Here is a 72,089-nt window from a genome sequence, read left to right as displayed (position 1 = left end):
CCGCATGCCCACATATTACTCATGCTGTGCCAAGAAGATAAAATTTGTACCGCCGAAGACATTGACAGAATTGTTTCCGCACAAATTCCTAATTCAAATGAGTCACCAGAGATCCATTCCTTGGTGAAGTCTCACATGATACATGGTCCGTGTGGCACTTTAAATCGCCATTCGATTTGTGTGAAAGATGGAGTGTGCAGTAAAGGTTTTCCAAAAGCGTATGCTGCAGAGACACTTGCGAGCATAGATGGCTATGCCCTTTACAAGCGTCCCCCAAATGGACCCACCATAACCGTTCATGGAACCGATGCTGATTGCCAATTTGTGGTCCCATTCAATGCTTATTTACTGAAGAAGTACAGAGCACACATCAACATTGAGGTTTGCTCAAGCATAAAGAGTATAAAGTACTTATTTAAATATGTGTACAAGGGACATGACTGTGCCAGCATCGAAATTCGAGAGCGCGGGAGAGTGGAGGTGGACGAAATAAAGACCTATTTGGACTGCAGATATGTCAGTGCCCCAGAGGCAGCATGGAGATTGATGGAATTTGAAATGCACAAAGTCCCATTCCATCACCAGACTTGCGGTACACTTACCTGAATTGCAGACTGTTGTGTTCAGGGATGGTAACGAGGAAGAAGCCATTGTACGACATAGGGGTACAACACTTACAGCTTGGTTTCAATTAAACCAGAGAGACCCTGAGGCACGAAGTTATCTGTACCATGACATTCCAAAATATTAAATATTACGTATTTGAAGATGGACGAAAGACATGGAAACTTCGACGCCGGGGCGGCAACAAGGTTATCAGACGCATGGTTTTGGCAAGCCCTATGGACATTGAGCGCTTTCATCTTCGTGTACTCCTGCTGCACTGCCCTGGTAAAACATCATTTGAAGATCACAGAACCGTAGATGGAGCAGTTTGTGAAACATACAAGGATGCAGCCAGGAAATTACATTTAACAGAAGATGATACAGAATGGGACAGGTCCTTAGCTGATGGAGTTATCTTTGCCATGCCACAACAATTGAGATCTCTTTTTGCAACCCTATGCATATTCTGCACACCAACAGACACGTCGGCACTGTGGGAAAAATATAAAATCGACCTTTGCGAAGATTTTGTGCACAGCGGCCATATCTTGGAACAGAGTATTTTCATGGCATTGCGAGAAATACAGTCTTTCCTCCTGAGACATGGACAGACCTTGGAAGCATTTCAGTTACCAGTACCTCCAGACACTGTTGAAGATCTTTCGAGCGATGATTATCAGTATGTACCGGGAGATGAACATGAAATAGGTGAAAACAACAGACAACTACTAAATGATGACCAAATCCAAATTGTAGATGAGGTCCTACAGGCCGTTCATTGTAGGGACCAGTACACAGGCAACCGGTTGTTTTTCGTTGATGGACCGAGCGGAAGTGGCAAGACCTTTCTCTATAATACGCTTCTGCACATCTTGCGAGGCCAGTGTCGTTTGGTTCTTCCAATGGTGTACTCGGGCATTGCAGCAACATTGCTAGCAGGGGCCATATATCGCACCATCGATTTAAATTGCCAGTGCCCATTTTGGAAAACTCCACATGCAACATATCACCTACGAGTAAAGATGCAGATGCTCTAAGGAAGGCCAACCTATTCATTTGGGATGAAGCACCTATGGCTCCAGCATATGCTTTAGCGGCTGTTGATTGATGTCTTCGGGATGTAATCAGCAACAACATTCCTTTTGGTGGAAAGGTCTTACTTCTTGGTGGGGACTTCAGGCAGGTTTTGCTCGTTGTACCTCGCGCTGCACCTGCAGCAATCATCGCCACATGCATCAAGCATAGCAAGTTGTGGCCAAAGTTCAAACAGCTGAACTTAACATCAAACATGAGAGCTAATGATGACGAAGAATTCTCAAAATGGTTACTGTCGGTTGGAAATGGGACTGTGGAAACAATTCCTGACTCAGATTTAATACGACTGCCTGATCGTATCTGTGTAGAAGACAACATTTCTCTAGCAGAGGCTGTTTTCGGTAATTTGAACGAAATCCATTCAAACTATGATGCGCTGGCACAACGAGCCATGCTGTGTCCAAAGAATGAATCCACATTTGTGATCAACGATGAGATACTGGATGCATTTCCTGGGGAAGAAAAGACGTACTTCAGCACTGATTCCATTGTCTGTGATGACCCTGAAGAGGCACAAAATTATCCTATGGAATTCCTAAATCAATTAACTCCTTCTGGAATGCCATTGCACAAACTTCGTCTCAAAGATGGTGCTGTCATCATGTTACTCCGTAACTTTGATCCGAAACAGGGACTGTGCAATGGTGCAAGATTGGTTGTTAAAAGATTGTTGCCAAACATAATAGACGGAGAAATAATTTCTGGCAGTCACAAAGGAACACGCACATTTATACCCAGGATTAGTATTGCACCTTCCGATACAACACTACCATTCGTACTCAAACGCCATCAATTTCCAGTTCGTGTGGCATTCTCTTTCTCAATAAACAAGAGTCAAGGTCAAACATTACACAAAGATGGGATTTACTTACCAGAACCCGTCTTCAGCCATGGCCAATTATATGTTGCATTGTCGCGTGCTAAACGATTTGAGGATGTCAAGGTAAAGGTAGTCAGTAATGGCCAACAGGGAAAAATTGATGGCCACAGTGGAATCTTCACCCATAATGTTGTTTACCCGGAGATCCTGCAGTGACACCATTCAGGCAACAAAAGGAGGGCACGAAGGAAAATAGTTAATTACTCCGACACATTTAGTTGCGGTGATTGAAAAATCACTGGACCATTGTTGCTGTTTTGATGCTTTTTACTGCTGTTTTGATGCTTTTTCACTGCTGTTTTGATGCTTTTTCACTGCTGGTTTTTCACTGCTGTTCTGATGCTTTTTCACTGCTGTTTTGATGCTTTTTCACTGCTGTTTTGATGCTTTTTCACTGCTGTTTTGATGCTTTTTCACTGCTGTTTTGACACTTTCCACTGTTGTTTTGATAGTGTTTTGATGCTTTTTCACTGCTGTTTTGACGCTTTCCACTGTTGTTTTGATAGTGTTTTGATGCTTTTTCACTGCTGTTTTGATGCTGTTTCACAGCTGTTCTGATGCTTTTTTGGCGTTTTTTTAAATATAAAAATCTCATTTCAAAAAATAAAAATCCCGAAAAATCTCACAATGATGACATATAATTCACCGAAAACGTTGAAGCAACCACATAATATTACGGTGATGTTTAACTCTGAGTGAGAATAGTTCTACATTTTAAAAACTTTCTTCTGATATTTGTGATTTATTTCAAACAAACTGTATTTCCCATCTACACGGGCATGTATTCCTATTAACATTATGTAAAGTACATAAATTGTGTGGATTACATCATTTGTGGATGTGATCAATTGCCAGTAACCATTTTATATAACTGAATGTGCAGGTGCAGCATCTAACTCAATATGTCGAAATGTCACACACATCCATGCCCGTGGGATGGGTGACCCCGCTCGTATGTATGTATGTATGTATGTATGTATGTATGTATGTATGTATATATATATATATATATATATATATATATATATATATATATATATATATATATATATAATCGTTAGATTAAATAAGACGCGGACGTAGCTTCAGGACGTCGATCTTTAATTGTTCTTTAATTGATCTTTAATTTAATTTAATTTAATTTGTAATTTTACTTTTTAATTAAAGATCGACGTCCTGAAGCTACGTCCGCATCTTATTTAATCTAACGATTATATATTCAATACAAATGAGACGCCCTGCTCATACTTTGGAGTTTCTACTATTTCTTACAGTTATATATATATATATATATATATACATACAGATTTGGCATTTCATATGGAATTTTTTTTGTGGGGGTGAACTTACTTTTCAAGATGTCTAAGAACCAAAAGTTCATTGGAATTATGTTGAAATTATTCTAGATTTTGTTAATGTGACCTTTAAAAGAAACAAAAACCACATTTGACATTTCAAAACAAATAAATTGATCCTTGAAAGTGATGTGAACTGATATCGAACTCAATTCATGGACAGTACTGTGTTAAACTTCTGTACGTTTTCCAGAAGTATCTCTTTATTTTGCACATCAGCCAAAAATTTTTTTAACAAAAACAAAAGTTAAATTACGACTGGGATTACGGACAGTAACATTACAGTTCAGTACTTCGTGTAACCCCCACAAACATTCAGGAGAGCACGTACACATTGAGGCATGCTGTTCACGAGATTTGCCAAGGTTTGGACAGGAATCGCTTGCCATGCAGTGACAATAGACTGCTGCAATTCACGCACAGAGGTCGGCTGCTGGTCCAAGTGGTCGATTTGACGCGTTAATTCTGCCCACAAGTTCTCTATCGGATTCATATCTGGAGACATGGCAGGCCACTCCATATGCTCTACACCACAGTCAGCAAGAAAGTGTTGGATCAAGCGAGCACGATGAGGCCGTGCATTGTCATCTTGGAGGACAAAGTTTCCTTGAAAGGCTGCACGAGCAAATGGAAGCAATGTTTCTTCCAGAATGGCCCTGTACTTGAACTGGTTCAGGTTTCCATTCAGAACAACCAGGTCAGTTTTGCCCCCTGCATGAAAAGCAGCCCAAACTGTCACCCCACCACCTCCAGCCTGGACTCTTGGCACTATACAATCTTTGTTGTAGGCTTCATGCACTTGTCTGCGCACTCGGACGCGGCCATCTTGACGATAGACCAGAAATCTAGACTCGTCACTGAAGATCACGTGATTCCAGTGTCCTGGCTGCCATTTACGGTGCGCTCTGGCCCACTGCAATCGGTGCTGGTGGTGTTGTCTGGTCAGGCGTGGCTTTCTCAGGGGACGCCTGGCACGATAGCCTGCTTGAACCAGTCGTTGGTTGACTAGCCTTCTGGATACAGGCACATTTGTCAGTTGCTGCCACTCAGCCCTAAGCCGATTAGCTGACTTGGTACGGCCATTGCGGACTAACCGGTGCAGCTGGCGATCATCCATCCTTGTGGTTCTGCGGGGACGTACTGGCCTCGGTATTGGAGTAGGGACACCCCTCTGAGCATTTCGTTTCAGGATCTTTGACACATGACCTTGAGTGATGCCATACTGCCGAGCAAAAGCACGCTCTTTCATGCCGTAATTTCGTAAAGCCACCACTCCATGACAAACAGCATTGTCGAGTTGACGGACCATCTCCAGAGGAAGCGGCAATAACTTTTGGAGACGTGCAGCAGTTGTTTTCCACTAATACAGAACGCAACAACCCTTGTATACCCGACTGTGAAGCCAATCGTCAAATGCACCTGTCCGTACATTTTGCCACGCCACCTGTGATATAATCCTGTTGTTGACTTCTTGCTGCGATAGACAATCAGTGACATGGTTCTTTTAACAAATAAATCACCAAAGTGTAAAAGAAACTCACCAGATTGATATACTGAGTTAAGAAAGTAAACCCAAGTCAAGAAAAAATATATATTCCATATTAAATGCCGTCTGTAGATATATATATATATATATATATATCTGTGCAGTGTCTGTCCTGTGTTGTGTTGTCCTGTCTTGTCTTGTTGTCACTGAACTACTTTCTCAAACTTTTGTGAAATCGTACCAAACTTCTGCTATGCACATATCTCTCCCGTCGGTATGTCCTAAGGGTTTTTTTTTTGTTTTTTTTATTACAAATTTTTTTCAATTTGTTTTTGGGATTTTTTGGAGGAAATTTTTTTTTTTTTTTTTACTTAAGTTTTCAACTTCAATTGTTTATAAAATGTGATATCACGTATATTACAAATACATTTGTGCAAAATAATTGTTTGAATTATGATTGGTTTAAACCATGACAAAACGGCAACTTGAGTTCAGTCATTTATCTAGATATCTACACATCTGGGCAGTGTCTGTGTTGTCACTTAACGACTCCCTCAAACTTTTGTTTCTGTGGTTGTGAAGTGTTTTTGATAAGGTTGTGGTGGTTTTGAATCACGTGGTGGTGAGGTATTTTGAATTATGTGGTGGTGAGGTGTTTTTAAATGATGTGGTGGTGAGGTGTTTTTAAATCAAATGGTGGTGAGGTGTTTTAAAATCACATGGTGGTGAAGTGTTTTGAATTAGTTGGTGATGAGGTGTTTTGAATTACTTGGTGGTGAGGTGTTTTTAAATGACGTGGTGGTGAGGTGTTTTTAATTATGTGGTGTTGAAGTGTTTTGAATTAGTTGGTGATGAGGTGTTTTTAAATGACGTGGTGGTGAGGTGTTTTTTACTTCGTGGCTGTGAGGTGTTTTATTACGTGTTTTATGGCTGTGAGGTGTTTTTAATTTTGTGGTGGTGAGGTGTTTTTAATTTCGTGGTGGTGAGGTGTTTTTAATTTCGTGGTGGTGAGGTGTTTTTATTACGTGTTTTATGGCTGTGAGGTGTTTTTAATTTCGTGGTGGTGAGGTGTTTTTAATTTCCTGGTGGTGAGGTGTTTTTATTCCTTTTTTTATGGCTGTGAGGTGTTTTTAATTTTGTGGTGGTGAGGTGTTTTTATTACGTGTTTTATGGCTGTGAGGTGTTTTTAATTTTGTGGTGGTGAGGTGTTTTTATCACGTGTTTTATGGCTGTGAGGTGTTTTTATTACGTGTTTTATGGCTGTGAGGTGTTTTTATTACGTGTTTTATGGCTGTGGTGTTTTTATTACGTGTTTTATGGCTGTGAGGTGTTTTTAATTTCGTGGTGGTGAGGTGTTTTTATTACGTGTTTTATGGCTGTGAGGTGTTTTTAATTTTGTGATGGTGAGGTGTTTTTATTACGTGTTTTATGGCTGCGAGGTGTTTTTTTTACGTATTTTATGGCTGTGAGGTGTTTTTATTACGTGTTTTATGGCTGTGAGGTGTTTTTATTACGTGTTTTATGGCTGTGAGGTGTTTTTATTACATGTTTTATGGCTGTGAGGTGTTTTTATTACGTGTTTTATGGCTGTGAGGTGTTTTAATTAAGTGTTTTATGGCTGTGAGGTGTTTTTATTACGTGTTTTATGGCTGTGAGGTGTTTTTAATTTCGTGGTGGTGAGGTGTTTTTAATTTTGTGGTGGTGAGGTGTTTTTATTTCGTGTTTTATGGCTGTGAGGTGTTTTAAATTACTTGATGGTGAGGTGTTTCGAATTACTTGGTGGTGAGGTGTTTTGAATTACGTGGTGGTGAGGTGTAATCGTCCCAAACTTCCAGTCTGCACCTACCCCTCCCGTATGTGCTATGGGGTTCTTTCTTGAAACAAAAACATTCAACCTAAATCTTCAACCTAAATTGCCTATAAAAATGTAATATCACAAACACAACAAATACATTTGTGCAAAGTAATTGTTTGTATTATGATTGGTGTAAATCATGACAACACAGCAACTCAGGTACAGTCATTATCCTCAGCTAAAATAAGCCCATTCCTCAGTAACAACGCGTGGTGAGGCGAGCGTAGCGAACCGAGCTCGGATATATGTATATATATATATATATATATATATATATATATATATATATATATATATATATATATATATATATATATATATACAGTATATATATATATATATATATATATATATATATATATATATATATATACAGTATATATATATATATTGTTGCGAATATGGAATTTGGCCTCCATATCCGCTTGTAAATATTCCCCTATTTTCTCCGATACTCCCCAACTCTCCCTTACCCCATTCCCTAGTCCCATTGTCTGTAAACAACACCCATTAGAGCCGATCTTCCCCTTCATCCCCCCATTAAATGTCGTGCCCAGGTCCCCCGCACCACACGTAGACAATTATAGGACATCTTGCTAGTTATTCTTAATCTATGTCAGTTAAGGACTTGTTTCCATTAATTATGACTCTTCGTTGCACCAGAATGTGATTATATGGCACCTGTTAGGAAGTTTAGGACCTCCCCATACCTCTCCGCATCTCTTCCCCATGAAGAAGCGCCAACTACAACAACAACAACAAAAGAGGGGGGCGGCGCGGTGACGGCATGGGGAGTGGGCGTCCTCCTTCCGGCTCGGTTAGCCACCATTGACCACGCGCTCCACGGGGTTACCACGAAGGGGCTCCCTGTCGGCCCCTCGTCAAGGGCGGAGCCGGTAACCCCCGCACCCAATGAGAAGCCATGGGCCGATGCCATCTGGGGCGGCGCTAACGAGCCGAGGGCGTGTCACTCCCCGCCGGATATATACGCGGCCCCGCGCCGGACGTAAAGAGAGATGCGCCCCGAGCTTGGAAGGAAAAGACGCCACCCTCCCGAGCGCTGAGCGACCTCCCCAGCTTGAGACCAAAGTCGCGACCCACAAGCGCTGTGATACCTTCACGCATCTCTGGACACCACCGTACGTGATTCTGTCCCTGAGCCAGGTGCACCTGAGCCATCGCGACCTGCCTCCCCTTTTCATCAACCCCCGTGTGAGTCAGCATTTTGTCCCGTGTGTCTGTCGTCTGTCCGGGGATAATATAAGAGTGTGTCTAAGTGCCTGTCTTCCTGTAATATACCTCTAGCCCCTGTAATCTAACCTTTTTCCGTACGAATATACTTGAGAATCGAAACCCTGGTGTCGTATTGTGTCATTATAACCCAGCCGGGTGTCTTCTCTTTCCTATTGAGCCAGCGTAGCGCGATTAGTCAACATTCGGGCACAATCGGGTAACTTGTACGGATACGGCGGCCATCCCGCTCGGCCCACCATACCATCAAAGTCGTATCTGTAACAATTGGTGTCAGGAGTGGGATTCGAGGCCCGACCAAATTTTGAAGGAAAAAAAAAAAACGAATAGAGGAAAAAAAAAAATTTGGTCAAAATTTGGAGCGGCCGAAATTTGTTTTGTTTTACGAAACTCGAATTTTGCAAGTCGCGCTATGGCGGATCAAGACGGCTGGGGTCCGGTAAAGGAGAGTGAGGTAGGGTCGGTCCAGGACCAAATTGAGGGACATGAGGAGAGCGAAGCAGTGAGGGCGGCAGGTTCGCAAAATAGCGCCGTCACGCACGAAGTAGCGGGCGCGCAAAATGGCGCGCTCGCTCACGTGGTTGAAGGGTCCCAAAATAGCGTCGCCGCGGAGGGCGAGCCTGCGGTGGCGGCTGGGGACGCTGGGCAAACCGGGTTTGACCTCAGATTATTCTTGACCCAACTGAATGCAAAAATGGATAGGATGGAGGGCCAAATGAGGGTTGATAGTGGGCGATTAGAGGGCCAAATGGGGGTAATGGGAAACCAAATGGGGGTAATGAGGGACGAAGCGAGGGGTACCGGTGAGAAGTTAGACAATAATTTTGAGGAGTTAGACAAGAAAATTGAGAAGTTAGACAATAATTTTGAGGGGTTAGACAACGGGATAAAAGAAGTGAAAAATGGGTTAATGGGGGTAGAAAATAGAATGGCTGCCCAGGAGAATCAGATAGAGGGAGTGAAAAATGGGTTAGAGGGGTTAGAAAACAGTATGGAAGGCAAATTGAGGGACATGAGGGACCAAGCGGAAAGGGAAGTTAAACAAATGGAGCAGCAGATAGAGGGGGTCAGAATGGGGGTAGAAACCAAACTGGATGCTCACAGGGAGGAAATGGAGCAGATGAGGGTGGCATCTGGGCAGGAGATGCAAGTGATGGGAGAGGAGATCAGAAGAGGAGTGAGTGAGGAGGTCGGAGGAGTGCGCGAGGAGGTGAGGCACTGTAAGGAGCGCATGGAGAAAGAGGTGAGAAAGGGGACTGTAAAATTGCAAGGTGGTATAGAGGAGTTGACGCTGGGAGTAGAACAACTGACAGTGGGACAAAAGGAGTTGGGGGACCAGGTAAAGAAGAACACAGCGGTATTAGGAGGGTTAAAAGTGACACAGAAAGAACTAAAAGACGACTTGGTAGCGACGAAGAGGGAATGTCAGATGGTACGTGAGGGACTGACAACGAGGTTGGACGAAGTGATAGAGGTTATGGAGACGAAGGACCGGCAGGTGAGGACGCACATGGAAACGGTCAAGGTAGCCTTAGAGGATGAGCTTGAGGAGACGTACCGGGGAATAAAAGAGGTGAGGCACAAATTAGAAGAAGTGGAAGAAGGGGTGAGCGAAATTGAGAAGCGACGGAGAGGGGATAACAAAGAGATAAAAGAGGAGATAAAAGAATTGGTCCAAAGTCTGTGTTTGGATCGTGATGTGCTCGTTAACCGGATGAGGGATTCGCAGGTGATGGAGGAGAAGCGAAGAGGAAGAGGACCCGGTGTAAGTGGTGACCAATATGGTCGTGCGTATGATGCGCCAGGTGATTTAAGAGGCTTGGGGGTCGAGATAGACCCGGGTGTTCGTGAGAGGCCGTTGGTGAAGTGTGCGACAGGTCTGGTGTGCGAAAATGGAGGTGTGCAAGAAAGTCCGACTCTGGGGTGTGTGAGGAAAAAGTGCGTGCCAAGGAGTGAGTGTGCTGGCGAGAGTGAGTCGGTCGTAGCGCGTGTGCGAGGGAGCACGTGGAAGCGCGGGGTGGTGAGTGTTACAGAGGGTGTGACGGGAGAGTGTGCGCAGGAGTGTGCGCGAGAAAGGTGTGTGACGGACAGGTGCATGAGGAAAGAGTGCGCTGTCAGAAGTAAGGAAGAGTGTCCACCTGTGGGGAGTGTTACAGAGGGTGTGACGGGAGAGGGTGCGCAGGAGTGTGCGCGAGAAAGGTGTGTGACGGACAGGTGCATGAGGAAAGAGTGCGCTGTCAGAAGTAAGGAAGAGTGTCCACCTGTGGTGAGTGTTACAGAGGGTGTAACGGGAGAGTGTGCGCGAGAAAGGTGTGTGACGGGCAGGTGCACGAGGAAAGAGTGCGCTGTCAAGAGTAAGGGTGAGTGCGCTGTCAAGAATGGAGGTGAAAGTAGTGAGAGTGACATGGAGCGTGAGTTAGTTGTGACAGGTGAGCGAGGATGTACACCTGGGATGGAAGGATGCACACCTGGAATGGTAGAGCGTGAGTGGGAATGCACGCTGGAGTTGGTGGTGAGGCACGTGGTTGGGTGTGCGAATGAGAGCACACCTGTGATTGTCACAGAGGAGGTGACTGAGGAGGGGGCGCGAAGAGGTGTATTGGTGAGGTGTGCGAGCAACGAATGTGTGCCAAAGTGTTCGGTGGTCAGGTGTGTGACCAAGGCTGTGAGTGGAATGGGTGTACCTGGGTGTGTAAGGAAGGGTACGAGGAGCATGGGCACAGCTGGATGTGTGAGAAAGGAGCGGGCTGCGGGGTGTAAGCGTCCAGGTGAAGCATCGACGTTACACGGGTTAGAGGTTAGAGCGACTTTTAGCCGAAGCAGGCCCTCGGTGCGTGCCGGGCCTCGCGTTGAACGGCCGCGTCCGTGCTCCACTAGGCGGAGCGGGCGGCTGGATAGAAAGGGTCGTCATGGCGACCACTTTTTGGTGAGACGTGCCGGCAGGTCGAGAACGGGGCATTGGATGGCTCCGTGCCGAGGTGGTGCGTGGGATCTCGGCACGGGTAAGCCCCCGTCCCTGCACCGAATGCCGGACGCATCCAGCCGCTGGCACAAAACAACCAGCATCCATTGCTTGGCTTTACGAAGCCGGGCTTTGGACAGGGATTGGCGCACCGAGAGGTATTAGTGAGTCGACTGGGTGATGAGGTTAGTGTTTTGGACCCAAAATTAGAGAAAAACAAAATTTGATGATTGGCAAGGGATTGGCAGTAGTGATTGGCAGATGATGGGCAGTGATTGGCAAATTTTTAATTTGTTGCAATTTGATGTGCGAAATTGGTAGTGAGAGACCCCCGATGTGGTGGGATGGCAAATCCACCATCCTTCCCATGGTGGGGCAAAGGAGCAATAGTTTATGGGGTGTATGGCAGTGAAAACTAGCCCGGGTGGGTTAGGATATTGTGTGTAGGGATCTAGAGAAGATGACATTAGGTGACGTTAAGTTTAGTTAGTGACTGATACCTGTAGTGGGGACGCAGGTAGATTAGTATGGATGATAATGACGAGGGAGCGCAATAGTTTAAAGGGACGACTGGGAAGCGCAAGTTTCAGAAGGGAGTAGTTAGCTGAGATGATGCTGTGTGTGTGAGGATTGAACAGGTGTGATTGCACAGGTGTGCAACTGGACAGGTGTGTGGAGCAGTGTATGAGTAGTGAGTGTGTGGATCAGCGCAAATGCGCTTGGGGAGAGAAGGGTGCAGGTGGCACCAGGTGTGAGAGCACAGGGTGCAAGTACAGGTGTGTGGAGAGAGTTGGAGTAAGTGGTATGGAGTGGTGTGCGTGGTGCGAAGGTGTGGATGGGGGAAGAGTGGACCCCTTTCACGAGTACCCGGGGCGGGTAGTGTAAGTGTTAGGTAGAGGGTACAGGTAAATTGTGGTTGGATATTGGCATTTGTGGTGCGGTTGCAGAATGGTGTTGTGGATGGGTGCATTAGTGTTGTGGAAATGGCTGGGCGTGTAGCCTGTTAGTGTGTGTAGTTGGTTGGGCACTCCACCACTGTGAGGATGTCGGCCAGGTGAGGCCGCAGGTGGGCTCTGGGAGCCGGTAGAGTTGTGGATGGGGCCCGAGGATCCGGAGGATGGACCCGGGTAGCCCAGTGCCAGAGAGGGCACCGAGTGGGGAGAGTGCCAGAGGGCCTTCCCCAGGTAGTTAGGTTAGGGCAAGGAGCAGGTAAGCTCGGAGGCAACTGCAGTGGTGGAGGTGTGCAGGTGGGTAGACCCACTGGGAGAGGTACACGCCGCAGCCCAGAAATTGTGCGAGGGCACCGGGAGATGAATCGGGGGAGTGAGACCCCAAATTGAAGAGCACCACAGTTTGGCCAATGGGAATTGGTTTTTAGAACCCATAGTGTAAGAGGGCCAATGGTTTGGCCGGAGAAAGACCCCGGGTAGTGTAAAGTTGTTAAAGTCATTTAGGAGATAGTTAGGATTGATGAACCTGTCGCACCATACGCAGCCACTTACCTGTGGTGATGATGATGACTCCACACCTGTGTTTTCTTTGTTTTGTTGCAGGAGATGAATCGCTGTGTGGATTTGTGAGACGCATCACGACGTGGATGAGACATTGGGGTGATTCCATCTCTCCCTCCCTAGGAGGGACTGATGATGAATTGGTAATGGCAAATTATGATGTTGAGTTGGAGATGGCAAATTTTGATGAGAGTTGAAAATGGCAAATTTGATTGGTTAGGAGGGAGAGAAGACGAATTTGGTATATGGGAGGAACGGGGAAGACAGTAGGGATGTTTGTTGATTTGTAAAGTAGATGTTTATGAGTAGTGTAGTGTTGTGTGGATGCAGTAAGGGGTAAGGGAGGGGCCATGTAGGTTACCTGGTGGGGGGGGGGGGGCGTACGATAGGAACGTACCTGTCTCACCTGGTTCCCATGTGCCCCCAGTGTGCATTACCTTACATTGCGTGCACTTTTGCGCCCTTACCACCTTACTCACTTGTCTGCTTCTTTTGTCTCCCACCTCCGAGGATCTGGCTTTGGGGTAGAGAGAGAGGAGAGAGAGGTGCTGGCTGCGCAGTTGTGGGCCTGCACTTTCGCTGTTCGCTGCCTGGATCGGTACACCATATGGACCGCAATGTTTGTGGCCACCCACAATGGACCGCAGTTCGTTTGCGGCCAAGCACCACCCGGGGATGGACCTATGGGTCAACGTGGCACCTATGCCATACAGGTGAACCACTTTTAACACCACCAAGTGCACCACAAGAAGAGCAAGAGACACCTGCAGGGTTAGGGGTTGTTGAAGTTATTTTTATTCCAATGAACAATGGTGACTGCACCGATTGGTGGTGGGGTGGTGCTTTTGATGCTGGGACAGGGTGCTCTGCACGTTATTAAAGGCCGTCGGCCACAGAGCACTCGTGGGTTGGTGTATCGATGTTGGCAAGCGCGCTCTCTCTATGCATAACATCTGCATGTGTTCCTCCAAAAACAGGTCCTGGATCGTAGTGTAAATAGCAGCGTAGTCTTGTAAATAATGCCCCCTACCGGCTGTATGTGTAGTTTGCGAATTCTTTCCGGATTCGGTTATCCTGTGGGTGTGTTTCTGTGAGGAGAAGGGTGCAACGTCGCAGGGGGACATATTTACTCATTTGTGAATATCAGTAAAACTGTCGCACTCAGGGTAGAGTTAATAGTAGAGGGAACTACATTGCGTGCCACACTAAAGTAGGTAAAAATTTATCGGGTCGGGACGCCCCGAGGGTAGAGAAGGGTGCAATGTTGCGAATATGGAATTTGGCCTCCATATCCGCTTGTAAATATTCCCCTATTTTCTCCGATACTCCCCAACTCTCCCTTACCCCATTCCCTAGTCCCATTGTCTGTAAACAACACCCATTAGAGCCGATCTTCCCCTTCATCCCCCCATTAAATGTCGTGCCCAGGTCCCCCGCACCACACGTAGACAATTATAGGACATCTTGCTAGTTATTCTTAATCTATGTCAGTTAAGGACTTGTTTCCATTAATTATGACTCTTCGTTGCACCAGAATGTGATTATATGGCACCTGTTAGGAAGTTTAGGACCTCCCCATACCTCTCCGCATCTCTTCCCCATGAAGAAGCGCCAACTACAACAACAACAACAAAAGAGGGGGGCGGCGCGGTGACGGCATGGGGAGTGGGCGTCCTCCTTCCGGCTCGGTTAGCCACCATTGACCACGCGCTCCACGGGGTTACCACGAAGGGGCTCCCTGTCGGCCCCTCGTCAAGGGCGGAGCCGGTAACCCCCGCACCCAATGAGAAGCCATGGGCCGATGCCATCTGGGGCGGCGCTAACGAGCCGAGGGCGTGTCACTCCCCGCCGGATATATACGCGGCCCCGCGCCGGACGTAAAGAGAGATGCGCCCCGAGCTTGGAAGGAAAAGACGCCACCCTCCCGAGCGCTGAGCGACCTCCCCAGCTTGAGACCAAAGTCGCGACCCACAAGCGCTGTGATACCTTCACGCATCTCTGGACACCACCGTACGTGATTCTGTCCCTGAGCCAGGTGCACCTGAGCCATCGCGACCTGCCTCCCCTTTTCATCAACCCCCGTGTGAGTCAGCATTTTGTCCCGTGTGTCTGTCGTCTGTCCGGGGATAATATAAGAGTGTGTCTAAGTGCCTGTCTTCCTGTAATATACCTCTAGCCCCTGTAATCTAACCTTTTTCCGTACGAATATACTTGAGAATCGAAACCCTGGTGTCGTATTGTGTCATTATAACCCAGCCGGGTGTCTTCTCTTTCCTATTGAGCCAGCGTAGCGCGATTAGTCAACATTCGGGCACAATCGGGTAACTTGTACGGATACGGCGGCCATCCCGCTCGGCCCACCATACCATCAAAGTCGTATCTGTAACAATATATATATATACATACAGTATATATATATATATATATATATATATATATATATATATATATATATATATATATATATATATATATATATATATATATATATATGTATGTGGTGTGGAGAGCAAACTCCCATCCACGGGGTCGCAGGTGGCGGATAGCGAAACGGCCTCCAGATATGGAGGTTAGCTGTGAATACACAATAAGCAGTCCACGACCAAACACGGGTTGCCCTTTGGCAAGGCATAGTACCCGGATGCCACCCGAACCAGGGTCACGGTGAAGACATTGGGAGGCAGGATGTTGGATGGTGGATGAAGCAAATTCGAACAGTCTTGGTTCATTCCACTTAGTGGCAAGGCGATACGAACAGTTACTGCTGATTGTTTCGGTGAGGCACAAATGCCCTGAAATAGGGTACTGCTCACACTCGTATGGACTGGCGACCGCGAGTGTAAATACTAGCTACCGAAAGCAAAAATGCCGAGCAAGCTCGACGCAGTAAGTAAGTTATTTATATATATATATATATATATATATATATATATATATATATATATATATATATATATATATATATATACATACATATATATATATATATACATACATACATATATATATATATATATATATATGTATATGTATATGTATGTATATATATATATATATATATATATATATATATATATATATATATATATATATATATATATATATATATACATACATATATATATATATATACATACATATATATATATATATACATACATACATACATATATATATATATATGTATATGTATGTGTATATATATATATATATATATATATATATATATATATATATGTCGAGATCGAAGACCTCAAGGGAAGGAAGAAGAAGAAGAATCAGAGGAAGAAGAACAACAATGTTTAATAAAATCGATTATATACACACGTGTGGAGCGAGGCTCGAGAATGTACCGCCTACACGCAGCGGACAATTCCTCAAGACACTCGCTGAAAAATAAGTGGAAAGGCATTTCATTTATAGCAAAATATTAGACAAGAATCTGCGCTAAAGACATAGCACTAATGGGCCATAAGGACAACACCTCCCATTGTCCCGTCCTATAGAAGGTCAAATTTAGACAACAAGATGTAAGCATAATGATAGGCTACGCTTTTTTTGGCTATCTATCTAAACATATCAGACCCAAGCGCAGGCCGAAGTAAATATTCTTATACACTAGGCTAAATGGTAGATGAAGATTGGATACGTCCTTGGTTTAGGAGACATACTAAACACTACGAAGATATATAATTAATTATTCCCTTTGTGAAGGAGGCGTTTGGATGACATCTTTTTTCCTGTACGTGGGTCGAGAGCATTTTATCTACTGTTTGGCACATTCATTCAAGGACTAATTTACTAGGCTAAGGATCCACCCTGCACGTTGAGCCTCGAAACCACTTTTTGTCCACTCGCCTCTGCCTGCAGCTGAGTTCAAATCAGTTTCCAGAAGCACGATATATAATTTCAGATGTTATGATCAATTGAGTCATGGGGCTAAAACCCTAATGGCTGACAGTTCCTTCCTTTGTCTTTACAAGACACCTCCTTGGAAAGACACCAAATTCATCAATTAGTTACATGCCAGGCACGACATAGCGTCACGTATGCTCAAAGAGAGATACCGGCCCTAACTGGTCGTCTAACATTCAACGCATAAATTGTTAGCCATAATTCGCGACGACGGCGCCTGGTTTAAGAGATTGCTGCCGCCCGCCAGATTCCGAATCCACCCTCGCTGCGGCATAGGTGCGACCCAGTTGCCAGCCAGATTAAGGGGCCCTCTTTATGCAAGTGAGGTCCTCGCGAATCAGGGCAAACAATCGACGTTCAATGCCATCAAGCCTTGTACATGTGATTGCTGGGTGGTGTAAGTGGTGGTGAGGGTGGTTCTTCCGGATACATGTTTTGCCATCCGCTCCTTACTGCTGGTATAATAGCAATGACTTTTAAAAGAATCTACACTTTCTAAATCACAGGTTAAATCATCCCAACTAAAATCATAATCATTATCAGAATCCCAAGCATCAAATAGGTTCATCGATCACCCCATATACTCCTTCCTTTTCTGCCAACAACATATCCAAAGCCACTTGATTCTGCATCACCATCGTTTGCATATGCATTAATTCGTTTTCCAATTGTAGTTCTGCGATTCAGGTTTCGTTTCCAATTCGTTCCATTACTAATGCGAGACTATCTATTTGCCAATCATTCATAATACATAAGAGGCGTTAGCCAGTACACGCAAGGGATTTTCAACACAAGTATTACAATCATCACAAACATCGATGCAGGCATCAGCCAGTAGCCAGTTCCCACATGGGATTAACACAAGTATCACAGTCATCATCACAAAATTTAATACAAAATTCTGAAGCGCTGGTCACATCTGCCTTGTTGAAGGACCCATTCAGATCGACGGCCTCTGTGGTCAAGATCATGGTTTTCCACCGGCGATTTATTCATCGTCCATCCTGAAAAATACTTTCTTACACACACCATGATCAATTCCTAGCCCCCCGTCCCACTAATTGGCATTTAGTTACCTTATCTCTCAGATGGTTGGCTTATTCATAGCCGCATTTCCTGTGTCGTGTCTGGAAATTCAAATGCCATATTTACTTTCACTAATTTCCGAAAATACCTTCCTTTTAATCATCTTCCCTACATCTAATAATACATGATTTACCAAATTTACCTTGGGAAAAATGGATCCCAGATAACAAGTCCCTCCCCACTGTTCGGGTAGGTATGGATATGCTTTATTTCCGCAAATAAACATTACTCCATGGGGTGGGATAAGGGCCGAGGCCATGCATTTACCGATCTCAACGCGGGTGGCGCTTGGTGTCCCCCAAGATATGGTTAGCTTGGTTACGTTATGCTGGGCTTGGTCATCTATGGTTATTACAAGGGGGCCTCCCTTTTCTCTCCATCTGGTGTCGGATGGCAGGGTATGGGTACATTCCGAGGTTCCCATCTGAACGTGTCCCTTTCCTATAAGACACACCCGTCCCTTTTGCTCTGTCACCCAGACTGGATCAGGTGGTTTGTCTAACAAAGCCTGCTTAATGGGTGGGGTATATCGAAACTCCCGGGAACACACTGCTTGCGATTTTGGGCCTATCAGTTCCAAGGTTGTGGTCAGACATGGGGTACGCAAGGGTCCTGAGCACATATCTCGTAGGGACAGGGGTAGCACTACCATTTCTATCCCTGTCGTACTGGTGTGGGGAAAATGCATGCACACCCAACACCGTGATCGGTTCTGTACCTCCGCCATTGCACGGGTCACTGTCCAATACGTATTTTCCTTTGGCTTTTTCTTGCTTTCGATCCGTGGGTGCGGAATTAATATGTGTGAAATGCATGGTGGCCTATAATCGTAGGGGGAGCTCTGTGACGTCATGAATTCACATTGTAGTAATCGCTTGCTTCAAACGACTGAGGGCAGCAAAACCTGTCTAAACCTACTGCCATTTAACGACGCTTCCCAGATGACGGCTCCCATACACCATTCTGGCACAAAATTGTTGCATCCCACAGATGCCACGATTATTTGAACAAACTCATTTTCCTAATCCACCCTTTCAATTTTCATTTCAATTTAAAGTCAATCCAATGTCCTCTTTTAGCATCCCATGCACCTGTTGCAGACACCTGTTTTAGCCTGAAGCGGTATATTAAACTAAATGTGATTGCCACCCCTAACAGGCGGTGGTGCAGCATCCTCGATCTGTGGTGGTGCGTTTGAGGTGTCTGTGTTTGTGGGTATGGCCAACTTACAATGTGTGGCATGTACCCAGGACGACTTGCCCTCACAAAACACCGCTGTTGGTGTGATCAGAAGAACTTGGTATGGCCCCGTCCATCTTGGTTCGAGCGCAGTCTTACGGGTGAAAACATGTCATCTATGCAAAACTTTAAAAAAACATGTCATCCATGATAGGTAATTCAAAGGCTGCCATATCCACTGGCGCTGATACCGATGACATATAGCGCACGAGCGACAGACCATGGTAACCACAGTCGAAAGGCCTGGTGCTGCCCAGGTGGAAGTGACCTGCCTCATCACCTCACCCCCCTATGGCACACATGGCCATTTGGATGCGCCATGCGTGCCAACCATGGCAATAAAGCTCGCGGTGCCACGGGTTTGTCATTAATCGTCCACATTTGTCCTTCTGCGGGGCACTGGGCTCCCAATTTAATCCAATTTTTGATGTTCTACGTTTGAGGCCGCGGCTTGTAATTGTATTACATCGAACTCTGTAGGTGCGGATGTCGGAACGTCTGTCTTGAGGTGCCAAATTAATTATGAACCCTTCATTGTTGTCCAACACATGGACCGTTCGGTGTTCAACATTGTATCGACGCCTTACTGGCGTTTTCCGCAGTCGGTCCATCATCCATGTACGACAGTACCCTGCCATTCCCAAAAATCGCAACGAACACACTAACTCTTCACTGTTATCCTTCACTTCACTTCAAAATTTCACTGTTATCCTATCAATACCTGGACAATTTTTTCCTTTCCTTCCTAGATACGCGAATTTCACATCAGTATAAACCCACTGGAAAAATTATCTGAAAAATAACTAGCCTCCCAAAACCATTTCCCTGCAAGAGCGGGGTTAGCCTTGCGGTCCACATGACAATCTTTTTTATTTTGCTCTATCACCTCCCTTTGAGCAATAATTTAATTGGTGTGATTCCCATTTACCCACTCCTGGTGGAGTTCTGTTCACCTGGTCTGCAGAGCCGTGATCCAATCTTCACCAGCCCCCAATCACCTTCTTATCACAAAACAACAGTCCATAACTAACCACTTTTCTTTATTTCCCGTCTTTTCCATCAACTTTTATAATCTTTTCCCCTCCCTTTCTTAGCAAACCTTGCAAAGTCACTTGTCATTGACAAATGATCCATCTAATTCGACTTTCCTTTAACATCTTCGCACTTTCCATGACCTTCTTCACACTTACTTTAACCCTTTTCTTCAGACACAACCCACATGAGTTATGAATACAATTTCCCCTTCCAGGCACGTGTCTAGTCACTCACAAAGTGTCCATAAGACAACGTCATCATATTTCACAGAACTCCACCACTCTATTAAATCCTAAGCATACCCAATGGGCAATCCACGAAAAAATCAAAGCATTTTCAGTCCCCTTTTTCCCATATACTAGTCAATGTAAGTCAGCCAAACATAAACAAAGAGGTTCCAGCGAGTTGTGACCTCCATAACTCTAAACAACTCCGCTGGCACCTTTTAAAACAAACTTTCCCAGTCACTTACTAAAATAAAGTGCAGCTCTTGTCCGTAGATATACGTTAACCAAGGTTACATGAGACTTGACAACAATAGAATTTGGCTACCTACAGAAAAAGTACCTGCACAACACATTTACAAACCAATTCGTCCCCTCGTATTAGGGAACGTCACAAATGTTCCACCACAATTTACAGCAGGTGACCACCCACCTGCCTTCTGTCGAAGTCCAGTTCAATTTCCATTCACAGACAGACAGACAGACGAACCCCCAACGTACTAACAGGATGGTCTCACAGAGGCCATTCCATTCAAATCTGTAGGCTGCCACGATTCTTCCCGCCAGGACACACTATCATAGTCCCCATAGTCACACGACACGTCAGCAGACACAGTGAAAGACATTCAACACCATAACAAACGCCGCAGAAACTGCTCCTCCTTGATCCATATCTGCAGACGCAGTCAGACACACCCAGTTGGACAGACAGACTGGCTCCACATTACAACTGCAAACATCCGAAATGACAACAGCTAACACCAAATATTTATTGTCCCCCTTTCAGGGAAGTCAAATCAACCACCATTAAAGCACAAAACAGAAAACGACCATATACTCAGAGTATATGCCATATACTCAGAGTGAGACCCGAAAATCAAGCAGACAGACCGACAATCGAACCTGTCTTTCGACACTGCCGAACGACAAGTTCGCAGACACTGAGGGAGTGACATTCGACCCCCAGTAGATACCGCGGACACCGCTTTGGTCCGCACCAGCAACTCCCTCAAAATCAGTGTTCAGAGACATGACTCCATAGACAGCCAGAAAGCCAGACAAATACGGACACACACACACAGAGATTAATATATTTTTACAGATTAATATACAGAGATTAATAGATTAATATAAACAATTAATATATTGTCCACATTCATCTTGGTCAACCCAACCCATTCTGGCTCTCCCCAAGAGCTCTGTGTCCGGACAGACAGACAGATAAACGGACCGGTGAAACCATAACCATCCATTCTTCCGATTGGACTCACGTCAGCATCACATGTCATTTTTGCCTTCATTCAACGCATTCTGCCATCCCACGTCGGCCAAATACAAGCCCCGGCCATGCCGTTGAATAAACACCCTGTCGGTCGACAGCCTATTATTTTTGACTTTCACTCCCATTCTCCCTTGCTACATCTGGAGAGCCGTTAATGTGGGGATGTAATTGAACACTTGTTTTAAAGCCCTGTCTACACATGCTCTCCATAACATTCTCATTATTCCCTGCCAATTTTACTCATCCGGATTGCCCAACGCCCGTAGGCAATTTGGGGAATCCCTTGTCAGTCAATGACACACATCAATGACACACACACAATAAACACAAATACACGCTGCAATGACAGATCATTCATTCCCTTATACACAAATACCATGTGACTGACCTTTCATTCTCCATACAATACAGTATAAATTCATGCACACTCATGCACACTTCAATCCTACTTACCTGTGAACTCTAACACATCCAGTGCGTAGCTTAACTTAAAATACTCATTATTCTACCTTTCTTGGGCTAGTCCCTCCTGGTAGTCCTAAGATCGGGTCGCCCCCCGATTCCTAACCTTAAACGCAGTTCTCACGCCGGAGTAACTTAATACCTATTATCTATCACCCACATATGGGTCTACCTGCTTCCCACGCAGGAAGCTTACCTCCTTATCCCGGGCGCCCTGTATAATCGATTCATTACCCACTGCTGCTCTGGTTTAAACTAAATTTGGTTCGGAATGCAAGCCAGGTGGTACAGCCGACAGAGGTCCATACGTCCAAAGTAAGGCGGGAGGCTTCAATTTCGAGGTGCAAAAATGCGTACCCACCAAATTAGATGCCGGCAGGCCTCCCTCCCGACCTGGAACGTGAGGATCCACCTCGTCTGCACACTTGGATGTATCCCACTTCTGACACCAAAATTGTCGAGATCGAAGACCTCAAGGGAAGGAAGAAGAAGAAGAATCAGAGGAAGAAGAACAACAATGTTTAATAAAATCGATTATATACACACGTGTGGAGCGAGGCTCGAGAATGTACCGCCTACACGCAGCGGACAATTCCTCAAGACACTCGCTGAAAAATAAGTGGAAAGGCATTTCATTTATAGCAAAATATTAGACAAGAATCTGCGCTAAAGACATAGCACTAATGGGCCATAAGGACAACACCTCCCATTGTCCCGTCCTATAGAAGGTCAAATTTAGACAACAAGATGTAAGCATAATGATAGGCTACGCTTTTTTTGGCTATCTATCTAAACATATCAGACCCGAGCGCAGGCCGAAGTAAATATTCTTATACACTAGGCTAAATGGTAGATGAAGATTGGATACGTCCTTGGTTTAGGAGACATACTAAACACTACGAAGATATATAATTAATTATTCCCTTTGTGAAGGAGGCGTTTGGATGACATCTTTTTTCCTGTACGTGGGTCGAGAGCATTTTATCTACTGTTTGGCACATTCATTCAAGGACTAATTTACTAGGCTAAGGATCCACCCTGCACGTTGAGCCTCGAAACCACTTTTTGTCCACTCGCCTCTGCCTGCAGCTGAGTTCAAATCAGTTTCCAGAAGCACGATATATAATTTCAGATGTTATGATCAATTGAGTCATGGGGCTAAAACCCTAATGGCTGACATATATATTGTAACGATTTTGAGAAGTGTAACGGGTTTTGAGAAGTGTAACGGGTTTTGAGGAGTGTAACAATTTTGGAGGAAGGGTAACGGATGTGAAGAGTATGGTTTTGGTATGGTAACATCCTGGTAATGTAAATAATGGTCGCAGCCGTCCTCCTAATTAATTTCATAGAACATACACGCAGGTCACGATATATCTTTTAAATAGTGTATTTCCTTATTCCATGTAGGCTAAGTATGTGTTTTCCACTAGATTGACTTTGCATTGTATCAAACAAAATAAGCGTAGGCCCTTCCAATTTCCCCAAAACCTCCCTTCCAATTGCCTTCCGCATTTTGGCTGGTTTTCTTCAAACCACCATTGGCCACGAGGTAAGGTTGGGGAAGAAAGGCGTGTCTCCACCTCGTCATAAGAAGCAAGGAGTGAACCAGCCCTAACAGCCAATCAACACCGCGGTGAGTGACCCGGTAGGCGCGCCCTCGGAGTCGGCGGCTTGATTTCGCTGGAGGTGATAAAAGCGACTGCAGGGGACTGCTTTACGGGTCCAGATGAGAGATGACTGGAGATGACTGGAGAGGAGCAACGAGGCTGCACCAAAGAGAGGCCTTGAGAGATACGCTGGGGGATGACCTGGAAGAGGAGCGCAATCCACCGCAAGCCCTACCTACCTACCTACCTACCTGCCTGCCTGCAATACCCCCCTGTCGTTGGAGAGACGCGCTGAACGGAGGGAGACGGCTCCACCCCAGGAAGAGGAGCAGGTGTGCCGAGCCAGCGCGTGACGGCCGCGGATACGCGACGGAGGTTTTCCCGCCAAAACCGCGAGGGGTGCTGCGGCCTCCGACCTTGCCTTCCTCTCAAGCAATCGACTCCTCGAGCCATTACCTGCCTGCAATATCCACCGTGTGAGTGTGAACGTCCTGTCCTACTCGTTTGTCTTGGGGATTAAGTAAATGAAATAGAATAAGTTAACAATGCACTGTGTGACTGCTCTTTTCCATCTATTGCTGTAAATAATATTGGTCGCTCTAAAATATTGCTTGTGTGTGTATAATAAATCTGTTCTTCCTCCAAACTCTGTCTTTCTTCTCTCTTCTTCTCTTTCGGTCGCTTTAGAGGTTTCCCAATTGAATATCTGTAGCGCGATTAGTCAACGTTCGGTTGGAATCGGGTTCTAATCGGGGAGTAACTGTTCGGACGCGGTTAAATACACCACCGCTCGGTAAAATAACATCCAAAAACCGTGTCTGTAACAATTGGTAGTCAGGAGATGGGATTCGAACCTGGGACTAAATTTATTTAGCCCAAATTTTGGACACCAATTGTGTTAGTACCGTAACAATTGGTGTCGAGGAGTCGGATTCGGACCCGGGACTAAATTTGTTAGGCCCAAATTTAAAAAAAAAAAAAATCTTGGTCAAAATTACGAGCTGCCGAAATTGTGTTGTTTTATAAAACCCGAATTTTGAGATCGCGCCATGGACAATCAAGGCGATCGGATGTCGGTGGGGGAGATAGACGGGTTAGGGGTAACCCAGGAACCAGGGGAAATGTATGTGGAAGAAAGGGAGGAGGAGAGCAATGAGGAGGCGGTTGAGGGAGTAGCAGGCGTGCAAAATGGCGTCCTCGCGCACGTGGGTGTAGCGGCACCAAATTTTGCCACGCCCGCGACAGTAGCAGCGCCGCCGTTGGATTCGGACCTTTTGTTGCTACAAATCGGTGCCCTTATGGACAAAATGAGGGACGAAGCAAGGGCTGATAGTGCGAAAATGGAAAGCAGAATGATGGGGGTAATGAGGGACGAAGCGAGGGGTACCGGTGAGGGGTTAGACAATAATTTTAAGGAGTTAGACAAGAAATTAATGGGGTTAGAAAATAGGATGGAGGACAAATTGCGGGAAATGGGGGAACAATCCGCCCGGGAAATCGAACAGATGGGGAACCAGATGGAGGAAATACGAAGAGGGATGAGTGAGGAGGTCTCGGGGCTACGCGAGGAGGTAAAGCGAGGCGAAAAGCGTATAGAGAAAGAAGTGAGGAATAATACGGTAAAGTTACAAGGGGGAATAGAAGATCTGACGGAGGAGGTGGAGCAGCTGACAGAGGGACAAACTAAGTTAGTGGAGCAGGTTCAAAAGAACACGGCGGTACTAGGAGGGTTAAAGGCGACACAAAAAGAAATTAAAAACGAATTAATAGCGACGCAGAGGCAATGTCAGATGGTACGGGAGGAACTGACAATGAGGGTGGAAGAGGTGACAGAAGCAATGGAGACGAAGGACCGGGAGGTAAGGACGCACGTAGAAACGGTCACGGTAGCCTTAGAGGACGAACTTGAGGAGACGCACCGGGAAATAAAAGAGGTTAAACAAAAATTAGAGGAAGTGGGAGAAGAGGTGAGTGAAATTAAGAAGGGACGGACAGAAACTAAGAGAGAAATCCGGGAGGAGGTGATGGAATGTGTACAAGGTCTGTGTTCAAATCATGATGCGGTGCTCACTAACCAAATAAAAAGTTTGCAGGTGGCAGAGAAGGTGCGACGAGGTACGGAGGTGAGTGGCAATGTACATGATGTGAGGGGAGATTCAGTCGGCTTGGGGATTGGTTTGGATCCGGGTGTTCGTGAAAGGCCGTTGGTGAGGTGTGTGACAGGACAGGTGTGCGAAAAAAGGGGTGTGCGAGAATGTCCGACCATGGGGTGTGTGAGGAAAAAGTGCACGCCGAGGAGTGAGTGTGCCGTCAAGAGTGAATTGGTCAAAGCGCGTGTGCGAGGGAGCACAGGGAAGCGCGGTGTGGTGAGTGTTACGGAGGAAGTAACGAAAAAGTGTGCGCGGGAGGACGCGCGAGAAAGGTGTGTAACGGACGGGTGCATGGGGAAAGCGCATGCTGTCAAGAGTAAGGGAGAATGCATGCCTGTGGTGAGTGTTACGGAGGAAGTAACGAAGAAGTGTGCGCGGGAGGATGCGCGAGAAAGGTGTGTAACGGACGGGTGCATGGGGAAAGCGCATGCTGTCAAGAGTAAGGGTGAGTGCGCGACTGAGAGTGGAGGTGAGAGTAGTGAGAGTGAAACGGAGCGTGAGCTGGTTGTGATAGGTGAGCGAGGATGTACACCTGGGATGGAAGGATGCACACCTGGAATGGTAGAGCGTGAGTGGGAATGCACGCTGGAATTGGTAGTGAGACACGTGGTTGGGTGTGCGGGTGAGAGCACACCTGTGATCGTCACAAAGGAGGTGACCGAGAAAGGGGCGCGAAGCGGTGTATTGGTGAGGTGTGCGAGCAACGAATGTGTGCCAAAGTGTTCGGTGGTCAGGTGTGTGACCAAGTCGGTGAGCGGAGTGAGTGTACCGAGGTGTGAAAGAAAAGGTACGAGGAGAATGGGAACGGCTGCATGTATGAGCAAGAAAGAGGTAGCGTATGCATGTAAGCCTGCAGGTGAAGCGTCGACGGTAACCGGGTTAAAGGTTAGGTCGACTTTTAGCCGGATCGGGCCCTCGGTGCGTGCCGGGCTTCGCGTGCCGCGAGAACCAGCGGAGATCCGAGCCACGGCGGGTTCGAAAGGACCGCCGTGCGCGATCCACGCTGGGCCTCGCGTGGAGCGGCCGCGTCCGGGCTCCACAAGGCGGAGCGGGCAGCTCGATAGGAAGGGTCGTCATGGCGACCACTTTCTATTGAGACGTGCCGGCAGGTCGAGATCGGGACATTGGATGGCTCCACGCCGAAGTGGTGCATGGGATCTCGGCCCGGGTAAGCCTCCGTCCCTGCCCCGAATGCGGGACGTATCCAGCCGCTGGCAAAAAAAAAAAAAAAAAAAAAAAAAAAAAAAAAAAAAAAAAAAAAAAAAAAACGACCCGCGTTCATTGCTCGGCTGTACGAAGCCGGGCTGTAGATGTGAATTGGCGCACCGAGAGGATGTAATAAGTAGACGGGTGATGTGAATTGGCGCACCGAGAGGATGTAATAAGTAGACGGGTGATGGTGATAGTGATAGTAGTGATTTGAAACGAAATTTAGAAAAGTGAATAGAATTGGCAGTAAATGGAAAATTTTTGAATTGTTGGATTTGGACGAGCGAAATTGGTAGTGAGAGACCCCCGATGTGGTGGGATGGCAAATCCACCATCCCTCACAGGTGGGGGCAAATGCGCTATAGATTATGGGGTTTATGGCAGTGAAAACGAGCCAGGGAGGGCTTGGATAATGATAGGGATCTAGCGAAGATGACCTTAGGTAACGATAAGGTTAGTTAGTGACTGATACCTGTAGTGGGGACGCAGGTAGGTTAGTGTGGTTGATAATGACGTGGGAGCGCAATAGTTTAAAGGGACGACTGGGAAGCGCAAGTTTCAGAGGGGAGGAGTTAGCTGAGATGATGCCGTGTGTGGGAGGATGGAACAGGTGTGATTGCACAGGTGTGCAACTGAACAGGTGTGTGGAGCAGTGTATGAGGGAGTAGTGGTGATTGCGTGTTGTGTTGACCAAATGGTCCAGGAAGAAAGGAGGGTGCAGGTGGCACCAGGTATGATTGCACAGGTGTGCAACGACAGGTGAATGAAGAACAGGTGTATGTGGCTGTGTGGAATAAATGGTAGTGTGGAATATCTGGAGTATTGGAATGGATGGTCGTGGAGTGAGTATGGTGGAAATTGTGGAGTGGAGTGGATGGTGCGAAGGTGTGAATGGGGGAAGAGTGGACCCCCATCACGGATACCCGGGGCGGGTAGTGTAAGTGTTAGGTAGAGGGTATAGGTAAATTGTAGTTGGATATTGGCATCTGTGGTGCGGGTGACAGAATGGTATGTGGATGGGTGCGTTGGTGTTGTGGAAATGGCTGGGCGTGTAGCCTGTTAGTGTGTGTAGTTGGTTGGGCGCTCCACCACTGTGAGGATGTCGGCCAGGTGAGGCCGCAGGTGGGCTCTGGGAGCCGGTAGTAGTTGTTGTGGATGGGGCCCGAGGATCCGGAGGACGGACCCGGGTAGCCCAGTGCCAGAGGGCACCAAGGGGTGACAGAGCCAGGAGAGGGGCTGCCCCCAGTTAGATAGGTTAGGGTGAGGAGCTAGGTAAGCTCGGGTGGCAACTACAGTGGTGGAGGTGTGCAGGTGGGTAGACCTGTTGGGAGAGGTACACGTCGCAGCCCAGAAATTGTGCTAGAGCACCGGGAGATGAATCGGGGGAGTGAGACCCCAAAATTGAGGAGCACCACAGTTTGGCCAATGGGAATTGGTTATTAGAACCCATAGTGTAAGTTGGCCAATGAATTGGCAGGGAAAGACCCCGGGTAGTGTAAAGTGTGTTAAAGTCATTTAGAGGATAGTTAGGATGAAGGATCTCCTCACACCATCTGCATCCACTCACCTGAGGTGACAGGTACTCCACACCATGCCATGTTTTGATTATTTTTTATGATGCAAATGTTTGGATTGTGAGACGCATCATGACGTGGGTGTGACATTGTGCTTTGATGTTCCATCTCTGCCTCCTTATGAGGATTGATGATGAATTTGATGATGGCAAATTTTGAAGTAGAGGGATTGTGGTGACGAATTTGGTATAAGGGAAATATGGGGAAGACGTGACAGTAGTGACGAATTTGTAAATGGGTAGATTTTGTAAATATGGGGTAAGAGCAAGGGTAGTGTAGGTGACAGGGGGGTGACGTACGGTAGGGACGAGCTTTCTCACTTCGCCCTCCGTACGCATTTCACCTTGCATTGCCTTGTTTGACGTGTACCCTTGTGACCTTACCCCTCGCTCAATTGTCTTTCTTTTGTCTCCCACATGACCTGTGCGCCATTGGGTGCCGAGGGGAGCGTGCGTGAGGTGGCCATTGTGCGCCCGAGATTCCCAGAACCAGCACGCATTGCGTTGATGTACCACTTTATGGACCGCTGTTCGGCGGCCAAGTACCACTTGATGGACCCCAGGTTCTGGGGCAGAGCACCTCTGTTGGAGACCGGCCATAGTGGCCAGGGAATCTTGCTTGCGGACCTCGGTAAGGTGGCACCTATGCCAAACAGGTGGACCACCCTTAGTTGGCCCCTGAGGCCCTAAATAAAAATGGACACAAGTTGTGCTTTTTTTTAGTATGTCCAAATAGGCCGCATGAAGCCAGAAGACGTCGGGAAGAACATCGGCCCAGCAGAGAAGGAGAAGACCACCACCAGTTGTTTTGTTGTGTTTATTATGAACCATGGTAACCGCACCGGATGGTGTTTTTGGGTGCTTTGTGGTGTTTGGGTGCTTTTGGGTGCTTTTGTGGTATTGGTACTGGTGCATCGATGCAATGCGTGCTGTCTCCTCCCTCCCGACAGGAATTTCTTTCTCTTGTTCCCTAAAAAGAAAAAGAAAAAAAACACACAGGTCCTGGGTTGCGTTGTAAATAAGAAATCACGTCATTGTAAATAATGCTCCCCCCCCGTAAATGTATAGTTTCAGAATAATTCCGTAAGTCGGTTAGCTGTGGGCTTGAGTCTGTTAGACAGGATGCAATGCAATAGGGGGACATACTTATTTGTGTTTTAAAATTGTCACACTCAGGGTCAGGTTAATTGTAGAGGGAATTACACCTACATGTCACACTCAGTTAAGTCTAGTAGGCCCGAGGACGTGCCTGAAGAAAGGAGGGTGCAGTGTAACGATTTTGAGAAGTGTAACGGGTTTTGAGAAGTGTAACGGGTTTTGAGGAGTGTAACAATTTTGGAGGAAGGGTAACGGATGTGAAGAGTATGGTTTTGGTATGGTAACATCCTGGTAATGTAAATAATGGTCGCAGCCGTCCTCCTAATTAATTTCATAGAACATACACGCAGGTCACGATATATCTTTTAAATAGTGTATTTCCTTATTCCATGTAGGCTAAGTATGTGTTTTCCACTAGATTGACTTTGCATTGTATCAAACAAAATAAGCGTAGGCCCTTCCAATTTCCCCAAAACCTCCCTTCCAATTGCCTTCCGCATTTTGGCTGGTTTTCTTCAAACCACCATTGGCCACGAGGTAAGGTTGGGGAAGAAAGGCGTGTCTCCACCTCGTCATAAGAAGCAAGGAGTGAACCAGCCCTAACAGCCAATCAACACCGCGGTGAGTGACCCGGTAGGCGCGCCCTCGGAGTCGGCGGCTTGATTTCGCTGGAGGTGATAAAAGCGACTGCAGGGGACTGCTTTACGGGTCCAGATGAGAGATGACTGGAGATGACTGGAGAGGAGCAACGAGGCTGCACCAAAGAGAGGCCTTGAGAGATACGCTGGGGGATGACCTGGAAGAGGAGCGCAATCCACCGCAAGCCCTACCTACCTACCTACCTGCCTGCCTGCCTGCAATACCCCCCTGTCGTTGGAGAGACGCGCTGAACGGAGGGAGACGGCTCCACCCCAGGAAGAGGAGCAGGTGTGCCGAGCCAGCGCGTGACGGCCGCGGATACGCGACGGAGGTTTTCCCGCCAAAACCGCGAGGGGTGCTGCGGCCTCCGACCTTGCCTTCCTCTCAAGCAATCGACTCCTCGAGCCATTACCTGCCTGCAATATCCACCGTGTGAGTGTGAACGTCCTGTCCTACTCGTTTGTCTTGGGGATTAAGTAAATGAAATAGAATAAGTTAACAATGCACTGTGTGACTGCTCTTTTCCATCTATTGCTGTAAATAATATTGGTCGCTCTAAAATATTGCTTGTGTGTGTATAATAAATCTGTTCTTCCTCCAAACTCTGTCTTTCTTCTCTCTTCTTCTCTTTCGGTCGCTTTAGAGGTTTCCCAATTGAATATCTGTAGCGCGATTAGTCAACGTTCGGTTGGAATCGGGTTCTAATCGGGGAGTAACTGTTCGGACGCGGTTAAATACACCACCGCTCGGTAAAATAACATCCAAAAACCGTGTCTGTAACAATATATATATATATATATATATATATATATATATATATATATATACAGTGCGTATCAAAAAAAGGTAATCCGAATTCAAGGGGTTAATATGCAAAGGTTATTTAGTTTGACAATTTACATGTGGTTTACCAATTATGAGGAGATCCTCAGCTTTCCATTGATGCCTTTCATCCATCATTGCTGTCACACATGACCGAGTACATGTTCATTGAAAATGACAAGTTCAAATCGCATTTTTACAAGTTTGGCTAATCGGTGCAAGACAGTTTTAAATGGACGCATTACTTGTCGACTGCCAAGTTGATTATGTAAAATTGTTAAGCTGATCTGGTAATCGTCGGTTGCATCATCCTTTGTTTAAGAAGGGTATTTAAGATGGGCCTGAAGTGTATGGGTTTGGAGACAGTCTGAGTCTTCAAAAAGATGGTTCAACTTACAACTGAACAGCGGACCTTCGTGGTTACAACCTTTCACCAAACTGGAAGTTTGCAGTGAACTCGTGATGCATTCAGGGAACGTTTCCCAGAACGGGAGCCTCCAGCAGCCATCACCATCTGGGCGAATGTTAGAAAATACCAAGAGCATGGCTCTAGCCTCAACCGCAACAAGGATAATTCTGGTAGGAGGCGCACTGGGCGATCGGAAATGAACATTGCAGTAGTAAGGCAGCAAGTTTAGGAGCATCCTAGGGATACCAGCGCACGACGAAATGGGACGGGATTGCCTTAGGCAACATTCAACCGAATCACAAGACTGGACATCCACCAACATCCATATCGGATTCACATCCGGCATCAAATTACGCCAGGAGATTTTTCCAGGAGGCTGGTGCTTGCCAGATGGTTGATAGCATGTTGCGAAGCAGATGACAATTTCCTGTGGTATCTCGTTATCGGCGACACAGCTGCTTTCACCATGGACGGCAAGGTCAATACCCATAATGTTCTTGAATATGCACCGACAGGACAACCCCCGGAATTTAATTTTGACACCAAAATGAATCGACAAAAGTGGACTGTTTGGTTGGGACTTTGTGGAAGTGGTCAGGTGATCGGACCATTTTTCTTTCAAAGGAATGTCAATGGTAACAGGTATCTGCAGATGATCAATGATGAAGTTTTACCGCAGCTGGAGGAGAACTTTGAGCGACAGGTTTGTGGTGTCTTCAGATATCTCTGGTGAGCCCAAGACGGTGCCCCAGGACATCGTCTTATCGCTGTCCGAGATCGACTGAGGGAACTCTTTGGAGACTGAGTCATCGCACTCAACCATGCAGTGGAATGGCCGCCAAGATCACCTGACATCACACCATGTGATTATTTCCTTTGGGGACATTTAAAGAACAAGGTGTTCGTAACTCCTCATGATCTTGACGAATTGCAGGGCCGTATTCGACATGAAGTGGATGCTTTGCACAATGACCCGGCTATGGTGAGACGAGCAGTTCATGGCATGCTACGCCGCTGTGAGCTTTGTGTTGAAAGGGGAGGTGGACATGTTGAACGTGTGGGTGCATAAAGGCCAATCATTCCTGAGAAAAGTTCACATCTGACGTTAATTTTGCACCAATTATCCTGACTTGCATCGATTAGCCAAACTTGTAAAAATGCGATTTGAACTTGTCATTTTCAATGAACATGTACTCGGTCATGTGTGACAGCAATGATGCATGGAAGGTATCAATGGAAAGCTGAGGATCTCCTCTTAATTATTAAACCACATGTAAATTGTCAAAATTAATAACCTTTGCATATTAACCACTTGAATTCGGATTACCTTTTTTTTGATACGCACTGTATATACACTGCAATTACAAGGTTCAAGTTACATTTTAAATTCAGGCTGTGACAACAAAATGTGAAAATAGTCAAGGGGTGTGAATACTTTCTGAAGGCACTGCATGTGTATATGGGGAAATACATACAAATATAGGTAGATATTGTCATTCATATAATAAAGTAGTATTACTTTTGAAAGTTAAGACCATAAAAATTGCAGTGAACAAAACAGGATTGACAATTGTACATCAGAAAATAAAGTCCCAAATATATTTTTACAGTTTTAGGAAGTTTGAAACGTATTATGTGAAACCATTCATGAAGACTATAATATGATGTTTAGTGTTATAAAAATGGCCAGAAACCGACATCATGCATATGAGTATATGAATGCCTGCAGTCGTGAGAAGCATTTGGACCAAAAGAAAGTATGGTCAGAATGCAAATAAAGGAATAAATTGTATACAACTGAATCTCTCAAAGATGTAGGACTTCAAATTTTAGGAAGCCAATGCCAGGTTAATTGAATGCAGATGGCTGCATCTGATGCATGTTGGCAACCAAGTCACTGAGCAAACCACGGGGAAGTCAAACAAAGGAAAGTGCCAACCCTCAGTGAGGATAAGAACTAGAGGAACATCACATGCTGTGTGGGATAACTCGGCTTAGCTATGCCAGCTTGGCAGGGACTTTCCAATCATTTTCTAATGCATTATGCCAAGTTTGCGAGATGCGAGACACCTGGGTCAGCCATGTGTTTGCAAAGCGTGACGGATTGCAGCCTATATACAGCTCAGTAACTCTCTAAGAAGTCCATATATTCCAAGCATGCCCGCTGATTGGTCGGGAATTAAGGGACCGCAGAACTTGTCACAACATAACGCAATTTGCACAAGGCTTGCATCGCTTATGCATCTTGCTTTATTGTGGAAGAATCAATGAACGGTGTGCTCCGAATGTATGAGTGGGATTCAGACCACTTTGGGAAAAAAAAACTTTCTTTTTTTAGGAATCTATATCAGCAAGCCCATTGAACGCCTCCAGTATTCTTTCTGGTGTATAGAAATAAAACTTAGACTGGGAGCTTCAATTACCAGATGCAGTGAATAGATAATGTGAATCATTCATTATGAGTGGAGAGTATGTTCAGACAGCCTTTGTATGAGTAAGGCAGCATTACAACTCTGTGTTGCCCACAGAATGACTATGTTCTCAAATTGTCCTCTCTGCACGTAATGTCCTCGAAGGACTGTTCTGTTTCATCCGTAGTTTTCCCTTTCTCTTCCTGCTTTGTTTGAGCTTGTACTCAGCTTGTTCATCCCATGTGTTCTCCTCCCCTGACCTTGATCTCATTCTTCCTCATACCCATTCTTCCTCCATGGGTCGCTTTGTTATAAGAAGGCCTGAGCATTTACTCCTTTGTGTTATATTTCCAGAAGCCTCTTCCCTCTCTGCAGACCTCCATAGAATCACTTTGTTTCAAAACAAGCGTTACGCCTAGGTCCCCCGTCGGGGAAGTGATGTGAGTTGACAAAGTGGAGACGCAGAAAACATGCTATGATATGATATTTCGCTCACAAGGTTCAGACTTACATGGAGGCGGCCATCTTGGATTTTGACGTGGCGCCCCACGTTTCAATGGCGTCCTTCGTTATGCCGAGAGACACCCACACACCAGATTAGAAGTTGGTACTTCGCTTATTTTTCAAGATATTCCACTCACAAGCTTCAGACATACATGGCGGTGGCCATCTTGGATTTTGACATGGCGACCCAATTTTCAATAGGGTTCTTCCTTATGCCTACATACACCCACACACCAGATTAGAAGTTGGTACTTCGCTTATTTTTCAAGATATTTCGTTCAGAATGTTCAGAAATATATATGGTGGCGGCCATCTTGGATTTTGACGTGGCGACCCAATTTTCAATATCGTTCTTCCTTATGCCTAGATACACCCACACACCAGATTATAAGTTGGTACTTCACTTATTTTTTTCAAGATATTCTGCTCACAAGGTTCAGACATATATATGGTGGCGGCCATCTTTAATTTTGACGTGGCGACCCAATTTTCAATGCCTTCTTCCTTGTGCCTAGATACACCCACACACCAGATTAGAAGTTGGTACTTCGCTTATTTTTCAAGATATTCAGCTCACAAGTTTCAGACATACATGGCGGCGGCCATCTTGTATTTTGACGTGGCAACCCAATTTTCAATAGCGTTCTTCCTTATGCCTAGATACACCCACACACCAGATTAGAAGTTGGTACTTCGCTTATTTTTCAAGATATTCAGCTCACAAGGTTCAGACATATATATGGTGGCGGCCATCTTCAATTTTGACGTGGCGACCCAATTTTCAATGTCTTCTTCCTTGTGCCTAGATACACCCACACACCAGATTAGAAGTTGGTACTTCGCTTATTTTTCAAGATATTCAGCTCACAAGTTTCAGACATACATGGCGGCGGCCATCTTGTATTTTGACGTGGCAACCCAATTTTCAATAGCGTTCTTCCTTATGCCTAGATACACCCACACACCAGATTAGAAGTTGGTACTTCGCTTATTTTTCAAGATATTCAGCTCACAAGGTTCAGACATACATGGCATCAGACATACATGGCGGCGGCCACCTTGGATTTTGACGTGGGTTGCACCCACACACCAAATTCGAATGCGGTCCTTTGCTTACGCATGCACGCATGCACGCACGCCCGCATGCACGCACGGACGGACAGACGGACGGACACACGGACGGAGGGGAAAACCATAGTCCCCCTTCCGCTCCGCGGTGCGACGGGGGACAAAAGAATTACAGGAGTTACTTGGACTTTAGATCCCTCTGCCATGCTATTGAGGTTTCCTCCCTTTCCACTATATTATTCAATACACCATAACATAATAATTACATTTCAAAATAAATAATTAAAATAATATATGTGGGGAAAGTACATGCCGACACCAGGAATCGAAACCAGGTCCTCTGGAAAACCGTACCAGTGATCTGCCACCTGAGCTATCTGGGCAACCGCGACAAAGCATCAAATTTTCTCACACATATAATTGCCACTCTCTTTCTGTCAATTTGAACCATGTATGCACGCTATTGGTCACTTGTAACTACACACTGTGGTAATCCATCTGGTTCAATAAGTGCTGTGGCCTTCTCGAGGCCCATGACAGCTATTGGCGGCAACCTTTCAATATACAGTATATTTGATGATACTTGCTTTACACTGAAGGGAAAACTGTAACGGAAGGCAAAACGATTGTGAATACCGTACTGTATAACGATTCCGCAGATGGCTTGGGCCGACTCGGGCAGGAGCATTGCGGCCAAGGCTAGATGTCCAGCCAATGGGTTCAGCAATTGGCAGTCGTTCAATGGTCTGCTCACTGATTTACTAATACGTACATATATAGTCAGTCCAACCACAGTTCGGCTATTTAGATATTGATTGTGCTGCGTCAAAAGTTGGATAATTGTTGAAAAATATCCAAAAGTAAATTGCTTTCTTGATATCTCTTCGTTCTTCAGAAAATAGGTATTTCACAAAGTGCACCGAGCATGGTTTCCCCCTTTGAACTAGCACTCCATCCTACCATCTTGTACTTGTAGATGCAGGCTAAGCCTTGCAGACCTTGGGCATCAATTGAAGAAGGTCAAATAGCAAAGCAAAGCCTCTTCCTTTTAAATTGCAGAAGTGTTGGCAGACTCATTGTTCTTTATTTTAATACTAACTAATGTCTGTCCTCACCATACCTGCTTTTTACCTACACAACCGAAGGTGGATGGAGGTAATGTTTTCACCCCTGTCTGTTTGTGAACAGGGTATCTCAAAAAATTTGTTGACGGATTCGGACGAAATTTGGTGGAGAGTTTGGGTATGTGACAAGGAAGAAATGATTCGATTTTGATAAAAATTCGGATCTGGATCTGAGAATTTTAAAGTGATTCTTCACCATTGCTTTCCTCACCATTTGATACAGTCTGGCAACCCGCTCTGCTCACCAAACTCTCCTCCTATGGTATCCATGGAAATCTCATCGCATGGCTTGTAGACTTCCTCTCTGGTCGTAGTCAACGTGTGGCCCTGAATGGGTTTCTCTCATCACCCCTTCCTGTTCAGGCTGGAGTTCCCCAAGGCAGTGTTCTGGGCCATGTGCTTCTTCTGGTCTTCATCAATGATCTCTCCGACTCTCTGGAAAATCCTCTCTATCTCTTTGCTGATGACTCCACTCTCTGCCGCTCCATTCCTCATCCCTCAGATCGGCAGTACGCAGCCTCCTCACTCTCTGCAGACCTGGACAAAATCACAGACTGATCAAACAAGTGGAACATGTCTTTCAATCCTGACAAATCTCACACTCTTACAATGTCTCTCCGAAAAGACCGACTGGACAACCCTCCAATCTACTTTATCAACAATCCTCTTCAAGAAGTTCTGTCACTCAAGCTTTTGGGTCTCACTATCTTCCATGATTTTTCCTGGGAAAACCACATTTCAAATCTGGCCTCCAAAGCCAGTCGCCGACTGGGCATCCTCCATCGTGCGAAGTCCTTCCTTGGCACACCTGAGCTCCTCACCACATAAAAGGTTTTCATCCACAGCTCAATGGAATACTGTTCTCCCCTCTGGGCCGGTGCTCCTGCCTCACACCTAACTCGGCTTCACGCTGTTGAAGCCAAAGCTTTCAGAATCAATTTCAGAATCATTGGAATCTCCCGCGATGAAGCTATCTCCGAGGGCCTTTCACTTACTCACCGCAGGCAGGTTGGTGTTCTATTTGTCTTCTACCGACTCCTCTCCGGCCTTGCCCCCCAGCTCTCTCTGGGCTCTGTCCCCAAATATTCCTACAGGTCGCACAAGATCTGCCTGCAACCCTCTTATGGTTAAACTGCCAAAATCAAGACTCTCTGCTCACCTTCCCTCTTTCATTCCCCTTTTCTCCCACCTCTGGAACAAACTCCCCCACTCCCTTCAATCCCACTCCTCCCTCCAGGTCTTTAAAACAGCTGTTCACCACCATCTCCTATCTTCCCCCATCCAAAACCTTGATCTTTTCTACCTCCGCTAATTTCATCCCAGATTCACTTTTTTGAAATACCAACTTCCTTCCTGGAAGTCCTTGCAGTGTCTTTGTGTTTTATACTTCTCCCACCCCTCACCCCCTTCCTACGCCTCCTCCCCCCGAGCCCTCTCCCTTCCACAGATCTCCCGATGTCCCCTGCTCTTAAATGTTGTGTTTGTGTGCTTCCCCTTCTCTCCTCATCTTGTCTACCACTACCCCTATTATATGTTTTGTGTGTCTGTTTGATATTTTGTGTGATAAATGTTAGCTCTTTCACAAGCCTCGATCCTGTATACAAAAAAAAAAAAAATGGAATGATTGGGCTAAACTGATACATAGCACGATATTTCAAAAGGTTATGGACGACTTGTGACAAAACTTGGTGGATGAGTAGGTTAGTCGACAAGAACAGGCCGATTCGATTTTGGGTCAGGTCCTGATCCAGATCCGTGGGATACAAAACGTAAACTGGTGTCTGGCGTTCAGTCTGGCAGAGGTATACCCTCTACGGAGGGAGTGCCGTTATCGTTCCAACATGTGTCTATTCTTATCCTGAAAAGGCAATATGCATCCAGCAAGTATCCCTTTACTTCACAAACTTTCTGATCACCTCCCTCCCCCTCTTTCTGTGGACTGATTCCTGATTTGCCATGCCTTTGGAATAAACTCGTCATTGCCCATTCAATCTTATCATCACCTGAATTTATTCAAGAAAGCAACATAAAGCCCTTCGTATTGTTTCTTGCTCACCTATTTATTTGTTTGCCAATATTTCGACTTATATGAATGCTTTCCTCTTGCTTATCTCATGTTTGTTTATTCTCCACCCACAACTTTGTTGATTTTATTGATTAACTTTCCATCCTTTTTCATTAATTTATTGCATGAGCTTTGATGTAGCTATAATAACCGAATGAGTACATCAACCAACAAGAAGAAGGATCAAGCATTTTACCGAATTTAATGTCTGGGAACATTGTAATGATATTTGGCAGCGCAGTTTACCGTAATGAGTTTAATGCAAATACACCACGGCAATTCCCACATGAATGTTGGTCGAATATTCCAGAAAACTGCTCTGGTGGTGGTATTTCACCAAAGCAATTTCCATAGATTTTCCTATGCTCCCATCGAATCTATATAAACCACCGTTTAGAGGCCATTTTTCCCCGCAAAGCGGGGGTTGGCCTTTTCGGGGACCGTGGTAGTTGTTGTTTTTTTGGTCCCCTTTATGAAGCAATGTTTTACGGCCGGATGCCCATCCTGACGCCAACCCTTTTTGCCGCCTTCAACGACAAACAGGGAATTACCAGTGAACTGGTACTCAATTAGCCGACCTCGGAAGGATGACAGGCTGAGTCAACCCCCCTGGCATTAATTCGGCGATCGACCGAGATTCGAACCCAGGATCCTAGGATCCTAAGCCGGCACCCTAGCCACTAGCCCAACACCAGAGATTGCACCCAACACTAGCCCAACACCAACACTTAATCCCATCGAATCTACATAAGCAAATATATTCACAATCTAATGGTTATGTGCATGCTTTCAGAAATAAAAGTTGTCAAAAGAATGTAAATGTCTTGGTCTTCTTCGAAAAAAAATCCAACAAAGAGCCTGCTGTTAAACAAGGAAGACTTGTAATGTATGGATGATGAGTTTGTCATTTTTCACCAGCACATAAAAAACACTAGAACGGGCACTCGGTAGAGCGCATACCTTCGCCGCAGCTACTTTTGTTGCCAAAATAAAATTTTTGAGGTTGAAATGATCGCGGGAGATCGCGTTATAGTGATGACGTCCTGGATGGACATCTTCTTCTTCAGTCGCGCATAACTTTGAGTGAAATACGATCGAGTTAAAAATAGTCAGAATTTGAGCAAATCTGTTTCATTCGTTTGTTAATATGCCTCATCTCTTGTCAAATCTGCAATTATAATTTTTTTTGAGGTTGAAATGATCGCGGGAGATCGCGTTATAGTGATGACGTCCTGGATGGACATCTTCTTCTTCAGTCGCTCATAACTTTGAGTGAAATACGATCGAGTTAAAAATAGTCAGAATTTGAGCAAATCTGTTTCCCAAAATCTAATCAAATGTGTCCCGTATAATAACCAATCATCCCACCAAATTTCATGCAATTCGGTTGAATACTTTTTGAGTTATGCGATTAACATACACACACACAGACATACAAATAAATACACAGCGATCAAAACATAACCTTCCGCTTTTGCGAAGGTAACAAGGGAAACTAGAGAGTTCATAGAACACTTTACCCCATGCAGTCTTGAGAAAAAGGACATTGGCAGGGTCTGCAAACGACAAATTTGATTGGTTAAGATGATGAAAAATACCATAACATTTTGTACATTTACTGCTGAACTAAATAGTGGGGCTGCTTAACTGATGAATTGTGCCTTTTCCCTTAAAAGCATGAAACTTGGCACATGGCTAGAATACCCCAAAAGAAAGATTTTTAGTCCAGGGGGCATCTCCAATTTCACCCCATATGGCGGCCATCTTGAAATTCAAGATGGCCATCATACAAGACCTGTTTTGATGAATATCTCCATAATTAGAACAGATATCAAAATGGTTGAAGTGCCTATACCTACCTTTTTAGGGTCTAGGAATCCAATGGCAACATAAAATATTCAATAGTATATGGCAGCCATCTTGAAATCCAAGATGGCCACCATAACAGACCTGTTTTGATGAATATCTCCATAATTAGAACAGCTATCTAAATGGTTGCAGTGCCTACACCTACATTTTTAGGGTCTAGGAATCCAATGGTAACATAAAATATTAAGCAGTCATATGAAAATATTAATTTTGCATAGTATCATGCATACTGGGAATGCATATAAATACTCTTAACAGGTTGGCATTCTTCAGTGATTAAAAGTGTCTATGACATCGCAGACTGTAACTGTGCCATCTTGTGGTTTTCTAGTCTTTGCTGCATTCTCCATCACATGCGCAGAGAGAAGTACAGGGAAGTGCAGCTTTCTTACACCGGCAACGACCAGTACATCCTTTTTTGCACCCACACTTAACAAGTTCATTGCAGATCTTTGCAGCCTCTGGAAGTGTTGTCCATATTGGTTTGAACTGGCCAGCAGACGTTTTTTGCCAACCCCATTCAGTGGGGCTTGGTAGATCAGGCTTAGCATGCAATGCTTGTCCCCAGCATAGTGCGCCTTGGTATACTGCCCGCTTTACGTGCTGCACAAGGGCATCATGTGTTGGTGGAATTGATTCCACAGGTCTGCCCTTCTTTGCAAACAGTTTCTTTCGTACAATGTTAATGTCAGTAGCAGTACTTGTGCGATCATACAACAGAATAACAAATCTCTCAATGACGTTCATGCAGGTTTCAGTTATCTCTGTGCTCTGGTGGCAAATTTCTGCTAGTACCTCTGTGAGCTCAGGGAATGATTCCCACACATTCCATGCAGTTACCTTTCCACGCCCATTAAACGCTGAAGAAGTGTCACACCCTGTTAGTGCATGAAACATGGGGAGGGCTTTAGATTTCTCAGGGCCAAGAGCTGTGGCTATATCATGTGCAGAGATAAATCGCATGTTCTTGCCTGTCCCAAATTGTAACCATATCATCACTGAAAGCTTCTGGGATGCTGTAACTGCAAGCACGACAACATCTGTGTCCACAGTTTGTATGAGGACCTTACTATGCCCTCTCTGTGTTGCATCAGCAGCATGTAGGAACATCCGACCATCTGCCTCTTCCTGAGTGCACGGGGAGAGTGATTCTAGATCAATGCATGGTGGAGCAGTAAGAACCTCTGTATCAAGTGTGACAACTAGCTCCTTGTGCTGGTCTTCAAATGATTTAATTGTTTCATTGGAAAGGAAGCTGAAGAGTTCACGCTTGTTTTCATCAACTCGAAGAAAGTTCTGCCACTGTCCAGGAATTGCAACTGAGGTATCTACTCGTCGGCGAACCCCCTTGCCACGCTTTTCACGGGTCATGCTCTTAAGGCTGTCGGGTAGGTAACGGTCCCACACCAGATCAAGTCGGGTTGCAGATTTGTACTGTGAGAAAACAAATGGGATGAAGACCTTTTCGGCATATTCGCCAAATGTTTTGACTGTGCCAACATTGGGCTTTAGCTTTTGAACAATTACTGCCCCGTCAAGTATGACACGTCACCTCTGGCATCTGTGTGCTTGATGGTGAAAGTTCCTCTAAGCAGTCCAAAAGGTCGCTCTTTGTACCAGGTCGAAGCTTCCCATCCTTGGACAGAGATGGAGGGAAAGATTGATTTTCATGACGGAAAAATTCATCCAGGTTTCCCTCGTGGGTTTGACAGGCAATATATAGGCGAGAAAACAATTGAACATCACTCTTCAATGAGGCTACCTTGTGTTTATCTGTCAGCTGGTCTGTTACTGATGAGCTGCCAAACAGAGGTAACTTTTTGCGTGGGACGACATCATCCAAAGGCTTTGAGCGTTCAATCAGCCTCTCTTGCACAAATGACTCCAGAGCCTCCTTTCCCACTTTCTGCACGTCTTTCACACTTTGTACGACTGATGCACTTGCTATATCCTTTGTGTCAAGGACCAAAAGGTCAGCGGTTTCTTCAAGAAATGGATTACCTAGCTCCTCGATAACTGATACAAGTGATCTGACATGTTTGTCAAAGGTCATCTGGGTGCTTTTATTCTGATCATGATGCAGTGATGGCGCTTTGCTTTCATGTTGCTCCTGTGCAGTCTCAAACTCATCAATCACCCTTGAGACCTCTGGACCTGCAACCATCCATCTTTACAGAGCATGGGCATTGTCCAGCAGACCCACAGCTCCTCCATCTCCCTTGATATGTGCATTGTTCTGTTCATGTGCATGATCTGTAGCAATTGAAGAAAATTTGTGTTGGGTCTTTTGTACCGTGAACATGCCAGCTCGGAAATTATCCAGAACTTTAAGGTGTGTCTTGTGCAAGTCCATCATATCACGCAAATGGACTGTGACCCATCTTCCATAGTGCGTATGGTCAAGAGCAAAGAACCACGGAAGAAGCTCCCATAAAGCATCTAAGTACATTTCAAAGTCAGCCTCCCTCAATGAGCGCACAAAGGTCAGGATGCTGTTCTCCAATGCCATCGTGAGACTCCAGTATTGGAACTGTGGGTGTTCCTTAGTCATTTTGCCACACCAATCAGTAAATGAAAGTTTCGTCTCAGCTTCTATTGCATAGTCATTGTATGCCCGATGCTGCAGTATGTGCAAGGCTGCAGCTGTCACCTGATGGGCATTGCGCGAGCGTGAAACGTGCAGCTCGCAGGAAAGAATCTGCACTTCCCGCTGAGGCAATATTGGCTTGCACCAATGCTTCTACCCAGCCGCTTCCAGATAACCAATCACCCGATGTCTTCAGTGCAGTCATTTCAAAGTGCAATCCTCCGAATAGCAGAACAAATCTGTCCTCTCCATATTGCTCATGCCATTTCCATTGAATCTGTTTTGCAATTGCAAATAATGGTTGATCAAGGGCAATGACAGGAGTCTGTCCTGGATTTAGATGTTGCACGGCACTCCCAATGACATCCATGGAGTGTTTTATCATGGCCACAGTGTGTGCACTTTCATGAAACAGCGGCATTAGAGCCGTTACAGATGTTGGTCGAGTTGACTGAGACAGGTTGTGAGCATGGTATGCAGCCCAGGAAATGTTCTCTGCACGGGAGGTTGAAGTGTCGTTTTCAATGTGTTCTCTTACGTTCTGGAGCCATTTGTCCTCATTCTCATCCGGTTTCTCCCGTGCAAGGGTCTTCAGACCTATGTCTGGAACTACAGATCCTTTTACACTCGTCTGAATAGGTGGTACGTTCGTGTAGTAATTTGGCAAAGGTTCAAGTTTCTTCATGCCGACAGCACCACCAAGTATGGCTCTTCCACGATCAGTACCCTCATCATGTTCCTTTGGATGCTGGAATAATGAGATGCCAGTTCCATGGAAATGGTCTTTTGCTGTTGTCGAGCTCTTATTGACATATATGTTGTCAACGGCAGATGTAGTGAACAGGTTCCCCTTAAGTTTAGGTGGACACACGACCTGTTCCAATCTGTATAGCCGGCAAACACTATTCCCCATTTCGGTAGATATCTGAAGAACCCTATCATACGAAATGATATTGGATTGGATTGGATTGGTGGATTCCTAGACCCTAAAAATGTAGGTATAGGCACTTCAACCATTTTGATATCTGTTCTAATTATGGAGATATTCATCAAAATAGGTCTTGTATGACGGCCATCTTGGATTTCAAGATGGCCGCCATATGGGGTGAAATTGGGGATGCCCCCTGGACTAAAAATCTTTCTTTTCGGGTATTCTAGCCATGTGCCAAGTTTCATGCTTTTAAGGGAAAAGGCACAATCGATCCGAATTTTTTAGCTAAGCCGCCCAGCTAAAAGGTTTATGAAAGTGCCAGGAAAACTAGTTGTGTTCTAAAGTGTTCAAGTATATAGTCAAATTGAAATAAAATAAAAATTTTAAAGGTTGTATAAAAAGTTATTTGGAAGTTTACCGCCATTGATGCAGTGTCTTTTACACCACCTTATTTAACATGTTAAGCTAGAATGGCACTTGGTAGAGAGCATATCTCTGCCACGCTGAACAGTTTATGTTTTGCATCCCGCTGATAGGTTTAGATTTGGACCTGGAACCAAAATCGAATTGGCTTGTTCTTGTTTTCTAACCAACTCCTCCACCTAGTTTTATCATCACTCATCCACAACTTTTTTGAAATATCATGCTACTAGCAGAAGTACCCGGCGTTGCCGGGCGGGGGAGGGAGGGGAACGGGAAGGGGAGGGGAGGGGGAAGGGGGGAGGAAGGGGAGGAGAGGGGGAAAGGGAGCAGTCAGAAGTGGAAACTCTTTTACGAAGAATTTATATCTTAAAAGGGAGGGGGGGAGGGGAGGAGGAGGAGGGTGAGGGTGAGGGGAGGAGGGAACGGGAGGGGTTAAGGAGGAGGGAAGGGTGGGGAGAGGGGAAGGAGGGGGGAAGGGTGGGGAGAAGGGGGGGAGCAGGGGTGGAAGGGAAGTGGAGGGGAGGGGGGAGGCAGGAGAGGGTGGGGAGTGGCTCACGTTTCTGAGTGAATGTGGCTCCCATTTCTGAGTGAATGTGGCTCACGTTTCTGAGTTAAGTGTGATGCCGATCAGAAAGAAGAAGAAGCCATACTACCAAATTCGTACACATCCGGAATTGTTTGATTTATTTGTATTCAAATGTCTGGTAATTGTTTTGTATTTATTTATGCGAATGTGTACTTGTATATAACTGTCATTCATTTAAAAAGGCTTTGGCACTATCGAGCGATATTTTTTTTTTTTTTTTTAACTCCAAAAAAACGACCTTTTTTTTTTTTTTTGCCTAAAACACTCCCAGGCACTCACTGATGAACCTCTGAAAGTTTGATGAAGATCCGTTCAGCCACCTCTGAATAAAACGAGGACACACACAGACAACTTGTGCTTATATATATATATATATATATATATATATATATATAAATCGGGATTTAAATTTAATTCAAAAATTGATCCAGACGTCTATTCTCTTTCAAACATTCAAACCGACAGAGGTAGTTATTTATCACAGCATCTGTATAATTTTCACCCTTTTACTCAACTCCGTTTCGCTGTTATTTGGTGGAGCAAAATGTCCACTGAGCTTTATAGATATTTAGATATATCGTTATTTTGCCCTATCTCTTACTGGTGAAGAATCATTTAAAAAATTATTTGATCCGGATTCAAATCGTCACCAAAATTGAATCATTTCTTCCTTTTCGCATACCCAACCTGTCCACCAAGTTTCATCCGAATCTGGCAACAGCGTTTTGAGATATCATGCTATATGTCGTTTTTTTCTCCATCTTTCAATGGTGAAAAATTACTTTTAAAAACCTGGTATCCGGATCCGGGTCTTCACCAAAATATATTTCTTCTTTGTCACATACCCAACATCTCCACCAAATTTCGTCCAAACCCGTCCACAACTATTTTGATATATCCTGCTCACAAACAGACAGACAGACCTCAGTGGCGGAGGTAATTATTTTTCTATCCCTGTTGTTTGTGTCCTTTATGACATCCTTTAAACAATAACATTCCCGTTTGGAAAGATTTTCAATTTTATTTGTCTGCCATTATGGAAAATAACAAATGGAAAGGGGGAAACAACAACAGCAGAATAGAAGTGAGAGTGAAATCAAGGTTTTGATGATTTGGAGGCAAACATAGAATTGAGGCATTCTTCCTTCTCATGAGCGGAGTTGCTGTGGTGTCATTTGAAGACAGGAAAGGGATGGAGGGGAGCAACCTCCAGAGACAGACTAAACAAGGCACCACCATGTTTTAGATGAGGGGGGCAATTATGATAGTTTCCATCTTGACAGATGTTGTTGTCTGGCTCTCCAGAGAGTGGGTATACACTTGCGGCGGACCTTTTGGAAAGCACTGAGATTGCCTTCAGTCCGATTAGCCCTCCAGGAAGAGAAGGCAAGTTATTTCAGAGCAACTGCCTCACCACAGGATTCAGTGAACCATGCATGGGAAGAATGGTAGGATAACTAAAGACAAGATTAAATTACTCTGTGCATAAGGGAGAGCAGATTTCTGTGAAATAATTCCCAGGTTGAATTAATATCAGGGGTGGTAGATATAGGAGACCAGTCCTGAACTGAGATGGTTACTTGCAAGTTTGCCCGAGTCTGAGTGAACTGCCAGACTCGCTGGCGTTGACGCAGCACTCTGAGAATAGCCAGAGAGGTGTTGACTGTCACAAGCATATGATCAGATAAACCAATTGAAGCAGAGGAAGTGCAGGAGACATTTGCGGGGAAGTTTGGCATTACCGAGTCCAGAAGGGAGGATTTGCCATTGGGAGAAATCTGGGTTGGAAAGTACACAGATTACATGAGTCCCATGGAGTCACAGAAGTCCTTTGCTAAGTGGTTGGTGACATAGGTATCAACACCCAGCCAGTTTGCATGGTGACAATTGAAATCGCCACATATGCGGAAGAGGGAGTTGGGATGACTGGTGAAAAGTTGGTCCATGTTCTCTGGAGAGAGTGATGTAGATGGAGTTATCACTCTGTGTGGCACTGTACAACACACAGGCAAATAAGAGGAAGTTGCAGCCAAAGGTATTCCTCGGGTAATAGAAGATATAAGATCAGTACACGGAAAGTGTGAAATTGAGTATCAAATTGGAAGACACAATAGCCGGGACTGGGGAGAGACATTAAGGAGTCAGGGATGTCCTGTAGGGGGAACGATTCTGCTAAACAGATGGTGTCTGGTTTATCAGCAGAGAAATGGAATGACAGATCTGTCAGGTTGGAGCGGAAGCCTTGGATGTTTGAGATCCACACAGTGTGGGACAGGGGGAGAGGTATTGGGAAGGGTGTGGGAGGGGAGGCTGATAGGGTGATGGACGAGTGGGAGGTTGGGAGGGTGTGGGGGGACGATGCAGCTGAGAAGGGTGGGACAAGAGGCAGAATGAGGATGAAGCTGACAGGGGATGTGACGGGATGGTTGGGGGGTGGGGGAAGCTGAGAGGGGTCAGACTAGGAAGAAGCTGATAGGGAGAAGATGAGGGGTGGGGGAGAGTTGAGGGGAACAGTGAGGAGAATGCTTTGAGGAGGAAAGCTGCGGGCTTGGCTTAGGATTTGTGGATTGAGGGGAGGTTTTGAGGGAGCAGGGTGAGTGGATAGTTTGAGGGTGGGGGAAAAGCTTTTGAGTTGGTGGGGTCAGGTGGAAGCTTTGAGAGGATGGAGTAAGGGGAAGTTTTAAGTGGGTGAGGTGAAGGGGAAGCTTTGAGAGGATGTGGTGAGGGGGTTGTTTGGAGTGGGTGAGGTGAGGGGGAAGCTTTGAGATGATGGGATGAGGGTGAAACATTGAGAGGATGGAGTGAGAGGGGATGCAGAAAAAGGGCACATTTAGTGGAGCGATGCGGGACACATAGAAGGGGTGAAGATGCAAGGACATTTGCTTGTGTGACAACTATGTTGGGGGGAAGAGGGCTAATGACACCAAGGGTTTTGACACCCTAAAATAACATGAAGGGGATGTAATTGTCATGAGCAGACAACCTCTGCAAACTAGATTTCTCACGATTCCCAAATTTGATATATGGAGATAAAGATCATGGGATGGGTGGAAGGAATTTTATTGAATCACAGAAAAATGTGAGGCAGTGGGGATGGGAGAAGGTTTGTTGGACCAAGTGCATCGAAGAGACAGATTTGTGAAATATGCTTTGTGAAAAAGAAGAGGAAGAATAAGCGGAAAAGATCGCGGTGAAGGAGATAAACACGTGGGGTACTCATGATGGATACATAAGGGAAGTGAAGCATTTTAGAATGTTTTTAAAAGCTTTTAAAGGAAGAAGGGTACTTTCCTGTTATCCTGGACCTCAGCGTTTTTTTACAAGTTTGGCTAATTTGGATTATGTGTTTGGGTTAGGGTTAGGAAACAGACCGCTGAGGTTAAAAAAAACAAAAAAACGCTGAGGGTTGAAGCAGAGGAAGTGCAGGAGACATTTGCGGGGAAGTTTGGCATTACCGAGTCCAGAAGGGAGGATTTGCCATTGGGAGAAATCTGGGTTGGAAAGTACACAGATTACATGAGTCCCATGGAGTCACAGAAGTCCTTTGCTAAGTGGTTGGTGACATAGGTATCAACACTCAGCCAGTTTGCATGGTGACAATTGAAATCGCCACATATGCGGAAGAGGGAGTTGGGATGACTGGTGAAAAGTTGGTCCATGTTCTCTGGAGAGAGTGATGTAGATGGAGTTATCACTCTGTGTGGCACTGTACAACACACAGGCAAATAAGCGAAACGGAGCGGTTTTGATGTTATCTACCGAGCGGTGGTATTGCCGTGACCTAACAGTTCCCCCGATTCTTCCCCAACTCACCCGATTCACCCAGACGTTGACCAAATCGCGCTATGCCAAATCAATGGTAGAAAGGACACGACAACTGGGAAAGAGGAAACGACGCAAGGGGTACAGTTCTCAAGACCTCCGGAGGAGGGTATAATTACAGTGGTGGAGAAAAGGGGTAGATTACAAGGCAGTGAGGTAAAGACACAGAAGAGATGGGCACTTAATTACCGTCTTATCTTATCCCAGACAGACCACAGACAAACGGAACAAGGCTGACTTACACAGGGATTGATGGCAGGAAGGGACAGGTAGTCGATAGCACAAGGTGCACCTTGGCTCGGGGACAGGATAAAGCACGGTCCAGCCCTTAACCGGGATAACAGGAAAGTACCGAAGAAACATTTCCTTCAATGAAGATTCAGTTTGGAGGTATTGAGGAAAGGGAGAGATAAAAAATTATGTACAGGAAGAGCAGGCAGAAGGCAAAATGAGATTGTGTTCTGGAGTTAAAAGGGTGGTTTTTCTTTTCGAGGAAAGCAAATAGGATAAATTTGAAGAGGCAGAAAGGACAAAACTCTGGGAAAAAGAAGTGGGATGTGAAAAAACAACCTCAAACCGAGATAGATTTTGCTCGCCAGCTATATGACGAGTACACTTGAGCTACACGAAAACAAAATGGATGATGCGGTGCAACAAAGTACGATTTAAGCTGGACAAGCCAGGAGACGAAGATGGTTCACGAGCGAGCGGTATTCAATGACAAAGGACTGACTATAACCAAAACAGGCCTGGACAGGCCAGGCCCGGAAATGTCAAAACGAAGGTTACTGACCTTGAAATGAGATAGAAAAAATAGTGTATAATCAGTTATGAGGTTTGTTAGCTACACAATACCGAAACTTCGGTTCGATTCCGACAACTTTGAAACTTTGAAGATTCAAAGGTCAAAGGTCGAAGATTCTGAAATTTGTTGGAAAACTTGTATTTCATGATGTATGTGATAATATAAGATCATGTACGACATTTCACCCCATCAGGAAGCGAACAATGTAATAAAACCATCAAAAATCGACTTTTCTAAAATTTGTGACCTTGTGACCTTGACCTTGGGGCGAAAATGAAAAATCGAGCTCTGTGGGGCTAGACACATGACATTGGCCTAACCAAATATCGAAACCCCTGTCAGATTCCACCAACTCACTCGGAGAAGATGTAGCTTGAACTCGATTACCCCCTAAAAAGCATCTTTTTCGGGCGTGGCTCCGCCCACAATGGGCGCAATACGCCCACTCTAGGCAGGACACAACTAGATCATGATATCAACCTCCCACCCAAGTTTCATTAAGATCTAATGATATCATCGGGTAGTTATGCTGCGGACAGATAGACACACAGACACACACCTATGACGAATATAGTGGTCACTCTGTTTGATAACTCGTGAACCACAAAATGACAGATCCGGATCGGAAAACCTAATTTTGATTGAGGTAGAAGGAGCAGTTGCAGATTCAACCTACACATGGAACAACCCTTAACCAGGTTCAATTATCATAAGTGAGTGCATTGACATACCTGCTAATGCACTCCTGAACTGCCACACAGAATAACTTGAAAACTGGATGTTATAACGAAATCTTTTCATCAAACTCCCAGATAAGTTATACTTCTATGCTTATCGGTTCTATAAATCATTCTAGTTATCAATACCGTATGGCAATTCTCTGTATTATTTACTTCAGGGAGTATGCGAGGCAGTACTTTCTTGCCTATACGCTGCCCAAACAGAGGGAGGGTTTCCGTAGAACTCGCTCTGTTCCACGGGACCCTGCTAGTATAATGTACACCAGTCATCATATTGGGGGAATGTGTTGAATCATATGTGTCTGTCTGTCTGTTTGTTTGTTTGTGGGATGAAATGCGTTGAAACCTGGTGATTGCAGTACTTGGGGATTGCATGTAATGTTCTTCTAAGTTGGTATGGCCACCTCCAACTTAAAAGCTACTCTCCACCCCAATGCTGCTCATGGAAGGATCAGAGAAATTGATGGTACTGCACCAAATACTTTTATGAACAGGAACAGGGTTTGAGAGTTGTACTTTGATAGGAAGAACACTCTTTTCCTGGTCTGATTGACAAATCGTGATGTCCGATGGTGAATGAGTCGCAGAAAGTATGCTATTGCAAAAGAGGGGCAGAAAAAAGACTTAAAAAGTGTTTAGGCTAATCTATTGACAAGAAGCTATCTCGGGTGATAAATTTCTGAGTCAGAGACAATTTCACAGCAAGTGCCAATTATTGGGCCTAATTTAAAAATGAATTTTTCTAAAAGAACAATAGGCCTTTTAGTCATGTGGACCATATAGTTCAGTGCAATTATTGGCATGGTTGCTAAATGGCCTTGCATTCTAAAATCCATGATGATTCATGCTGTGAAGTGTTCGCTTGCAAAAGTTGTGACAACCCTGATGTCACACCATAAAAGCATCGTTCACCTCAAATTATCAGCAATTATGACAATCCATACAGGGATGCCAAACAGAGTGATTGGAAGAGGAGCGTAATACCGTAGAGACATGTTCAGAATATATTTATGGCCTGATACGTCGATTTTACACCTCACTGGTTCCATAACTGATGTAAAATTCATCACGAGATTTGCTGCTGGTCTTATTGTCACCGCTGCACGAAAGGTTGAGATTCTCTCCATCATTTTCAAGGATCATTTCAGGAAATGTTCCATTTTACCATGAGCAAAATTCAGGTTTTTGCACACATATGAATATACATGTGGCTATTTTGAGATGAACCATGAGCTTTTAGAAGACCGCAACAAATTATACAGCAACCGAGCAGCCGGGAAGGTATCACCGGTTAGAGGTGAGCATTACTATCACAGAATGCTCTTCAGAAAGCTGTTTCAAGAAGCCAGCTATTAATTCACCAGATATATTTGCTAACAAAAGCTAAGACTGTCTGCAGATTCAGGAGAAAGCAACATAGACAAATGGAACCTGATACAATGTGGAATGAAGGAATAAAAGAAAACATTTCCTGCAGAATTAATTTAATTGCATAATTATTTTATGGGACAAAAGTTAAACTTTTACAACTAGAAATTGAGACAATAATGCATCATGTGAAGAGAGAAGCACATCACATTTCTTGGTTTGTTAAGTAGTCCTTGGGGTTGAGAGTTAATTTAGCTTACAATTAGGTAAAGCAGGGTTATAGGTACAAATGGGATGCTATTCAGTGATTAAGTAGTAGCTGCAGAAATCCATCACCTTGAAAGTTGTAACCTACTCTTCTTTTTTTTTTCTTCTTTTTTTTGTACACAAGATCGAGGCTCGTGAAAGAGCTAACATTATTCACACAAAAAGTTAAACCGACACAAACCAACACATAAAGCACAAAATAAAGAGAGCGGTAGACAAGATGGGGAGAGAGGGCGAAGGACACAAACACAACATTTGAGAGCAGGGACATCGAGAGAACTGTGGGAGGGAGAGGGCTTGGGGGGGAGGTGGGAGAGGTATAAAACATATGGACACTGCAAGGACTTCCAGGAAAGAAGTTGGAATTTCAAAAAAAGTGTATCTGGGGTGAATTAGCGGGGGTAGAAAATATCAAGGTTTTGGATGGGGGAAGATAAGAGATGGTGGTGAACAGCTGTTTTAAAGACCTGGAGGGAGGAGTGGGATTGAAGGGAGTGGGGGAGTTTGTTCCAGAGGTGGGAGAAAAGGGGAATGAAAGAGGGAAGGTGAGCAGAGAGCCTAGATTTTGGCAGTTTAACCATAAGAGGGTTGCTGGCAGATCTTGTGCGACCTGTAGGAATATTTGGGGGACAGAGCACAGAGAGAGCTGGGGGATCAAGGCCGGAGAGGAGTCGGTAAAAGACAGAATATTCTTAGAATATTATGTTGTTTCACAAAAAAGTGAACTTGAAGGGACATTTTAAAACAAGACCGATAGTCTAACAACGGCGCAGCCGGGCTTGTTTGATACTTCAGTTGAAGAGGATGGAATAACCTGGATGGGGAAACCAGTTAGCAGATAATGTAAGTATTTAAAAAATTTGACTTCAGGCATGGACAACTGGTTCGTGATTGACTTGGGTAAAAAACGGTGAATGGCAAATGATGAACCAATAAATTCCACATTCCTCTGCCACCTTCAGTCGAACGTCAGGCATTGACAGCAGGTTCGTGAAGGACTTGGACAAACAAGAGAAAAATGACCACAGTGTGGTCACCAGCTGCGACTTGTAGAATCATGAGGATATCCGTTGCAATATGCGCTACCAAATTCGACCAGTCATTAAATTATACGCATGCACTGGCGTCTTTTTGTCTTTCAGTTCTGGTCTTGTCCTTTCTTTTGCGACGCAACATGCTTCATCAACTGATTACATATAATGTATGGACGTGAATGTTATTTCTGTTAATGGTAATGTTAATTCATTAATGTTATTTATAAATGTTAATTCTGGGTGGCAGAGGGATAATTTTAAACGGGCTTGGTCGGTAGGGTATGTCCAAGTGTATGCACATGCGCTATTCAATAATTACACCTAATTTGTGTCAAGTTCTGTGAAACGAGATTGATATGAAAACATTCATGTTGTCTTTGTTGCTAAATTTATTCTGGTTTCTTCAAACAAATCGCGATTTTAGTCCACGATGTTCTTACCTCATACCAACGCATGTCCAAGTGTATGCGCATGCGCTATTCAAAAAGGCACCCCAACAACAAGAACAACAACGCGGTCCTCTCATAGGGGACCGTTAAGCTCGCAGCTAAAAACGTACCCAGTTTGAATGTTGCTATATCCAGTCAATGGCGAAACTGCAAATGGGGAATCAGCGAATGTCGCAGATGGAAACTTACGTCATTTCCTCAATCTGCTTTAAACTCAATATATCTATATTTTCATTCCAAACAGCATCATTCATCATTCCAATCACAAATTAATACTATGGGATTAATATATCAAACTAGAACGGCACTCAGTAGAGAGCATACCTCCACCTGGTGAACAATTTACGTTTTGCATCCCACTGATAGGCCAGATCTGGATTCGAAGCTGAACCAAAATCTAATCGGCTTGTTCTTGTCACCTAACCAACTCTTCCAACAAGTTTATTCATAACTCGTCCATAACTTTTTTTAATATCATGTTATGTATTGCTTTTCACCAAATCTCTCAAGGGTGAAGAATCACTTAAAAATTAAATAATTCTTGTAGCCGAACCCATATTCAGATATTATCCAAAATCGAAACGATTAGTCCTTTTGACACACACAACCGGTCCACCAAGTTTCGTCCAAATCCGTCCACAACTTTTTTGAGATATCCTGCAATGTATCATTTTTGGCCCTATCTCCCAATGGTGAAGAATCACTTAAAAAATTATACTAGCCGGATCCGGATCTTCACCAAATTGAATCTATTCTTCCTTGTCACACACACAACCTGTCCAACAAGTTTCGTCAAAATCCGTCCATCACTTTGTTTTAGATATCCTGCTATGTATCGTTTTTGGCCCTATCTCCCAATGGCAAAGAATCACTTTAAAAATTTAATGATTCTTAAATCCGAATCCATATTCAGATCTTCACCAAAATCGAATCGAATCGTCCTTGTCAGACACTGAACCGGTCCACCAAGTTTCGTCCGAATCCGTCCACAAATTTTTGAGATATTTTGTTCACAAACAGACAGGGGTGAAAACATAACCTCCATCCACCTTCGGTGGCGGAGGTAAATATAATGTTAGATCACGTTTGTATTGAGATATTATCAAACCAGCGAACCATCGTCATCTGTTCACTTCCGGATTCGGGAGCAGGATCCGTGTAGATCGCATTTCAAAATCATAATTGTATTGAGGAATTTCTGAAACCTCCTAACTACTTTACGCCACCTGTTGGGACCACAAAACATTCCACCTGTTATTGTCCCCCATCGCACCGCGGAGCGAAAGGGGGACTATGGTTTTCCCCTCCGTCCGTGTGTGCGTCCGTCTGTGCGTCCGTCCGTGCGTGCGTACGTGCGTACGTGCGTGCGCACGTGCGTAAGCGAAGGGCGGAATTTCTAATTTGGTGTGTGGTTGCATCCCACGTCAAAATCCAAGATGGCCACCGCCATGTATGTCTGAACCTTGTGAGCAGAATATCTTCAAAAATAAGCGAAGTACCAACTTCTAATCTGGTATGTGGGTGTATCTAGGCATAAGGAAGAACACTATTGAAAATTGAGTCGCCACGTCAAAATCCAAGATGGCCGCCACAATATATATATATATGTCTCTTTTTTTTTTTCTTCTTCTTTATACAAGATCGAGGCTCGTGAAAGAGCTAACATTAATCACACAGAAAGACAAACCGACACATAAAACATAACATGGGGAGCGGTAGACAAGATGGGGTGAGAGGGGGAGGAACACAAACACAACATCTGAGAGCAGGGACATCGAGAGATCTGTGGGAGGGAGAGGGCTTTGGGGGAGGGGGAGGCGTGGGAAGGGGGGGGGTGGGAGAGGTATAAAACATATGGACACTGCCAGGACTTCCAGGAAAGAAGTTGGAATTTCAAACAAGGTGGATCTGGGGTGAATTAGTGGGGGTAGAAAAGATCAAGGTTTTGGATGGGGAAAGATAAGAGATGGTGGTGAACAGCTGTTTTAAAACCTGGCGGGAGGAGTGGGATTGAAGGGAGTGTGGAAGTTTGTTCCAGAGGCGGGAGAAAAGAGGATTGAAAGAGTGAAGGTGAGCAGAGAGCAGAGACAAGAGTCTGAACTTGTGAGGGAAATATCTTGAAAAATAAACGAACTTCTAACTTCTAATCTGGTGTGTGGGTGTATCTACGCATAAGGGAGAACGCTATTGAAAATTGGGTCGCCACGTCAAAATCCAAGATTGCCGCCTTGCGTCTTCCACTTTGTCAACTCACATCACTTCACCGACGGTGGACCTCGGCGTAACGCTTGTTGTATTTACTTTTATTAAAATATGTAACTGTAATTGTTACTAAACGTTGTCCCCCTGTCATGTGACCAGAACCTCAGCTCTGATTGGTGGACGTTTGTGGCGACATACATATATATAAACACAACATATATATATATATATACATATATATATATATATATGTATGCGGCAGTCAAACGCTGCTCGAGGCGGCATTGTCCGACAAGTTTCGCCGTAAAAACTTTGTCAGGTGATTTGAACCAAATACATTTAAAAGTCAGGGCTCAAAATGGGAATAATTTTAACTATTCTATATTGGAATAATAATCATACACTTTTACTGGTGCATGTGAAATTTTGTGATCTCCATACATGGTTCATAGCAAACAGAAGATGCTATTTTCTTAATAACACAAGCACTACTTTTATTCGTATAAAAGTGTGAAACCTTCATTCAGTAGAATATGGTAAGGTGATTGATTGAAGGTACCAGGTGTGGGTGAGCGACGAGAGTCCCTTTTCTTTGCAAAGAGAAAAATAACTAGGTCAGCAATACCTTGAATGGAGGGAGAAAAGTGTGCAATGGAGGAGGAGGAGGAGGAGGAGGCCTTTGTATGTATTCACTATTTTATCAGAATCTGTTGTTGTGCTTCATCTCACAGATCATGTATCTCAACGTGAGAGATTGAATGGCATTTTGCACAGCTTGAGGTTATACACAACATATTGGAAGTTGCATATGACATACAAACAAACATATGTAAGGAAACACATTCTCGTTAGTCACCAAAAATCCAAGCTTTTCATCCATCTCTACTCTTTTGTTAGTCTTTTATTTCGTTTGTGGAACTGCCTTCCAGATATTATTCAATCACACTCTTCCCTCGAGGGTTTCCAGCAAGCAGTGCACCTGTGCACCACTATCTCAGGTTATACCCCACACCTACCCTATATATTATTTTCTGGTTAACTAACTAAACTCTGTTGCACCACTCATCTCGGATGGATGGACGTTGGATGTTCAAGATCCCATGGTGTCCTCCGTGAAAAGTAGGCGAACTATCGCCGGCATCACGAAAAAATTCAAAATTCCTGCCCTAACGAGTCGAACGTCAGGCCGAGCCAGGCCCATTCGTGAAGGCTTGGGCCAAGCTTCCCCTCCCAGCTGACCCCACAAGAAAGGTGGGATAACGATGAATAAGACTGTGATGTTGAAATCTGAGTGAGAATAATTCGAAATCTTCAAAATATTTAATTTCAATCATGTTAAGTGGAGGTTCAAACGAAAGCATCCAACCAACACCGAGCTTTGCAGTAGAGCGGAAGTGATTGATTTTTGCTCGTGCTATATCCAGATATAAGAGGCAAGGATTATTGATGAAAGTGATGTGAGCCATATCAATTTCAATCGCAACGAAAAAGGTCGGATATATGCCATTAATGATGTGTTATTAATTTAAACAGCACATATGCAGATAAGATATGTAACTAGTCATTCTGACGAATGAAAAACCGACAAGGAATGTTTAAACAACTTTATATATATACAGACTTGGCATTTAATATGGAATATTTTTTTTGTGGGGTGAACTTACTTTTCAAGATGTCTTAGAACCAAAAGTTCATTGGAATTATGTTGAAATTATTCTATATTTTGTTAATGTGACCTTTAAAAGAAACAAAAACCACATTTGACATTTCAAAACAAATAAATTGATCCTTGAAAGTGATGTAAACTGATATCGAACTCAATTCATGGACAGTACTGTGTTAAACTTCTGTGCGTTTTCCAGAAGTATCTCTTTATTTTGCACATTAGCCAAAAATTTTTTTAACAAAAACAAAAGTTAAATTACGACTGGGATAACGGACAGTAAAATTACAGTTCAGTACTTCGTGTAACCCCCACGAGCATTCAGGAGAGCATGTACACGTTGAGGCATGCTGTTCACGAGATTTGCCAAGGTTTGGACAGGAATCGCTTGCCATGCAGTGACAATAGCCTGCTGCAATTCACGCACAGAGGTCGGCTGCTGGTCCAAGTGGTCGATTTGATGCGTTAATTCTGCCCACAAGTTCTCTATCGGATTCATATCCGGGGACATGGCAGGCCACTCCATATGCTCTACACCACGGTCAGCAAGAAAGTGTTGGATCATGCGAGCACGATGAGGCCGTGCATTGTCATCTTGGAAGATAAAGTTTCCTCGAAAGGCTGCACAAGCAAATGGAAGCAATGTTTCTTCCAGAATGGCCCTGTGCTTGAACTGTTTCAGGTTTCCATTCAGAACAACCAGGTCAGTTTTGCCCCCTGCATGAAAAGCAGCCCAAACGGTCACCCCACCACCTCCAGCTTGGACTCTTGGCACTATACAATCTTTGTTGTCAGCTTCATGCACTTGTCTGCACACTCGGACGCGACCATCTTGACGATAGACCAGAAATCTAGACTCGTCACTGAAGATCACGTGATTCCAGTGTCCTGGCTGCCATTGACGGTGCTCTCTGGCCCACTGCAATCGGCGCTGGCGGTGTTGTCTGGTCAGGCGTGGCTTTCTCAGGGGATGCCTGGCACGATAGCCTGCTTGAACCAGTCATTGGTTGACTCGCCTTCTGGATACAGGCGCATTTGTCAGTTGCTGCCACTCAGCCCTAAGCCGATTAGCTGACTTGGTACGGCCATTGCGGACTAACCGGTGCAGCTGGCGATCATCCCTCCTTGTGGTTCTGCGGGGACGTCCTGGCCTCGGTATTGGAGTAGGGACACCCCTCTGAGCATTTCGTTTCAGGATCTTTGACACCTGACCTTGAGTGATGCCATACTGCCGAGCAATAGCACGCTGTTTCATGCCGTAATTTCGTAAAGCCACCACTCCATGGCAAACAGCATTGTCGAGTTGACGGACCATCTCCAGAGGAAGCGGCAATAACTTTAGGAGACGTGCAGCAGTTGTTTTCCACTAATACAGAACGCAACAACCCTTGTATACCCGAATGTGAAGCCAATCGTCAAATGCACCTGTCCGTACATTTTGCCACGCCACCTATGATATAATCCTGTTGTTGACTTCTTGCTGCGACAGACAGTGACATGGTTCTTTTAACAAATAAATCACAAAAGTGTAAAAGAAGCTCACCAGATTGATATTCTGAGTTAAGAAAGTAAACCCAAGTCAAGAAAAAAAAAATCCACATTAAATGCCAAGTCTGTATTTGAAAACAACATTGAGGCTCGTGTAAGAGCTAACATTGATCACAAAAAGACAATATGACACACAAAACATGAAACATATGATAAAGGGAGCAGGAGAACAAGATGGAGAGCAGGGACATTGGGAGATCTGTGGGAGAGAGAGGGCTTAGGAGGAGGAGGCATGGGAAGGGGGGTGGGGTGGGAGAGGAAAAAAACACCTGGACACTGATAGGACTTTGAGGAAAGAAGTCGGTATTTCAAAAAAGTGGATCTGGGGTGAATTAATGGGGGTAGAAAAGATCAAGGTTTGGGATGGGGGAAGATAAGCGATGGTGGTGGGCAGATGTTTTAAAGACCTGGAGGGAGGAGTGGGATTGAAAAGAGTGAGGGAGTTTGTTCCAGAGGCGGGAGAAAAGAGGAATGAAAGAGTGAAGGTGAGCAGAGAGCCGAGATTTCGGCAGTTTAACCATCAGAGGGTGGCTGGCAGATCTTGTGCGACCTGTAGGAATATTTGGGGGACAGAGCACAGAGAGAGCTGGGGGAGCAAGGCCGGAGAGGAGTCGGTAGAAGACAGAAAGACCACCTACCTGCCTGCGGTGAGTGAGTGAAAGGCCCTCAGAGATAGCTTCATCGCGGGAGATTCCAATGATTCTGAAAGCTTTGGATTCAACAGCGTGAAGCCGAGCCAGGTGTGAGGCAGGAGCACCAGCCCATAGGGGAGAAAAGTATTCCATTGAGCTGCGGATGAAAGCCTTGTATGTGGTGAGGAGCTCAGGTGTGCCTAGGAAGGACTTCGCACGACGGAGGATGCCCAGTCGGCGACTGGCTTTGGAGGCCAGCTTGGAAATGTGGTTTTCACAAGAAAGATCATGGCAGATGGTGAGACCCAAAAGCTTGAGCGACAGAACTTCTTGGAGAGGATTGTTGAGAAAGTAGATGGGAGGGTTGTCCGGTCGATCTTTTCGGAGAGACATAGTAAGAGTGTGAGATTTGTCAGGATTGAAAGACATGTTCCACATGTTTGACCAGTCTGTGATTTTGTCCAGGTCTTCAGAGAGTGAGGAGGCTGCAGACTGCCGATCTGAGGGAAGAGGAATGGAGTGGCAGAGAGTGGAGTCATCAGCAAAGAGCTACAGAGGATTTTCCAGAGAGTCGGAGAGATCATTGATAAAGACCAGAAAAAGCACAGGGCCCAGCACACTGCCTTGGGGAACTCCAGCCTGAACGGGAAGGGGAGATGAGAGAAATCCATTCAGGGCCACACGTTGACTACGACCAGAGAGGAAGTCCGCAAGCCATGCATGGAGATTTCCATGGATACCATAGGAGGAGAGTTTGGTGAGCAGAGCTGGGTGCCAGACCGTATCGAAGGCACGTGATATGTCAAGGGAGACAGCTCTGATTTCCTGTTTGGCATTGAGGACCTCCATCCATTGTTGAGACAGCAGAAGCAGCATGTCCAGAGTAGAGTGACCTGGTCTGAAACCAAATTGATGATCAGAGATCAAGCCATTGGAGAAGAGGAAAGATTTCATATCCCAAGCAATGATGGATTCCATGACTTTGCTGATAATTGGGAGCAGGCTGATTGGTCTGGAGTTGCAAGGATCTGTTTTTGCACCTTTTTTGTGTAAAGCGGTAATGTTTGCTGATTTCCAGGATGCTGGTAGATGACCTTGAGCAAAAGATAGGGTGAAAAGAACAGAGAGAGGGTGAGATAGAGCGGCAGAGCAGGATTTTAGGACCAGTGGGCTGATGCCATCTGGTCCAGTTGCAGAATCAGAGTCGAGGTTTGACAAAAACTCCTCCACCTTGTCAGGAGAGAAGGTCACAGAGTCCAGGAGCAGTTTGGTTCGACTGGGAAAGGTGGGAAAGGTATATATATATATATATCAGTCATTATGCGACTTCATACCTGCATACCTTCATACCTTCATACCATATATATATATATATATATATATATATATACTAGCGGGGTCACCCGTGGGAATCCCACGGGCATGGATGTGTGTGACATTGACATATTGAGTGCAGAGATGAGGGGGGAGATATACACAGTCTGTGTTCACGTTCATCGAATGCGGATGTGCTGGAAGCCGTTGTGAAGGTGTCGCACGATCTCTTGTCATGGTCCACAGGATTATCACAGAGAGGTGCAGCTTCCAGCGTTTCGAGATCTGATCCAGGCCTGCTTGTCGTTAAAGGCGGCAAAAAGGGTTGGCGTCAGGAAGGGCATCCGGCCGTAAAACATTGCTTCAAAAAGGGGACCGAAAAACAACAACAACCACAGTTCCCGAAAAAGGCCAACCCCCGCTTGCGGGGAAAAATGGCCTCTAAAGGTGGTTTTTTTTATTTTTTTTTTATGCGACTTCATACCATCAGTGGAGAACCGCCAGTTAGGAGTCCCACGCAGCGACTGCTGCACCTTCCAGGGCGAGATAAGCACCGCCTGCCACACAGTAACATAATCTCTGGTATCCACTCACTCTATGGAGTCAACCTGGATGTGGTTGGGAGTTACTAATTAGTATCTGTAATTTGGCGCTCTGACCTAATGAGCGAACATCATGACGTCATCGCCACGCATGTCGGCATTGCCTACCTGGATATATATATATATATATATATATATATATATATATATATATATATATATATATATATATATATATATATATATATACTAGCGGGGTCACCCGTGGGAATCCCACGGGCATGGATGTGTGTGACATTGACATATTGAGTGCAGAGATGAGGGGGGAGATATACACAGTCTATGTTCACGTTCCTCGACTGTCTCGTTCTCCCTCCTCATCGTTGTTGCAGCCGCATCCTGTGCGAGTCTGTGTTCACGTTCGTCGAGGGTCTCGTTCTCCCTCCTCATCGTTGTTGCAGCAGCATCCTGTGCGAGTCTGTGTTCACGTTCCTCAACTGTCTCGTTCTCCTGTCTCATTCGTTTTCTTGCTGCAACCTGTTCAAGTCTGCATTGACGTTCGTCGACGGACTCGTTCTCCCGTCTCATTCGTTTTCTTGCTGCATCCTGTTCAAGTCTGCATTGACGTTCGACGATGGACTCGTTCGCCCTTCTCATTCGTTTTCTTGCTGCATCCTGTTCAAGTCTTCGTTCTTCATCGACTGTGTCATTCATTTTTGAAATGGAAGTTTCCACGCAATGCATGAATTGTCACGATCGTCAAGATGAAGTGTCTCGTCATCATCAAATGACAAATAAATTACATTGTGAAAATTAAAGATTTCAAATAAACCTATTTAAAGTGTATGCGCAAATAACTAATAAATAAAAAAACGAAGAAATATCTCTCGGTAATTTCCTGAACCATGTTTTACTTCCGGCTAATAATGTTGAATGAAATAAAAACGAAGAAATATATGTCGTTTTGTGACGACTGTCATCAAAAGTAAAAGTAATATATCTTAACGGAAAAGAAAAAGCGAATTTTAAATATATGTCGACTGTTATTTTAGGCGGTGTATTTTCGTTTATCATCATGGCGCGATTTTAAAAAATATATCTCTGCATTTTCCTCTCCAATACCTCCTCACACTTTACACACACACCGGCCCATGTTTACATATACACACACACACACACACACACATACACCCACACACATATACACACACACGTACATCGACACACATGCACACACACACACACACACGTACAGATACATATATATACACATATACACATATGTATACACATTACACATATGTATCCACATATACACATATATGCACATTATACACATATATACATCTACACACACACACACACACACACACACACACACACACACACACACACACACACACACACACACACACACACACACACACACACACACACACACACACACACACACACACACACACAGACATATATATATATACACATACACACACACACAGACATATATATACACATACACATACAACAACAACATGCATTTTAAGGCCATTTTCCCTGCTAGAGCGGGGGTTAGCCTACATACACATACACACACATATATGCATGCACACACACACACACACACACACACACACACACACACACACACACACACACACACACACACATATATGCATGCACACACACACACACACACACACACACACACACACACACAAACACATACACATGTCCCACATGTATATATCCCACATCCCACATGTATATACATGTTTAAAGTGTACGTTCCCTTCCCCAATCCCCCGCCCGGCAACGCTGGGTACTTCTGCTGGTAACTAATAAAATAAAAACGAAGCAATATCTCTCGGTAATTTCATGAAACTCGGTGGAATTGGATGAAATTCGCTCGGTGAATTCACTCGGTTTATTCGGTTCGGCTCGGTTCACTCGGTTTGAAGAAAAAGCGATAATGTCGACATGTTGCCGTCTGTGTCATGTTGGGCGGTGTATGATACATGTTGGGCGGTTGTTGGCGGTTGAGCGGTGTTGGGCGGTGGGCGGTGTTGGGCGGTGATATGGTGTATTTTTTTAAATATATCTCTGCATTTTCCCGCGTTGCTGACACCGAGTCTAAAACCATCAATAAAGATGAAATCAGATGGTGAGTTAGATTGGAGATAAAGGCGTGAGAGAGACTCAAGAAGGCCTTGAACTTGAAGTTACAGGCTTTGAGATTTCATTTCGTTCTATAAACGGAAACTTTCATCGGATTTTCTTCCCGTTTTTTTTCAACCGAGTCTAAAACTATGTTAGCGACTGCGAAAAATGAAATGATATATATCGAATTAGAATTGAAATAAACCTATATGAGAGAGAAAGACAGCACGTGCCTAACTAAACAGGCCTCAAAGCTATTCGAGAAGGAGGAGTGGGTGGAGCTACTCTGCAAACCGAGTAAGCCACACCCCCGGACAGACGTCCAACAGACAGACAGAATCACCTACGCCTATTATAATATACTAGTGGGGTCACCCGTGGGAATCCCACTGGCATGGATGTGTGTGACATTTGGACATCTTGATTTAGATGCTGCACATTAAATTTTACAAAATGGTTACTGGCAATTCATCAGATCCAGAAATGGTGTAATGAACACAATTTATATATTTCACATAATATGTGCCGCTTCACTCCTCTCCACCTGACACTCTCCTCTCTCCACCCTCACGCCTCTGCAATCCCACTCCTCCTCACACTCCCCTCCAATACCTCCTCACACTCCCCTCCAATACCTCCTCACATGCCCCTCCAATACTTCCTCACACTCCTCTCCAATACTTCCTCACACTCCTCTCCAATACTTCCTCACACTCCTCTCCAATACTTCCTCACACTCCTCTCCAATACTTCCTCACACTCCTCTCCAATACTTCCTCACACTCCTCTCCAATACTTCCTCACACTCCTCTCCAATACTTCCTCACACTCCTCTCCAATTCCTCACACTCCCCTCCAATCGCTCCTCACTCTCCTCTCCAATCGCTCCCCACTCTCCTCTCCAATCGCGCCCCACTCTCCTCTCCAATCGCTCCCCACTCTCCTCTCCAATCGCTCCCCACTCTCCTCTCCAATCGCTCCCCACCCTCCTCTCCAATCGCTCCTCACTCTCCTCTCCAATCTCTCCTCACTCTCCTCTCCAATCTCTCCTCACTCTCCTCTCCAATCGCTCCTCACTCTCCTCTCCAATCGCTCCTCACTCTCCTCTCCAATCGCTCCTCACTCTCCGCTCCAATCGGCCCTCACTCTCCGCTCCAATCGGTCCTCACTCTCAGCTCCAATCGGCCCTCACTCTCCAACTCCTTCCTCCTCACTCTCCAACCCCTCGCTCCTTACTCTCCAACCCCTCGCTCCTCACTCTCCAACACCTAGCTCCTCGCTCACCAACCCCTAGCTCCTCGCTCGCCAACCCCTAGCTCCTTGCTCTCCAACCCCTAGCTCCTCGTTCTCCAACCCCTCGATCCTCGCTCTCCAACTGCTCGCTTCTCGCTCTCCAACCCCTTGCTCCTCGCTCTCCAACCCCTCGCTCCTTGCTCTAGAAACCCCTCGTTCCTCGCTCTCCAACCCCTCGCTCCTCACTCTCCAACACCTCACTCCTCACTCTCCAACACCTCACTCCTCACTCTCCAACACCTCACTCCTCACTCTCCAACCCCTCGCTCCTCACTATCCAACTCCTCACTCTCCAACCCCTCGCTCCTCACTCTCTAACACCTCGCGCCTCGCTCTCCAACCCCTTGCTCCTCTCCAATTTCTCGCTCTCCAACCCCAACCCCTCGCTCTCCAACCCCAACCCCTCACTCTCCAACCCCTAGCTCCTCCCTCTCCAACTCCTCGCTCTCCAACCCCTCACTCGTCTCCAATTTCTCGCTCCTCTCCAACGCCTAGCCCCTGACTCTCCAACCCTTAGCTCCTCACTCCCAACCCCTAACTCCTCACTCTCCAACCCCTAGCTCCTCACTCTCCAACCCCTCGCTCCTCTCCAACCCTCCTCATCGTCGTTGCAGCAGCATCCTGTGCGAGTCTGTGATCCCGTTCGTCGAGGGTCTCGTTCTCCCGTCTCGTTCTTTTTCTTGCTGCAGTCTCGTGGGGTCACCTATGGGAATCCCACGGGCATGAACGTGTGTGACATTTGGACATCTTGATTTAGATGCTGCACATTAAATTTTACAAAATGGTTGCTGGCAATTCATCAGATCCAGAAACTGTGTAATGAACACAATTTATATATTTCACATAATATGTGACCCCTCACTCCTCTCCACCTGACACTCTCCTCTCTCCACCCTCACCCCTCTCCAATCCCACTCCTCCTCACACTCCCCTCCAACACCTCCTCACACTCCTCTCCAATACTTCCTCACACTCCTCTCCAATACTTCCTCACACTCCTCTCCAATACTTCCTCACACTCCTCTCCAATACTTCCTCACACTCCTCTCCAATACTTCCTCACACTCCTCTCCAATACTTCCTCACACTCCTCTCCAATACTTCCTCACACTCCTCTCCAATACTTCCTCACACTCCTCTCCAATCCCTCACACTCCTCTCCAATCCCTCACACTCCTCTCCAATCCCTCACACTCCCCTCCAATCGCTCCTCACTCTCCTTTCCAATCGCTCCTCACTCACACACGGTAGTGGGACACACACACACACACACACACACACACACACACTGGAGTGGGTGACACACACACACGGAAACTCATGTTTAAACAATTTTTTTTCAATTAAATTAAATTAAAGATTTCACGATTTAAAAATAAATAAATAAAATTTCACGATTGTAGTTCCTGCAGCTGTGAAACGCATTTTCTTTGGGTGGTGCATAATCGCTCCGAACGAAACAGGCATTACCTCGTTTCCTTTGCTCGAGTTGTTCTGAAAGTAATTCATGATCGAAGACGTGTTGATTGAGTCTTAAAATGCACATCCAGACATACAGAGCATACAGAAGCCGATCGTCGGCCTCTGGAGCCCATGACTCTTCTTCATTTTTAAACTTTAATGTATCGATAACTTTTCGCTTTACAAAGTAAAAATAGATTAAAACCAAACGTTATTAATAAATATTGTATTCCATAGTTAGTTTACATTATTATGTAAATTTTTGAAGTACTGTATTGTTTAATTTCATGGTTGGAAAAGAGTTGACTCGCTTAAAACAAACTCTGTATGTACACCCCAGGGATATGGAAAAATATAATTACACTTCGATTGGATCCCGAACTTCAGTATTCAGTCGCTGTATTTTTACTAAGTGATAATTTAAATAATGAAGTCCTGGGAACGTTCTCTCCTCTCTCCTTCCCCGTGCCGACGTAACAGTCGACACATTCAAAACGGCTGTTGGAATACATGTCGCCGATTTTCTCAACTTTAGCTGAAACTGAGAATTGAACCATCCCAGCGACTGTGATGGTGAATTAGTCGAGATAAAGCCGTGAGGGAGACTCAATGAATGGGCTTTATGTTACAGGCCTTTGAGAAATCATTTCGTTCTATAAAGTATAAGTATAATATAAACGGAAACTTTCATCGGATTTTCTTCCCGTTTTTTTTCAACCGAGTCTAAAACTATGTTAGCGACTGTGAAAAATGAAATGATATATCGAATTTTTAATATATAATATATATCGACACGTTGCCGTCGGTGTCATGTTGGGCGGTGTATGATACGCCATGAAGCGATTTTTAAAAATATATCTCTGCATTTTCCCGCGTGTGTGGAATGTTCTCAATTATTGCTGACACCGAGTCTAAAACCATCGATAAAAATGAAATCATATGGTGAGTTAGATTGGAGATAAAGGCGTGAGAGAGACTCAATGGCCTTGAAGTTACAGGCGTTTGAGAATTCATTTCGTTCTATAAAGCCTAAAGGGCAACTTTCATCGGATTTTCTTCCCGTTTTTTTTCAACCGAGTCTAAAACTATGTTAGCGACTGTGAAAAATGAAATGATATATCGAATTTGATTTGAAATAAAACTGGGAGAGAGATCAAGACACCACGGGCCTACAAAACAGGCCTCAAAGCTAGCCGCTAGGCAAGTTAATAAAATGGTGGATATTTGTTTATAATTATATGAAGCCTCTCCCAGAATGGGTGGAGCTACTCTGCAAACCGAGTAAGCCACACCCCGCACAGACACCCAACAGATAGACAGACAGAATCATCTACGGCTATTATAATATACATACATATATATATATATATATATATATATATATATATATATATATATATATATATATGTATATATATTGTTACGGACCGCGGATAAGATGTTGTTTTGCCGAGCGGATCGCACCGCGGCCCTAACAGTTACCCCGACTAACCCGATTCCTGAACGTTGGCCGAATCGCACCACAGATATTCAATGGGGAAAAGACTAAAGCGAAGGATGTGATGAAGAAGAACCTCATACCTCATAATCTGCACATTGGTCAATCGGTAAAGCCGAATAAATATATTGAGCTTTACACACCAGAACACTTTGCACTAGTATGGACCAGTACTCCTCAGGCCAGTTTAACAGTCGAGCCACTTTCTCAAAGTGTGCAAAAAACTTGGCTACTTCCTTTTCATTGAAGGGTGGAACCAGCCTCACATGTCTGTCAACATCCCAGGTGTTCTGGCTAGGTGTCGAACCAGTCAGCAGGGATGGGACCTCTCCCCGTTCTCTCCTTAACTCCAGCTCCTTGACTTTAATTTCCTGCTGACGCGCCAATTCACGGTCTTTTAACTCCCTGTCGGCTTTTCTCTCCTCTGCTTCGAGTTCCTTTGCAGCTCTCCTTTCCTCTGCTTGTTCCTTTTCTCTTCTTTCCTGGAGTTCTCTTTCCACTCTCCTTTCCTCTGCTTGTTTATCTTCTCTTCTCTCTTCTGCTTTCCTTTCCTCTGCTTTTAATCTTTCCTGGAGTTCTCGTTCCTGTTTTGCTCTTTCCTTTTCTGCATTAATTTCCTCTGCTTTTAACCTTTCCTGGAGTTCTCGTTCCACTCTCCTTTCCTCTGCTTGTTTCTCTTCTCTTCTCTCTTCTGCTGTCCTTTCCTCTGCTTTTAACCTTTCCTGGAGTTCTCGTTCCTGTGCGGCTCTTCTTTCCTCGCTCTGCAATTGCAACTCCAGTTTCCAGAGACCTACCTCTTCTGGTTCCTCGGGTAACCAATCCCGGGCTACCTCTTCCCATGTTCCTAATCCCACCATAGATTGTATCACCACTGTCTGCATCTCTGCCTTCCTCATATTAGTTGGGACCTCCAAGCTAAAATGTTGGGCCAATTTCAAGAGGTCTGATTTTACTAACGCTCTGAACTGTGCTTCACTAGGGGTCACTGTAAACTTCTCTGCATCAAACTCCATGGTGACTACTGTTAACACCTGTTAACCTTCACACAAGAAATTTAAAAATATATATATATTTTTTTTTTGGGAAAAATTTGGGAATGTTGGAAAAAGTTCCAAATTTGGAAATTCTCGGAATGTTAGGGAATTCTTTCCCGGACTAAATTTAGGAAATTTTATATCCCGGACGCAGACCCAATTTCGAGCCCACGAATATCAATTGGACGAGCCCCCAATTTCTGTTACAGGGTCCTCCCCTATCCCCTGGTCTCGGTAAACCTCCGAACCCCAAGAGGGTCCCCGGCAGAAAGATATGTTATCCTTGGTTGAAATGAAATGAAACCCTCAATGAAACCATCAAATGAAACAATCAAATCAAAAATGAAACCACACCAAGGGTTATGAACAAACAATAATATATTATAAATCACACCGGAATCACGACACAAATAATAATAGCAATTCTCCCTACAATCATTATCTTAAGATGGTACCACCTTATCTAGACCTTTAACCCAAACTCACGGCACTCCCCCAATGTCTCTGTACCCCTCCAAGGCGAAGTCGATTCGCTCCAGCGATCGTTCGATCAATGTCCGATCAAAATCAATTGAGGCATGGACGATCAAAGCAACCCAGAGGTCACGTGGTGTAACACCCAGCAAAATAGCGGTGGAATGGAAAACCTCCCAAAGACGCGCTCCGACGTACACGTTTGCGGTTAAATCAGCGAGACTCCTTATAATCCTCAAAAGCCACTTTCTTGCACAGCCGTCCCCGGCAACCCACCAGGGAATAATGCCCGGCCGACGCGACAAAAACCTTTTTCACTGAAAGCAGCGTGCGTGACGAAATGGCGGACGGCTTTCACTCGAGCCGGGGCTTCGAGGCAAGGATTCTCCGGAACCTCAATGCAGATACCCGACTACGCAGGCTCCACAGCACTTCGGCGATATCACCTATCGCACGAACTTCCTTTCAAGGACTCAAAGTTCACTCGCCCTGTACGCTCGACCGCTCAGTATGGAGCTTTTTCAGAACGCCTTTCACTCCTCACTACTTCTTCTTCTTCGCGCTTTTTTCTTCCGGGTCACGATCTGATTTCCTGTCTCATTTTTACCATGAGCGCTTTTAACCTTTTAACCACAATAACCATTTCCCTTAAACAACAATACCCATAATACTTAGAATCCACAATAATAATAATAACAGCAGTAATAATAATAAGTGCCGAATCCGTAACAATATATTGGAATTTTTTTCAAAACAAATACCCTTAGGACATACCGACGGGAGAGATAGGTGCATATCAGAAGTTTGGTACGATTTCACAAAAGTTTGAGAGAGTAGTTCAGTGACAACACAGACACTGCACAGATATATATATATATATATATGTACAGTCACGTGAAAAAGTAAGTACACCACATGTAAATTTTGACTTTTTCAACATATTTCAACATACAGCTATTTGATCTTCATTTCAACAATATTGAGAGATAAAGGTGATATAATATAACAAATATCATGCAACATTTACATTTTGTCGTCCATTGTATAATTTAAATAAACTTAAATGCAAATTTCGCATGTGGAAAAAGTAAGTACACCCCTACATGTATCACTACTTCAAATACCTAAAATTAGAACCAGGTGCACCAGCTCAGGTGCAAATGATTAGAACATCGTTAGAGAGGATCTTGGATGAACCTGTCTTATTTAAACCTCAGACATTTAGTTTGGTTTGTCTTTGTTGTTGAAGTTTGTGGCGTCTCCATGCCGAGATCAAAAGAGCTCTCTGAGGCCTTCAGAAAGAAGGTTATAGATGCCTACGAGTCTGGGAAGGGATTTAAAAAGATCTCCAAACAATTTGAAATCAATCATTCAACTGTCCAGAAGATCATCTACAAGTGGAGAAGATTCCAAACAACTGCCAACTTGTTCAGGCCAGGCCGCCCCAGCAAGTTCAGCCCGAGAGCAGACCGCAAGATGCTGAAAGAAGTCTCTAAGAACCCAGAATGTCATCACGGGACCTACAGGTAGCTCTTGCCATTGTTGATGTCAAAGTGCATGAGTCTACCATTAGAAAGAGGCTGCACAAATTTGATCTACATGGGAGGTGTGCCAGGAGGAAACCTTTACTGTCCAGACAGAACATCAGGGCAAGACTAAAGTTTGCCAATGAACACCGAGGCAAAGACAAGCACTTCTGGAACAATGTGCTCTGGACAGATGAGTCAAAGGTAGAGCTATTTGGCCACAGTACCAGAAGACATGTTTGGCGAAAACTAAAGACAGAATTTGACCACAAGAACCTGATACCAACTGTAAAGCAGGGTGGTGGAAATATTATGGTTTGGTGCAGCTTTGCTGCATCAGGGCCTGGGCAGCTCACAATCATAGAATCCACTATGAATTCTTCATTGTACCAGAGGGTGCTTGAGGATAATGTGAGGCCATCTGTTGGAAAGTTGAAGCTCAACCGAAGGTGGACCTTGCAACATGACAATGCCCCTAAACATACCAATAAATCCACCAAGGAATGGCTGAAAAGAAAGAAATGGAGGGTTCTGGAATGGCCAAGTCAAAGCCCGGATCTAAATCCCATCGAGATGTTGTGGGGGGATTTGAAACGAGCTGTGCATGCAAGAAACCCCTCAAACATGGCACAGCTGAAAGAATTCTGCATGGAGGAGTGGGCAAAAATTTCTCCCAGTCGATGTCAGAGACTGGTAGACAGTTATAAGAAACGCCTACTTGAGGTTGTTTCGGCCAAAGGGGGCAAAACCACCTATTAGAGCCAAGGGTGTACTTACTTTTTCCACATGCGAAATTTGCATTTATGTTTATTTAAATTATACAATGGACTACAAAATGTAAATGTTTCATGAAATTTGTTTTATTATATCACCTTTATCTATCAATATTGTTGAAATGAAGATCAAATAGCTGTATGTTGAAATATGTTGAAAAAGTC

The sequence above is a fragment of the Myxine glutinosa genome, chromosome 1 (genome assembly GCF_964187855.1).
Source record: "Myxine glutinosa chromosome 1, kmMyxGlut1.1, whole genome shotgun sequence".
NCBI lineage: Eukaryota > Metazoa > Chordata > Myxini > Myxiniformes > Myxinidae > Myxine > Myxine glutinosa.
This window is presented reverse-complemented; position numbering follows the sequence as displayed.